General features: G+C 44.6%; 3 protein-coding genes across 3 annotated transcripts; 2 read left to right on the top strand and 1 right to left on the bottom strand.

Moving 5' to 3' along the window:
• Positions 1 to 1,820: 1,820 nt before the first annotated feature.
• LARP7 (La ribonucleoprotein 7, transcriptional regulator) lies at positions 1,821 to 26,734 on the bottom strand. Its single transcript, XM_054172714.1, has 13 exons — positions 26,692 to 26,734; positions 22,061 to 22,276; positions 20,740 to 20,840; positions 20,549 to 20,632; positions 19,969 to 20,133; positions 18,717 to 18,825; positions 17,006 to 17,380; positions 15,862 to 15,991; positions 12,977 to 13,098; positions 11,905 to 12,023; positions 8,618 to 8,777; positions 6,231 to 6,322; positions 1,821 to 1,948 (listed from the first exon to the last, which is right to left on the bottom strand). The coding sequence occupies exons 2-13, from the start codon at positions 22,257 to 22,259 to the stop codon at positions 1,868 to 1,870; spliced, it is 1,737 nt and encodes a 578-aa protein (XP_054028689.1). The 5' UTR covers positions 22,260 to 22,276; positions 26,692 to 26,734; the 3' UTR covers positions 1,821 to 1,867.
• Positions 26,735 to 28,543: 1,809 nt separating this feature from the next.
• Positions 28,544 to 51,355, top strand: ZGRF1 (zinc finger GRF-type containing 1). The gene is made up of 28 exons (XM_054172628.1): positions 28,544 to 28,564; positions 28,700 to 28,780; positions 28,909 to 28,965; positions 29,445 to 29,630; positions 30,218 to 32,426; positions 32,711 to 32,793; positions 33,436 to 33,534; positions 34,095 to 34,268; positions 35,649 to 35,751; positions 35,835 to 35,941; positions 36,516 to 36,657; positions 37,550 to 38,190; positions 39,491 to 39,629; positions 40,151 to 40,335; positions 41,000 to 41,187; positions 42,310 to 42,443; positions 42,749 to 42,895; positions 43,041 to 43,155; positions 44,406 to 44,665; positions 45,797 to 45,956; positions 46,440 to 46,517; positions 47,323 to 47,470; positions 48,067 to 48,194; positions 48,745 to 48,868; positions 49,260 to 49,436; positions 49,543 to 49,677; positions 49,838 to 50,099; positions 51,243 to 51,355. Exons 1-28 carry the CDS (start codon positions 28,544 to 28,546, stop codon positions 51,353 to 51,355), a joined length of 6,396 nt encoding a protein of 2,131 aa, XP_054028603.1.
• A 7,340-nt stretch (positions 51,356 to 58,695) lies between these two features.
• On the top strand, positions 58,696 to 59,617 carry NEUROG2 (neurogenin 2). The gene has a single exon (XM_009895986.2). It carries the CDS (start codon positions 58,761 to 58,763, stop codon positions 59,454 to 59,456), a length of 696 nt encoding a protein of 231 aa, XP_009894288.2. The 5' UTR covers positions 58,696 to 58,760; the 3' UTR covers positions 59,457 to 59,617.
• Positions 59,618 to 60,948: the final 1,331 nt, after the last annotated feature.

Genomic DNA, 60,948 nt, shown 5'->3' with positions numbered 1-60,948 from the left:
TCAGAGGGGTGGGCCTTGATGATCCTGGAGGTCCCTTCCAGTCCCTAAAATTCTGTGATTCTAATATGCATCATTAAAATACCTACAGTGCTCCAGTTACCTGAGAACAGAAGATTAAAAACCTTCACCTTCCTTACCAGAAAATCTGTAAGCTGCAGAACTGCCTGGAGTGTCATTGACAGTTTCCTTCAAAAGTCTCTGAGGGTATTTTAGGAATGTACTTCTGGTTTCAAAATAACTTGCTCATCCTTAAAAATAGAAAGAAGCTTCACACTTTTATAAACCAATGTGTTAAGTGTCTTATTTGCCCTGCAATAAAACTCACTAAAACAATCTCACAACTAAACAGGTACATTTATCTTCATATCATCAGAGATCCCTAACAGCAGACTTAGGCAGGTACAACCTTAAAACTTCTATTAGTTCAATTTTATATATAGGGTTGGTTTGAGGTTTTTTAACTATTACCAGCCTACAATGAAATACTTTAGGTCAGATTAAGATCAACCTTTTGACTTGTGAGCTACACAACTGTAACACTTATCTGTAAGTGGGAAGTACTTCCGGAGCTAGTTAGCAGATGTAGCATGAGCCAGCAAGGGTCACTGGCAGCCCAGCAGGCAGCTGCGTGCTGGGCTGCATCCAAAGCAGGGAGAGCAACCAGCACAGGGAGAGGATTCTGCCCCTCTGCTCTGCCCAGACCCCATCTGCAGCACTGCATCCAGTTCTGGTGCCTCCATCATAAGAGGGACATGGAAACTATGGAGAGAGGAGGCCACAAAGATGATCAGAGGGCTAGAGAACTTTCCTTATGGGAGAGCTGAAGTGTTCAGCCTGGAGAAAAGAAGGCTCCAGGGACACAGTAGAGTGGCCTTCTAGTACCTGAAGGGGGTAGAAGAAAGCAGGGAAGGGACTTTCCACAAGGGCTTGTAGGGATAGGATGAGAGGGAATGGAGTGAAGCTTCATGAGGGGAGATTTAGACTGGAGATTAGTTAGAAATTCTGCACAGTGAGGGTGGGGAGATACTGGAACAGGCTGCCCAGTGAGGTTGTAGATGCCCCCTCCCTGGAGGTGTTCAAGGCCAGGTTGGATGAAGCCTTGAGCAACCTGGTCCAGTGGGAGGTGTCTCTGCCCATGACAGCAGGGTTGAAACTTCCAACCTAAAACCATTCTATGAATCTATGCAACAAATAAAGCTTTTCTTATTTCTTTCCTTGAAGAGTCTTCTAAAAAATAAAAGTCTCCATGCATGAAGTGCACACTACACTGAAAGTAAGCTTTCTTCCTTCTCAGTGAGATTTTCTGACACTGCTTGTCACTTTCAAACACAAGGAAGATTATACAGGAACTCTACTGTCTTTTTGAACACTTTGATGGATTAAGCAGAGGCCTAGAGAGGTTTATTCCACATTAAGCAGTTTTATTTACAGTGCCAGAAAGCAGACTGAAGAATTAGATGGACAACTGAACATTTCTCAATCATTTTATTTCATAACCTAGTGTATAAAACTTCAACATACAAAAACAAAAAAAAGGAAAAAAAATCAAAACAACAAAACACAAACAAAAAACCCAAACCAAAACACAAACCAGAAGTGAACTAAAGCCAGACCTCTTTTTACACTTTTTTTTTCTTTAACCAGAAAGCTTTACCCAGAGGCTCAAAAGCAGTAAACATTCAGCCTATTTAAAACGGGACTCAGAACAATCTTCATACCTGCAGTCTGCAGAACTATGAATCAAACTGATTGTGATGCCTCCTTAGAAAGGGTTTAGTTGCTGTAAGCAGTGGTGGCTGTGGGGGTCGTTTTCCTTTTGTGTTTTTTAAGTATCTAGTTCACTTGGAAGATCACAATCAAGTCTTGGTTACTTCTCTTCGGTGAATCGAATATGTTTGCTTGCTCGTTGAGTCTTTTCAAGTCTCATTCTTTCAGCTTTGGCAATCAGCTGCAAACAAGACAAAAAAAGGCAGAAAAGGTTAGAGGAAAAATATCTTCTTGTGATCTTACCTCACAGTCATGACCATATTATTGACTGTTTATCAAGCTCCATAAGGAAAAGCTGACCTTTGAACAGCTGAGCTAACCCATACATCTAACAACATCAGTTAAAGCAGCCCTGATAGAATTTATCTCAGAACCGGCAAAACCAGTGATGCATCTCTTCAGCCTCTGCACAGCGCAGCAGCTTTCATTCCCTCCCCTCTTCCCTCCCAACACAGTTGAAGTAAACAAAAATCACAACTCCAAAAATACCCAAGCACAGTCTCATATAGTAAGTTAACAAACAAACAGACATTCTGTTGGATTCATGCTGTTACTGAGCTACGGAAAACCAGGTCAGACCACAAAAAGAATGCCTTAGGAATATTGTGTCATTTTCTGCACTCAGCAAAGAAACAAAAGCACTGAAATCCAGATGGGGACCGTCCTTCAGGCTGGGAAATCAGCACAACAGTATCACAAGCCTGCTGAGAATGAATCTCAAGAGCTAATGGTGCAGTTTGGAGGAACACCGACGCTGGGAATCCTTAATTCCGACCCCATTCTGATCAGGGATTTGGTTGCTTTCAGTCGCCTCAATCACCTGGGTTAGCTGCTTCCAGCGTGAGAAACACTCACGTGGAACATAACTAAGCTGCTAATTTCTAACTTGTGGGTACTGTGTCTTCAGGCAGAAAGCAAAACTGAGAACACCATTAGAAGCATACTTGGTTTTAAAGCACCCCCATTAGAACGTTCCCAGATTTAATGGCAGTACTGCAACAAAGTCACATTAATACCCAGAAGCAAAGGTACAAGCTATGTTTCCCCATTAAGATTCTTCAACCATAAACCAGAGCTCATGAGGTAACTGTGGAAAAGAAGCTAACAAATAATAACAAAACAAAATGCCAGGCACAAGACAGGCTGCCTAATCTGAATAGAAGGTGAGAAAGCAGGAAGCTGCTCTGACTCTAGTCACATTTGTAAGGCACCAGCATCAATCTGCATCAACTTCACTGGTGGAGACTGCTAAGAACATAGGAGGTGGTGCTGAGGCAAAGGGTCACTTCCTCACCAGACAGTCCAGCAGGCAGTTTGTTAGATTTGAAAAGTTCCAGGAATTACACCCCACACTGATGTTCCATGGATGTTGGCTGTGTGCAATGTCCTTACACCACCAGTCTTACTGGTACACTGCTCTGTGGCCCCCAGCATTTAACTTGAGTGCAATCCTTAACCTGCTCTCAGCAGCATCAGAGCACAAGTTCTGACAGAAGCCTTCTCAAACACTCTCCAGAAATAAAATTGATCTGAAGATGTAGTTACAACTTCCTTTCCCTTCTGGTACCTAAAACGTGGGTTAAGAGTTAAACTAACAGGAAGCAACGAGTACAGTGGCACGCCGATTGAACACATGGAATGGAGAATCAATCACAAACACTGGAAGGAAAGCTTTAAGATACGAACTGCCCAATTCATATTGGTATTTCACTGTCAGCATCTCAGAACCTGCAAGAGGCCTCAAGGCCATTTCCAGCCAATCAATCCAGTATTTGCACTCATTTCTATGCACATCATTCCTGTCTCCAAACAGCTACCCCGCCCTTCAATAGAGAACCAGGGAAAGGGGCTCATTTGTGCTCTGGTGTGAGACTTCTCACCAGCCCACAGACAGGGAACTGGTCTGTCTTGCAAGGACAGAGCCCCCAGGCAGAGTGAGGAGGAATGGTGTGGGCTGTGCCCAGGCATTCCCACTATCCTCCTTTCCCATATATTTTGCAAATTATTCCGCCCTTCCCAAATACCCAATTCTCACTTCCTCACCAAATGCCTTTCACTTCTACCACCACTCCCACCCTCTTAAACTTCCTCCTTTCCTCCTGTGTGAGGGGCCCTACAAAGTGTAAAGTAGGTTCAGCAGCACCACCTCCCCCAAAAGCCCAGGACAAAGTGGGCAGCTTGGAGGCACTCCTGGCTTTGCATTGTAATAGGAGCATTCAATCAGCCCTGAGTTTAAGGCTAGAAAGTCACTGCTTTAGGCCTGCAGAAACTGGCAGTGCCCTAAGGAAACAGCTCTGGTAAGAAGGGCTTGCAGTTGTATCACTGAATCACTAAGGTGGTTTTATCATGCAGGTGAACAAGAAAGAAAACATGGATTTGGAAGGGGCCATGCACCAATCTGTATGCTTATTATTACTGTGAAGACAATGAGACCACTGCAGCTATACAGCCTGTATGAATGGGACTTTAATGCCTACATTTAAATACTAATTGAAAGAAAGTATAAGACGCTGTCTCTATTATAAAAGAGCTAATAGACAAATGCTCATCTTCAAAGAGAGATCCTGTAAGGGATTAAAACCCCTTTAACAGAAGATAATCTTTACAAGGAAGATACACTAATGGCATATTCAGCTGTATGTGTTTAATTATGAATCGTTTCATTACTTTCCCCCTTTCATTATGGCCTTCAACAGAAGTCAGCTTCTACTTTGGAAGAATGGTCAAGTAAAAGATAAAAACTAGTATTAATAAATAGAGAATGAAGCATTGTTTTTCTTATTATCAGTCCCTATTTCTGGGATAGAGCCTGTCAAAAAGTGACCACAGGGTTAAGAGTTACTTACTCCAGGGAGGCATTCTTTTCTGGATGTTTTGCCTCACTGTGTTAGCATTTAAATAGCATTCACTGAGCTTTGAAGTTAACACCTCCCAGAGCTGCAAGGTGATGGGTAAGGGGGAGGAACAGGAGTTTGCACCCCCAGTGCTGCTATTGTCAGGCAGAACTGAGACAGTTTATATTTGCAAGCCTCAATGAGGTACATTACTGGCCAATTTACACCAGTTTGGTCAACAAATGCCAACCTTCAAAAGAGGAAGAAGAGAAACCAGAGTGCAGGACACCTCCAACTTGAAGTCAAAGGTGCCACTGGCACCTTTTGTTTCAAAAAGTAAAAGTACACTGAGAAAAAAAAAACAACTGAAGAAAACCCTGGCAGTGCTCAGTAAAAAGCTCTAAAGCTGTAGATCTTTCACATTTCCTCACTGCTTGTGCTGAAGAATAATGTCTTGAGCCAATGTCATTTCCATGCTTTTAAGATAATTAAATCAGTCATCTGGGGAAATACTTTATGCACAGTTTTTGTTTAAAAGAACTAGATTCATTTGTCTGCAGGATCTCGGAGAGAACATTTAGACCAACAAGATAATACATGCAAAGCATGCCTTGTACAAGGCAAGGGTTTGACCTGTACAACTGCTGCTCCTTCAGGTCAATGTCATCTTTCTTTTCAATTACATAGGGAACAAGGAGGAAATTTACGGCACTGTGGTCACTGGGGTGCCTAGGAAACAAAAAGTCTCCAAAGTCACCAGCAAATAATTAAGGTCAGATGATTTTGAAGTTTTGCAAGCAGCAGCACAAAGATTCAGGTTAAAGCCAACTCAGAAATCTTATCAGCAGCCTGTGAAATAAACCCAGCAATAAAACGGCTGTGAAATACTCTTTGGCTCCTCTCTGCCAGGTAAAGGAGCTAACTAGCTCAATTAAGAACGCTTCTGCCTGGAAGGATCTTCTGGGCCAAGGGTGGAGATTGCAGCCTGCGAGTTCCTTATGGCCTCACAGGCATGTCAAAGTCAAGGCTGGAAAGGAATTTCCCCAGATGTGAGGGGGTTTGGGTCTGGATGCCGCTGCTCAGCTTATGGATGCTTGCAGCAGCATTTGGATTTTTCTGAACAGACACAGTGGTGCACAGACTGTTGACTACACTAGGAACACACCAGCATTCCCACAGAACTAAATAAACCTGTATCAACCATGAGAGGGGAAAAAAAAAAGATTCACTCTGAAGAAAACCATTTACTTTATCATACTAGAGAATGAAGACTAAAGCACTACACTTTATCACACTAGAGCAAATCAAAATTACTTCATTTTTTAATGAGCTTACCCAGACAGGATTTTAAAGGAAACTCAGCTTAGAAATTAACTTCATGTCTTTAGTCATGGATTTAACTTTCTCCAACTGGCTTCACAAAGACCAGCCTTGCATTTGGCAACTGGACCAGGACAGCCACACGTTCTCTATTTTGTGACTGTAACACCCTGCTGCAAAGTCAGTAGAAAGTGATTTAACTAATTAAACATGGAGTCAAATGTTAAAGTACTGGGGGAAAACAAAAAAAACAACAACAAAACTACACAGAGAGTCATATTTTCAATCATAGTTGCACAGATAAATTACCTTCTCAGTGCCCCTCTTCTTTTCTCGTGGTTGGTTAAGTTTAGCTTGTCTGTCCACTAGAATCTTCTGCCAGTAACGCTGTTCATGATCACCTGGAAAAAGAAATCAACAGTACAAAACACATTAATAAAGGTATTTAACACAAGTGGATGCGGTGTTTTCAGCTGGGAGGAAGAGGGATGTTTTTGCCAAGGTAAAAATACTTCTTAGGGAAACCTAACAACTATTTCCTCATCAGTCTGCAACTTCATAGTGAGAGAAGTCATAGAGCATTGCAACATCTGAGCTGCACACACAGAGGTGGGCAAAGAAAAGAAACACTGTCCAAAGAAGCTCAAAGCTGACACCAAGGTCTCTGGCTCTGCACAAGCTGGACAGGACCTCAACCAAAGTCCTATGCATTTTATTAACTTCAGGATTGGATTGCCAAGTAAGTTTTCCTGAGCAAGGAGTTTCACAAGCTTAAGCAGAGCTGAGGGAATGTGCGAACACCACTCTCTACATGTAATTAGCAGAAGCAGCTCAGCTTCTGCTCGGGTTTCACCATAGCACTCAGAGGCCCTTTGATTTACTGATGTACTCAACCTCTGACCAGTTTTGAACAATCAAACAGAAAAAAACAATTGCTGTAAAAACGGCTGAGATGATTCTGTTTCATCAAAGCCATTGTTAGCAGCAAACTCTGGGGACTTCACAGACCGTTTGGGACGGTTGGACATGAGGGGGAAACGAGAGGAAGCTGTTTTGCAGCAAGAAGCAGTTTGCCACTGTTTCCTCTGGTTTGTGCTGCGATTACGGTGATGGGCTCTGTGAAGTGATGTAATGTTTGTTGTAGAGTCTCACGGCAGATCTTCGCTAACTGGGGAGTTTTCAAATCATCTTGGAAAAGATTCCCACAAAAAGTAATGGAATTAATGCTTCTGAGAACCATTTTTGCATGTATCTTAACAGCATTTTTTATACATTCTATCACAACGGCATCTAACCCTTACCATGGATGCTTATTCTATTGTCAGATGAAAAGCTGAAGCTGTAGAAGCTCTAAAAAGCAAAAATGCTACTGGTAAGGTTTTAGTCACTGCAGCAGAGTGTGTTAAAGATTCTCTTCTTATCCTCATTCACTGCATTTACTTTATGCCACCAGGAAAAGCTGAAATCCTCCTGCATTCTTCATCAGCTTTTCCATTCTCATTTCAATGAGCCAGATTGAGAAAAAAAAATAATCTTAAGACTATGAATGGGAAGCTCCTACAATGTAGTACTTACTCCTGATCTACTACTACGCTTTTATATATGGATACAAAACCAGAGGCAAATACACACAAAGCACACAACTGCATAATGCTGTATTTCAAGTTCTGGAATGCAGAATGCTCTGGAGACAAAACTATCTCCAAATGACATTAGCAGCATTCACTGAGTCTCAAACTTTAATTAACTTTTATATTATCCTGAAGGTTAATGCTTCCATTTTAGCTCTTCCTTCTGCAAGCCTTAATTGACATTAATGGGTTTACATCCCTGCATGCATGGAACTGGGCCCTGTGTGAGGATCTGTGCAGGAGTGTGGAAAACATTTAAATGCACAGATGAGCAAAACTCATTTGGATTGTTTTATCTGAGTTTTGGCCTTTTTTCTCTGTGTGTGTGACCATTTGGATTTTTAGTACATGTCTAGTATTTAAAAGTTTTATGAATATAACAACAGAAGTGAGAGGTTTTCCTCCCCTCACTTCCATAAAAAGATCTCTCTACACTTGGAAGACTACTCCAACCTAATACAAGATAATACAATGTAGAACAGCAAAGTAATTTCAGAAACAAAAGCAACCCACATTAGGATAAAATTCCAAAGTAAAGCAGTAAAAATGTTAGTGTAAATACAATTAAAAAAAAAAGGCATTAGTCAGGCATAAGTTATTCACCTTCCTGGAAAAAAAAGAAAGGTTAATTAGAAGGCAAGTGCTAAAACCACTCTAAGGGCACCCATGCTGTTAGATCCTTGTCCTGCTATTTCACACACAAGAAAATCTTCATTTAAAATTCTTTTGCATCATCAGAACGTTAAATTCATAAAGCTGCAATGTGAATTAAGTTCTGCAGTCAACTGCCACTAAAAATGGCATCAATCAGTCTCAAAAGAAGAGAACTAAGCTGCTAAAGGCAAGGAAAATTACTAGTTTGCTCTGGACAGTGCCATACAATTCTTGGGTGGGTTTGTTTTTTTTTACCAATTTCACTGGAATAGCAAAAAGAAAACAACAACACAGAAAAAAATAATGCTACACAAAACACACCCACAAAGCCACCATGCAATACAATCCTTTTCACAGTACTTTTCACAGGCTCTCCTGTGCTACCATAAAAAAGAGAGATAGAAGTCTTACCAGTGAGAACTTCGAATTTCCAGTTGTTTTTGATCTGTATTTCTTTGTGTGATCTCACAACGGTCTGTGCATCCTCTGGAGTGTTAAAACGGACATGGCATTCTGTGTCTCCCTCCAGCATATCCACATAGGCAGCTTCAGCCAGCACTGCCAAAGCATTCTAGCAAGGCAGGGAACAAAAAAAGAATATCAAATGAGTAACTTTTTTGGACTCTCTGCAGATCACTGACACTGTCAAAAAGGTCATCAAGTAGAAAGGCAGTAACTGAACTTTTTCATTTGATCTCTTTACAAATAGCTTTGAATTAAAACTTTAACATATCTGAATTCTGATTTAAGACCCTGCAACATCTGTTTCTCTCTCCTCCTGCCCTCCAAGAACAATTTCAAGCAGTTATTTTCTCCACATAAGAATAATTTTACTAATGGAACATCAGTATTTCCCCATTTATTTCAATACTGAATGGACTTTTTGTTTTTTTTAAGCAGAAATGTGTACTACAACATTGAAATATGTTGGTCCAACAGGAAAAAAAAGCCCTAACATCACTCTATGCATAAAATATATAAAAGCAAGTTCACTCGTGGCAGATTATTTGATAAATTAGTGGTAAACCAACCCTGTTTAAGAAATGAGCAGCAGTAAACCAACCCTTCCTATCTTTATGAAGTGACCTCTGCCTGAAAATTCTCCCTGACAGCTGAAGAGTCACACATGCTCTTTCAGATCAAGTACTTCACTTTTCATACCTGCTGTTAGGGAAATTAGCTAAGACCACACATTCCTAGTCAATTTGGTTCACAGCAGGCAAGCTCAAGTAAGATGCTTCCATTCAAGAATTACACCCTGCTTTTAACCCTCCACTACCACCAACAGCATTAAGACAGAACAAAAATCAAGTGCCAGTACTGTTGAGTTCATTTAGGAGCCAACCAAAGCTGCTTTCCACTCTTAATTCTATTATTCCAAAGCCCTGTTTACATGGAAAACTAGAACAACTCAAACTCCACTACATCTCTGAGATGTGCCTTAGTAGCAAAATACAGACCTTGTGAAGTAAAATGTTAAAACACCAAAATAATACTGAAACTACTCTGCAAAGATCTTCCCAGTCTGGGAAACACAGATAAAGTCTGGGAGCTTATTGAGGAAAGATCAGCTTAGATATGTTGCTTTGTGGCAGTGCTCGATGTAGCTGTGACAGCCCAAGAGTAAGGGGAAAGGGAGCTTTTGTCAGCAACTATTAGAGCCTGAAAACTGCAGGAAGTTTTGGTACAGTTTGCAGCTTCCACTGTTGACCTGAAAAGAGGGCTGGTGCATCCTCAAGAGGATTGCTTCTTTCAACTACAGCTGTATTCTCCAGTTGTATGTCCCCCATAAAACCTGGCCTTATTTGCTTGGTAACATTTTAGGAAATATTTTGCCTACCCACTGCTGACATGGAAAGACTACCTTAACCTTATACTGCTCCCCTCTACTTTATGCTTAGTTTTCCCTAAAACTAACCTCAAAATACCTGAAAACGCTAAAATAAGTTTGTTTTCAGCTCTAGCAGGAAGAGTAAGCTCACATCCTGACCACTCTGTTAAGCTGTGACACAAACTTAACCCAGGGAGATGTACACTGCAGTCAAAGGGGCCCTCAGACTTTACAGTGACAAGTACCACATTCTCTCAGCGTCTCCAGCACTCAGACAACTGCCTACAAATACACCTAAGCTGATAAGACTGATTAGGTTGAAACTCTACCATCAGTTTGTTCTCAGCAAGGTTCTCATCTTACTTAGGTTCATGCACACACTAAAACCTCACAGGCTTGCAAGCAGCCAATGATTTCAAATGCTCACTTCTGTTATTAAAAAAGTCATCTCAGAGTTCCCATTTTGAACCATCCTCTTATTGCCCAAAGTGGTCTAAATATTTATGCCAACATGGATGAGTTGTTCAACTATTTCCAGATATATTCATCCAAAATTGCAACTTGTGGGGAAGAAAAAAAAAAGTATGGAAAATTCAGTATCTGGGAAATAAAAAACCTTCTCTTGCCTTTGGAAAACTTTCAATACTGCTACTTCAAAGGGATGCACCTTAAACCTTTAATTTCTTAAAAGAAAATATCCTACCTCACATGTGGTTTGGTTTTGTTTGCTGTTCTGGGTTTTGTTGTTTTGGTTGGGTTTTTAAATGAGGAAAAGGAGCAGCTGCTATGGGATGAATACAGATACCCACCTCAATACCTGCCTCCAGTTCTGGTGTCCCCAGTGAAAGAAGGGACACAGAGCTGTACGAGTGAGTCCAGAGGAGGGCAAAAAACGAGCCAAGGGCTAGAGCACCTCTGCTCTGAGAACAGGCTGAGGGAGCTGGGGCTGTTCAGTCTGGAGAAAAGAAGACCCTAGGGGACCTTAAGGCTGCCTTCTAATACCTGAAGGCAAAAAGGCTGGAGAGGGATTTTTCATAAGGGTGCCTAGTGACAGGACAAGGGGGAATGGTGAGGGAGAGTAGGCTTAGAGTGGATCTTAGGAAGAAGTTTTTCAGTATGAAGGTGGTGAGACACTGGCAGTGTTCAAGGCCTGGCTGGATGAGGCCTGGAGCAGCTAAGTCTAGTTGAGAGGTGTCTCTGCCCATGACGGGGAGATTGGAGTAGGTTGGAAGCGACCTTAGAGATTATCTAAGTCATTCTATGATGATGAAATTATACAGAAATGGCTAAATAAATGACTGGAAATCTTCTGCTGTCACTCTTACTGAACTGGAGGGCTTGTAATTGTGATTTTCTTACTAGAAAAAACAAAACACAACAACTGTTTCTCATGCAGAGATCATTTTCTTGTCCCCAAATTCCTGTTAACAGTATAAACTGCAATAGACTAATAGATGTCTTGGTCTGAATTGTGCTGGAATGACTGGCACCGTGACAAACACAGAGTACTGCACCCACTTTGTCCTTGACTTCTTTTTAAACTGGAAAGAACTACTCATCCTCTAGAACATTATTTATGTTTGCCATTATTTTCAGTATAAACTTGACATTGCTTGAAGCACTCCAAAGGCTCACTTTTGCTCTGAAACATTCTCTTTAACTAATTTTGCCGTTGGAAAATCTGCAATTCACAGATACTGGAGTGCACAGTACTGCTGTACACAGCCACTGGCCAAACAACTGGGAAAAAAAAAAACCAAACCTAAAAACAGCAAGACTTGTTTCAGTGGTATTCCATATTCAAAACATTTGGGAGGCACTGTAAGAGGAAAGGCTAACAGCTACCCTGAGGTTACAAAGGCATTACCTTGATCTGCTTCCTGCCCGGCAGGGGCTCAGTGCTAATGATCTTCACAATCACTCCACTCACAAAGCGGGGCCCCATTGTGTTGGCCTTGGAGGGATGGGCGCAGTCCTCACTGGTGGCTGGGCAGTTTGAAAACGGGGAAGGGAAAAGAAACACAAACCACCAAACCCGAATTAATGTATTATTTTGACAAACTAAGATGCTATGAAAGCACATAAGCAACGTGATGCACACAAGATATGGAGCAAGGGTCATCAAATATTTGTACTGCAGATTAATTTGTGTTTGCTTTTTAATCTAAGATCGAGACTGTTAAGAAGGTAAAGTTAATATGAGTAAAAAAAAAAAGGAAGAAAAAAGAAAACAGCCTCAAGAAAAGAGTCTTAAGAAGTTTTTACAGCCTCAAAGGTCTTATAAGATTATTTCACATTCTATTCGTTGTAATTCATAGTTGAACTCGTAATTCTCCATTGATTAAAACCAAGCAGACAAACATTGAAATGTCAGCATGTAAGAGAGTGCAGTACAGAGGATCCAGAGCAACAAAAAACAAAGGGCAAATTTATATCTGAAAAACGTAGAAATGCAACAAAGAGGTCAAAATTACAAAGCTTCTTTAACCATCAAGCTGACAAAACTCCACTGCAAGCCACTTTTTGAATGCCTTAGAAAAACTGCTGCAGGTATGGCTAAGCTTAAGCAAACCAGGCCCAAGTTAATTAATCAGAAAAGCTGGGTCTTGATTTACCTCTCTGAGGCTTTTATGGTAACAATTACCCAAAAAGAGCTTTAAGGTTAAGAAGCTGGAATATGCTGAAATGACTTGTTTAGGCTTTACTGTCAAGATTCCTTAGTCCCAAATCTAATTAAATGAAGGAGAGCTGCTGTTAGCAATATTTGGCAAAAGAAAGCATCAGCATTTTAGAAAATAAAACCAATTGGGAGTGCTTCTAGAGGACCAGGGTCTTAAATCACTCATGTCTGTGTACTGGAACCATGGGGAACACAAGAGAAAAGGCATCACAAGCAGGATTTCATTCATCATTTTCTGACTGAGGCTTTTGCTGCCTACCAGACTCAGTGTCCATCTCTGCCACAGATTCATTTTTGATTTGTGACATTGTTTTCTTTAAGGCAGCCATGCTGGCTTTTTGAAGGGCCAAATATTCTTGCTTCAAATCCATCCATTCGGTCCTATAATGCAAGTATAAGATGTCAGTTTTAAATGAGAAAATATCCTTTGGAAACAAGAAGATGAAAACTCAATTTATAGCTTCAGCTAAACCTGGTGAGCAGTACAGAGTGGTTATGCCATCACAGATCGCCCTGCAGTTAGGTCAAATTAAGCCTTGTCTATACCTCTCTATTTTCTTTAGTTTTTACCATCCCAGGCCCAGCATTCAGATTATGACTCCCAATATTTGTTTTACATACTCAGGAAGCATATAGAACAGCATGGTAAATTTATGTACTCCACAGACCACAAGCACTAAATTCAGGGTTAATTCAGAGACAGTGAACTCTGAATTCAGTGAATTAGTTCAGTGAACCCACTCCTGTGTGACTATACTAAGAATCAGTCACTTCGTTTTTAGGGGGGAAAAAAATAAATCACTGATGGAAAATCAACAACTGGTTAAACTCACCAAAAACCCACTGAGATAAGAACATTCCTTACTATTCAAATGCATTTTGGTTAAAAAATACCACCACATGGAAGCAATTTATATATTTACATACATTTAACATGGAGATGTTTCTGCAAACAGCCAGAGCTTTGCTCCACAGCAACACAATGCCTATAGTGCCACTGTGAGAACGACTCATTGTTACCCTAATCTGTGCTATCAAACAAGCTGATAGAGGATTTTTAAAGAGGAGGATATCTTGTGGTAATGGTTTTAGCTGTTAACATTGACAACTGTATACTTCAAAAAAAGCATCCAGACTCACCCAGGATCATACATTCTCAGCAGAGCAAAGACATTAAAATAACAAAAGACCCACCTAATGATTCTTGGAGATAAAAAGGCAACACCATTCCTTAGCAAGGTATGGTATAAATACAAGCTGAAGGAAGTCCTGCTAGCTAACTTGACTGGAAGGAAGAGAAGAGCATGGGGACCGAGTCAGGCAAGTATTTGCAATCTTATGCGCTTTTAAGACTTATTTTTGTTCTTCTTTGCCTACACTTAACTAAAACTTTCCTCTCTATTTGCTGCAGAGGTCTCCGAGTCTCGGTGGAAAAGGACCAAGCATCGTCGATAACTCCGGGCTATTATTTTTATTACTTTTTGTGGACCCCTTTTACTTTAACATGGAGGTGCTTTCTGTGATCTAAACAAAGTAAGTGCTTCCATGTTTTAGTAGAGGTGAATCCTGATCGCAATACTGAAATACCTCGCAGGATTTGGGGCTTTTTTTTTTGGGCTTTTTTCTCGCTATGCTTCGGCTGGATGATTTTCACATCCAGGAGAACGAAAACCGAAGGATTTTGGCTGCAAGCAGTTGAAGGCACTCTTCTCCAGCAAGAACTTAAGTGTTACTGAACAAGACAACTTTTCAGCGGCCTGTGTGTTTGAAATATTTGAACCCGTTTCTGAACTTTAAAGGAACTCCCTTCGCTTTAACATGGAGGTACCTGCTGCCTACAAAAGTAAGTGCTTCCATGTTTCAGTGGCGGTGGATCCTCAAGTTTCAGGCTGTTTCAGGCTCGAAGAAGCCTACTTGCAGTAACAGATACCTGCTCAGGTTTATTGTTGTATTATCGGCACCCTGTTTAAAGTTTCATTGTTGTTTGAAGGATTTTTTTGGTTGTATTTCTCCACTTCAGGATCCCCACAACTTAAATGTGGATGTACTTGCTTTGCACCTGAATAGTAAGTGCTTCCATGTTTTAGTGGTGGTGAATCCTATTTTTTCCTCAACTGAAAACACTTTCCAATTCCTAGAAATGTATTTGCAAAGCAAGCGTGGCCTCTGTGATAAAGAATAAAAGCACAATTTTGCTATCGCGGTGTAGCACAGGACGGCAAGGACCCCCTCTACTTTAACATGGAGGTACTTGCTGGATGCCTAAAAAGTAAGTGCTTCCATGTTTTAGTTGTGGTGACTCCTAAAAGCCCAACAGTTACAGGAATATTTTTGTTAAACTTCTGGAATAACATCATTTGGCCCAGGAACCAGCTGCACATTGGGGTATTTGCACTTCATTGCCATTAAGCCGGTCTTACCAGTGGTAATTTGAACCTTTTCAGCTACAGGCTAATACTGTTGCTAATATGCAACTCTGTGGTATAAAATGTTGGAATTGCACTTTAGCAATGGTGATGGCCTGTCAGACATGCAAGGATCTTAAAAATATGAAGTAAAATATTGCAAAAGCTTGGGAATATCGAGAGAGCATTGTATATAAACCTGTTAAGCAATAAAGGCTCAATAAAGTATGTAAATCTTGTGACTTGGATTCATACAGCTCATAGTCCAGGAAAACATTTTATAATACACTTCAACTAATAAAAAGGTACCACAAAGAAATGCCAACACACCCCCCGGGCCCCAAACATAATACATACCTGAGGTTTGAAAAAAGCAAAAGCTGGCCAGTCAAATAAAGGCCAAAGCCTTCACTACTGCTTTTTTTGCAATTGAATCTACACCATACTAAACAATAAAATATTGTCCTGTAAACTTATTGCATAATGTGTGAATTATGCAGTTCCTGCCACTGGATAGCTGAGTCTACCCAGCCTGTATCTAATCCCGGACTGGAGGTAGTGGATAAATAAAATTGAGTTAGGTGCAGGCCAGATGGCACCTTTTTTTTTTCCTCTCTCTGTGTGCACTCATCAGAACACTCTTTTTAGTTAGCCAGGTTCCACTAACCAGTAAACACTTCCTCCTCCCCCCCTACCCCCATACACCAGAAGTTGCTCACACAGTTGTTTCATAACCTACTTGGAGAGTACTCGGAGAGGAATGACTTCTTCGCCCATTTTGTGCCTTTCTTTGTGTTTTTTCTTGTGTTTCCTTTTAGATTTTGAAAGGGATGTGTCTTTTTTATCTTTGTCCTCTTCTGCTGAAATGTCTGCATTAAAAAGTCCCCCCCAAAAAAACCCCACAACATATTTTCAGTTATAACAGTGACAGATGTTGAAAGATACCATTTACTTTGTTACCAAAAAAAAAAGCTTAATGAACATTGATTTTCTGATTCAAATCTGTAGGTGAATCCTTTCCCAGAAACGGGAGCCTATTTCTAGTCCACTTAACTACCTGAGTGTAGCCTCTAATCATGGGTTCTTGTCAGCCCACATGTGATTTCAAAGCGACTTTTAATCCCATCTGTTGCTTTTCTTTTTCCTTATCTCCTGTAAGAAACCAGGATCATATTATTCTTTTGTATTTTAATCTTATCTAGATTCTTGCACTGTCACCATTTGCCAAGGCTGACTCTAATCCATACTTCAGTGAAGTTCTACTGATGTTAACTTTGTGAACTGTTTTACCTGCTTCAGTGTTGAAAGTTCTTACCTCTTCTCCATGCATTTTATCTCCTTAGAATGACTCGGCACAAGGTTTAAATTTAACTGCAGGGAACATCACTTATTCCTCAACTGACCTTGTTATGCCCTCCACCAGATCAACCATTTTTCACCTCCTGTCTCAACCAGAAAAACCCTTTACCAGTTTTCAGTCTTTCAAAGACAGAAAGGCAGTGTCTGGGTATTTCACCAGCCTTCCCAAGGTTTAGTTATGTAGTGCAAATGACAAACTCTCTGGCCTCAGCAAGTTACTTCACTAATGCATTTCTATTACACAGATGACAATTTTCTTGTTGCTTTCCATCAGTGTTCTTTGCAAACCCTCTTTCCTCACTTGCTCCTCACCCTCTAGCATACTAAAATTCCACTTTCCTCATTTGTAGGCCCCTACAAACACAATTTCAGCTGCAAAGAATGCAACTTCTGTAACTCAAGATTTTGTCCTTGCCTGGACTTGGAAGGCTTAGTTATGAGGGACAATCTGTAAGATCTGCCATTTGATTTCATTCGTGCATATAAATCATGACAATACTAAGAAGATATGCAACAAATTTTACCATTGGAATCCTTTGGAGCTTCTGTGGTTTCCTCTTTTACAGGAGGAACTTCATCCTTGTGAACAGTTTTCTTGACTTTGGGAGCTGATGTCTCACCGTCTCCAGAGCTGGTTCTTTTTCTCTTCCCTGGCCTGCTTTCCCAAGGTGCCTCTGAGCTCTCTGTTCTGTCCCATTTTCTTTTCTCTTTCCTTGAGTGCTGCCTGTGAGTCTCAATCCCCTCCATTTCTGAGCACTCCGAGGAAGTCCTGTGTCTTTTTGATTTGGGTACTTGCTCTGCTGTAGTGTTTGTGTTTGATTCCTTTGTCTCTGCAGCTGCTTGCACATGGCTTTCTTTCTTCACTTTGGATTTCTTTTTCTTCTTCTTTTTCTTCTCTTCTGTATTAAAACCACAACATTTAAAACAATGATTAAAACCTAGATTAGATTACCTGAGCTAAATCAACAATCACAATACCACATGTGATGATAACCTGTGATGGGAAATGGAACACCCATCTCGAACTACAGGAGAGATGCAATATATTGACACAAAGCTCTTCCCAGGCAGTTTAAGCACAAGAGAAATACGGTAAGGCTCGGTCTCACAAAGTGAGAAAGATCTCTGGGTCACAAGTGACTGGAGTACTTACTCTCACATGAAGAGCTAGACTTCTTTGCTTCTCCCTTAACAAATGCACATTTTAGGTCATCCTTTACTTGGCTTTGAGAAGAGGCATTTTCCTCTTTCCAGGCCAAACAACAAAGACATGAAAAAGGAAAAAAAAAAAGAAAATTATTGAGAATAAAAAGGAGATACTCAACCCAATAAATGTACCACAATATTGACATAATGAACAACTGTTTGCCTTCTAAATTAAATAATATTACCATAGCTAAAAAAAAATAGCAACTAATTTTCAGTACTGTCTACTTCTCTCAAAGTTATCCGGGGCAGGATGCAACAGAAAGTCACTTCAGTGGGTTTAAAGCGTGGCTTAAAAACAGGCATGGCTTTCATTTGATTTATTTTTGGTCCCAGTGGTTATTGGTGTAACAAAGGATTAGCAATAACAATGAGGAACAGGATTCATCATCATGCTCATGAAAAAGATGGGAAGATGTCTGAAGTCTGGGAAATTGTAATAGAAATCAGAACTGAGGAAAAAGGTTTCAGTGGCCACAGCTGCATCATCATCCTGTGATGCTGCTGTGTAAGGTATACTAGGTTGTATTTACTGGAAGCACCTTCAACTGTCAGGTCAGGATTCTTTTCTCAGATTTTTATGAGTAATTATCAATCATGGAAGGGCAAATACATCATGAAAAATTTGTTCCACTAAGGACTGCTCAGCTCAAAAGCAAGAGTTCCAAAGAGGAAGGTAGGCAAAACCCCACTGTCTTCATAGCTCTCTCAAAAGAAGTTTCAGCAGACAGAAGAATATCACAAGGTTTGCTCTGAAATATGTCAGATGATCCCAAACTGAGCAGAACTAAGGTTTTAAGCAGAATGTTGCTTTTATGCATGGATATTTCCCTTCAATACTAAAGATTTTTAAAACAATCTGTGTCAAATTGGCCCTTTGCTAATTGTAAATGCTTAGATGCAAGGAGCAATATGCATTTTATTTTTATAGTGAACTTAGCCTGCAGTATCACACCAGTTCAAAAGCCTTTCTTCAGAAGCAGAGGCACAAAACAGTTTGTCTCTTGATCACAGCAACTTAACACTTACCTACCACAGTGCTGTTACTTGCATTCAGGGTAGGAACAGGCTTATTCTTCACTGTTTTGGGGAAAATCCCAGGTTTCCGTGGTGCTTCTTCGGGTGGGTTATTCAGAAACTACAAAAATAAACAACTGTTAAAATCCACAAACCATTCCTAAACAGTCTGTTTCTTTTTTAACAAATCATCATCCAGTGAAAAACAGCAGTTCTGGTAGCCCCTCATGACTCCAGAGGTGCATACATTTTTCTTTCAGTGGGTTGGGTTTTTTTTTTTACCACGTGTTTGCTTTTTCAGTGCAGAGCTTGCTTGAGTTGACATTATCAGTGTGATGTCTTTGTGTCTGTTACCATTGTGATACAGAAACAGAAGTGCTTTTCAACTTTCAAATCACATTTGAAATCCTAGGCTACATTAAGAGAGTGGCCAGCAGGGCAAGAGAGGGGATTCTGCCCTTTTGCTCTGCTGAGACCCCACCTCAAAAACTGCCTCCCCAGCAGTCCTTCTTACGAAGGACACAGAGCTGCTGGAGTGAGTCCAGAGGAAATCCAAAGATGGCCCAAAAGCTGGAGCACCTCTGGATAGGCTGAGGGAACTGGGGATAAGCCTAGGGAAGAGAAGACTCTGGAGGGACCTTAGAGCTGCCTTCCAATACCTGAAGCAGACCTGAAGCTTGCAGCTGAGGTACAGTGGGTTTAGACTGGATCTAAGGAAGATCAGTAGGAGGGTGCTGAGAGTCTGGAACAGACTGCCCAGGGAGGCTGTGGATGCCTCCTTCCTGCAGGCATTCCAGGCTAGGTTGGATGAGGCCTTGAGCAGCAGTCTAGTTGAGAGGTTGGAGTAGATACCCCCTCCCAACCTGAGCCATTCTATGAACCTGTGATTCTATTCTATGATTTAAATACAGAATATTAGGTATGACCACACTCATCTGATGGAATTTCACAGCCATTGTTCTGTGATACAGAGATCTCAATTTCCCTAAAGGATGCCAAAAGTGGCCAACTAAATTATTCCCTAAAAACACCCTTCTGCCCAGTCTCCAGGTTAACACTAAAATTACACTTTAACTGTGGAAATGACTGGAGGTCTGGGGGTGGGAGACAGGAACACAAAGCCTGCTGAGCTAAGTGTCTGAATTAGGCTATGTTAGGAATTCATTTTTTTTGTCAGTAGGTGAGCTAGTAAAGATTGCAGCATCCCTATCAAACAGGGACAAGCAGGAAGAAGCTTTAACAGACCAGAGGCACCACTGCTCACCTCAATAGCTTTCTCTGCTTGCTCTTTAGTTTCAAACTCAACAAAAGCAAACCCCTTTGGATCACCAGTGCTTTTATACCGGGGTATGCTGACGTAAACCACGTTACCACACTTCCCAAACACTCGCTCAATCCAGCTGTGATTGACATTTTTGGGCAGCAGCTCCTTAAAAAAAGGGACAGAAAGAAAGAAAATGTCATTTTCTCACTGCTGCATTACCATGGGATCAAGATGGTTTACTACAAGCAACAGCAGCCAGCCACCCGCTCAGCCCCTCCCTGTCTTAACAAAAATATTGATGCACAAATGCACTTCTGATACCAAAAATGCATTTACTGCACTAAGCATGCACAAAGAAAATCCACCTTCTAATTCTGGTAAAACTATGTGGCTGCTTGATGTTGGCTTTGTTGTTCTTAATGCAGTAAATAATCCTATGCAATTAGATCACCACTGACAATGCTCAGTGGGGTTTGAATTCTTAAAAGAATTAATTAGCAGCAAGAAAGTTAAAGGGAGTTTCCAGAGTCAGAAATAAAGGTCCCTGCCTAACACAAGGCACATCTCAAGCCAAGCTTACCACATAGACTGTTCGACTATCCACATCCTTTGGTTGCTCACCCAGCGGCTGGCGTCTTCGGATTCTAGTCCCTTCTAAATCCAGCTACAAGTAACAAGAAATGAACATTTTTCCACAAGATTATTGCCACTTTCAGTGCCAGTATCATTATCATCCAGCATTAGCAAACACAGGAGGGAAATATTACATACCTCTACCACAGATGAGCTTTTAACTGCTCGAGCTATCAATTTTCCATCAGTAGTCAATTTTTTCATCTTGTTGAAAGAAACAAGTAGGGATATATCGACATCTAGGGATAAAAAGAGAGGGGGAAATGATGAGATCAGGGTAATCTAGAAAGCATTAGTTATGTGTTCTAATCTGGCACTAAGGCTCTGCTATTATTTTTGTAAAGTATGTCATCATGCTGCCAAGGATTTACAGAAAGCTTTCACCGTCAAAATTAAAGTTTCAAGTAAACCTATATTTAATTTTCTTTTGTGGCAACCTTTCTCAAAAGGAATTTTGTTCTTTCACCTCCCCACTGATAAGTATTGTCGTTGAAAAGAAAGGAAGAAACCCCCCCGCCCCCCTTTCCAAAGGACTTTTACAATACAAAACCAATTTGCATTGAAAACATGCCTCTCCTTCAAGTACTCAATTAAGTGTTTAAGGCAGCCTTCCCAACACAAAAGAGCCCCAGCTCCCACTCCAGTTGCAGTGAGTCATGCTGCCAAAAACCTTGACACAAAATGATGTTGCATTGCTCTTAAACAAGTTAAAGGCTCTGGCATCTGTGGAAAACGCAGGGTAAATTTTATTTCTCTGAAGGCCTTTTTGCTTTAAAACCCATTTGAAGTTCAATGTAATTGAAGACTACTCCAAGCAGCAGGCAGGCTCCCCTTTCACACAATGCAGCTGGACACATGTACCGGTGGCAAAAATGCATTCTAGTCACTGGAGCTAATGTGTAAATCGCTTCCTTTTACAAACGAGTCAAAGAGTTTCAGAACTAAGCTCAACTTCCTACTCTGGAGTCAAATAAATCACATCAGAATTTGTCTATAGGAAAGAGGCCCAGAATAGCTCACAATTTCTCACATACCAAATTTGTGAAGAAAACACAAAAAGCTATCAATATCTAACCAGAAACCCAACTGTCATTTTAATTTCTGCATCTAGCTACCCTACAAGCCAAGTACTGTACCTCTCCTGCTGACTCTTTGTTTCTTTGCTTATTCTTTAAATTATACAGCTAAAGAAAACCAGGACTCCCAGACAGGTCCTTTCGGCCCTGGCAGATGCCTCTAACTTGCAACTGTTAGCAAAGGCAAAGAGAACACTAAACACAGTTTCTAACAACTAGTACCAGGCTCTGCCTCCTGAGCTGCCAACCCTAATGCCGGTTTCCAGCATGAAAGCAACATCTTCCCCAGGAGCACACCAGCACCCCAAAGTGACTTGCAACTGTCACCAGCAGCATGGGGTAGGAGGAAGGCAAGCGTTGAAATACAGTGAACATAAACTTACACCCATCTCTGGACTTCTCGATTTGTTCCCGGAGGAATTTGTCTTTGTGGAGATTGACATCACCAAACCAGAAGTCCACTTGTTTTGCTATATCAGCAAGCACCTGTTTCACCCTTGACCTCTTCTTCTTCTCTCTCTCCTTTTTCTGCTCAGTGCTTTCTTCTTCCATGGCTTTGTCTCTTGCAGTTTCAGTCTCCATTCCTGTCAGCCTGTCAACTGAAAGTCAAATACAACCTTTGAGAAAAATCAAAATAGCCTTATTTCGAGGAGTAAACATTCTCATTCTAGTTTAGCTGCTCCCCACAGCCCCTGTGAGACTATGTGCTATTCATTATTTGTAGTGTAGAGAAGCACAAAGCATACAGAAAAGGAGGAAAACTAGGGCACAGAAAAACTGTGTGGTGAAGATTAAGCTGGAACTCGTGTCTCGTGGCACCTACTTCTGCCCTTTAGCCCCAGAGATTCACTGGAGGAAAGCTGGCACCAAACTGCAGACTTTCCAGTTACAACTTGTACTATTAATTCAGAAAGCCTTGTGGACAGCCTGCCCTCCCTGTTAGAATTCTAACAGCAGCTTCTGGATTTCAGCAGCAGCCATGGGATTCCCAGTTCCAATTGCTTTTGTGCATTATCAGACAAGCAGTACTATTTAAAATCTATAAAAATGAATTCTGTAAAGCAGAAAATGGCCACAAAATGTGTTTTAATAAGGACACTTCTCTGTTACCAGGAGAGCAAGCTACTTGCTAAAGAGCCCACAAAAAGATAAATCTAAAAAGCAATTTCCCTCACATTTTCTTAGACTTGGAAAGAGATGAGAAATCATTTGTTCTCCACTCCCTGTATGTCCCAGTATGAACCATTAGAAAGAACACACCAACACCCCAGAGCACCACACACTTCAGAAATTGCCCTCTTCTGCAAAAAGTAAAGCAGAGGGGAAAAAAAAATCTGGATTATATAGAGGCCTTCAGAAAAGGCTGGGAAGAGGACCATGCTCAGAGGGTAAGTATCATAAATCCAGTGGCTGGATTTATGTTGTCACACACAGAGGCTGAAAAGCTCACTCTGAGAAGCATCTATAATCCTGATGAATAAATAACATGTAAAGATATACTCAGACACCTATTTGATATTCACAGAGCTGGCAATAGTAAAGTTTCTTACTAACAAATTGTCTGTGTTATGTCAAAAATGCAAACTACTCACTCCATCAACTGTCGAGGCCCTACTAAAGAGCAGCGATTCCAAAATCCTCCATCATCCTTACTTGCTAGTCCCTGTGGTAGTCACCGTGCTATGCCTAACCAGATGTTTTTCCTTTCTTTAGTTAGGGCTCTTTTACCAACTGTCACTGATTTTCACGGCAAACCAAGCTCTGAGAAACCTCAGAATCAGGCCCCTACAAATCAGGGATGAACTAGACAGAGGGTAGCAACTTGAACGTGCAGATTCACCTTGAAAAATAGCAAACCTTTTCAATGCATCAATCACTTTAGTCAGTCCTTGAAAACTGCCCATCAGCGCAGCACTTCACATAAGCAAAACAAAGCCAAGCTGCCAGAAGCAGACAGCTTTTTGAAAATGAAATTAACACAAAAATTAAAGTAATTAATGTACCAATCAGCATATGAAAGGCTTCTCAGCTCTCTGCCAAGGCTACCCAGAAGGAAACGTGAGTACAGCCATCAGAGAGGAAGCCCCATTCTACAGCAGGATGACAAAAATGGAAATGCTCTTCAAATTATTGTGCAAATCAGGCTTCCTTAGCTGGATATCCGTTTCTCTACCTGCTGTGAGCTGACCACTCAAGATAGCAAAAGGTCAACAGCCACCTTGGAAAGATAAGCCAGGTGAAACTCCCAACCGAAGTTCAAGCTCTGTTCAATCCCTCCAGCAAGATATTTGTATTAATAATCAGCTGAACGACACTGTACTTAGCTGAGGGCTATAGCAAGTTGCACCATTAAAAGTAAAGCATCATTTTTTGGACACTTATAGTGGTAGAACAGTATTAAAGGACTCTTACTGCCTGCCTCACAGCACTATTCTGATAAACAATTGAAATCAGAAGTAAAAGCAGGGTCAAAACTTCACTCTGTTAAAGCAAAACAGCTGCCTTCCCTCAAATGAGCCTAATCTAGTAGGAGGTGTCCCTGCTCACTTCAGGGGAGTTGGACAAGATGACCTTAGAGGGTCCCTTCCAATGCAATCTGTGAAATAAAATCATGTGTGAGCGATACCAGGAAGAGGAGACACAGTTAAACACAAGCAAGTAGCTTTAAGAAAGCAAAGATAATGTAAACGAAAAGAACAAACCAAAACTCAACCCCCCCCCAAACGCCAGGGCATTTGAAACAGCAAAATGTGATAAGAGAAGGTGGAAGGAGGAGAAAAAATAATTCTACTTTTTTATACCATGAAGATGTTGCCACTGCCTCTTCTGGGCATTTACTCCAAGATAACTGCAAGTATGCAGCAAACCCACAAAGAGTCTCAGAGATGCATTCTAGACTCCACCTTAGATATTCTTCCCCTAATCTATGCACAGATAGAACAGCAGTTCTTATCCTGCCCTGCAACTTCCCCCCTGTGGAAAGCAAGCTAAGGAAGGATAGCATACATTCTTAACCCAAAACCAGAACCTCCTGCTTTTCCCCCCTATTTAAACAATGAAAACCAACACAGCATTTTAAATCTACATTTAAGGCAACCAAAGATGTCCTGAAAGCACCGTGCTCACAACACCAAGAAAACTTTGTTTCCTTAACAGTGATGGGCTAAGGACTGTTTCCAGACTTAGGCTGATCCCACTGTGTCAGTCCTGCTGTGGTTACTTTTGCCTCTGTCTTCACAAGAGGCAAAAATTGGGGTTTTAATAAAACACAGGCCTGCAGCACAAGCCTACGTGAGATGGACTCAGTTGTACCACTGATACCAAAAGGGCAGCTCAGCTCTCCTGTCTTGCCACACAAGGAAGGGACCTTAAAGATCATTCAATTCCAACCTCCCTGCCAGCAGCTCCATGGGCTGCCAGTGACCACTGCTGGCTCATGAGTAGTTTTTCCACCATCTGACACCCCCCAAGTCCTTCTCCTAAGGGCTGCTCTCGAGACATTCATTGTTCAGCTTGGGATTGATCTGACGTAAGCTCAGGACCTTGCACTTGGCCTTGCTGAACTTCATGAGGTTGGCTTGGGCCCACCTCTCAAGCCTGTCCAAGTCCCTACAGACAGCATCCCTTCTCTCTAGCATATCAACTGGACCACACAGCTCGGTGTCATCAGCAAACTTGGTGAGGGTGTCTCAGTCCCACTGTCCCTACCACTGACAAAGGCAGTGGTCCCAGTACCAAGCCTTGCGGAAGGCCACTTGTCAGCGGTCTCCATTTGGACATTGAGCCATTGACAGCTCTGAGCGCAGCCCTCAGCCAATTCCTTATCCAGCCAGTGGTCCACCCATCAAGTCCCAGTCTGGTGACCAGGACATCATGCAAGACAGTGTCAAAAGCTTTACACATATTCCTGTAGATGACATCAGGTGCTCTTCTCTTATCCAGTGATGCTGTAACTCCATCACAGAAAGCCACCAAGTCCACAGGCCATGGTTTGCCCTTGGAGAAGCCATGTGGTTAACACCAAGCCCCTCTCCTTTATTTGCCATAGGCTTTAGCAAAGCTTTCAGGAGCATCTACTCCTACTTGGGAAGCCAGTTCAACTCTGTGACCTGAGAAGATGGTATTTTCTTGTTCTTCCCTGCTGCATTAGTGAATTAAACTAATTAAGGGGCTGAATAAGCAGCAGGACTAAGGACTTGGGATCAGGATCAAGGTGTGCACAAAAGCAGGACCTATTAGCCCCGTTAGGAGCTGCACACAGACTGGCCCAGAAACACTGCATGGCTGTAGGAGAATCTCATCTTTTTCACCCCTCAAAGAAAAGGAAAAAATGCAATATGATACAGATTTTACTAGCCCAAACTTTGCTGGTGTAGGACCTGGCTAACTCCGGGTTCCCTACACGTCTGAGTGCCATGTATATGATACCTCACAGGTACTACCACCGCAGGTCTGAGCACTGCTGCTGCCATTGCTCACGGACCTTGCATCGATTCCAAAAAGCAGTGCAACGTTATGTGCCAGGTCTGGACCCTGTGAGAACACACCCCAGCCAGCACGGCCGCCTGCGCTTTACCTGAGGGCAAAGCCACCACAGAGCCCTGTGGGGAGGCTGCGGGACAGGGGCGGCTGGACGCCCTCAGGAAGGCGCCACACTCGTCGGGAGAAGCACCGGGAGGGAAACGCGCCCAGAAGCCGAGCACGGTGGGGACAGAGGGTTACCGTAAGCAAGGCTAGGACACGGTTAAGCGTCTGTACGGGAAGGCGACAAACATGGACGGCCACTGCCCTGAGCAGCCGGCTCCCACCCTCCGCCTGAGGGAGCCGGGCACGCGCACCCCCTCAGCACAACCGGCGCCGCGCGGCGCATGCGCACGGCACTAACGGCAGCCGCGAGAGCACGGAGGGAGCAGCAGCGCCCCCTGCCTGTGTCGTTGTCACTGCCGCCGCCGCTGCCGCCACCACAACCGCCGTCGCCTCAACCGGCCGTGCCCCCGCGCCTCTCGCCGCTCACCTTCGCGCCGCGCCCGCCGGAGGGGAAAGGAAGGGGGACTTGGCTAGGCCAACAGGGGGACACCAGACTGCGCCGTCCGCAGCCGGCCCTGTCCCCTTTTCCGCGGCCCCGCCGCCGTTGTCGTTGTTTGTCGTCGTCAGTCCCGGCGCGACGCGCGACCCCCGCAGGGAGAAAAGCCCCGCGGCGCCGCACGCGCCTGCGCAGCGCAGCCCCGAGCCGCGCGCGCCTGGCCGCTGGGCCACGTGACTTCCTGCGGGCTGCGGCGCGCTCTGACGTCAGGCGGGCGGCGACGGCGGCGGGAAAGTTTGGAAAGCAGGAGGGGAACGCGGAGCCGCCGTCAGCCCCCTGCGCGCCCCCCGGCACACGGTGGGTAGGGCCGCGGAGTCCGCTGGGCCCCCTCAGCCGGAGAGACAGCACCTCCGGGGACGGGGGTGTGGCTGACAGTGGGTGACTGGTGCTGGGGGGTGTCAGGACCCGCCCGCTGTAGCAGCCCCGGGGAGGCGGCCGTGGCTCAAGCGCCACGGTGCTGAAGGACCTGTGTGGCGAAGAAACCTTTAATAGATTCGTGGGAGCCTGTGCCGGCAGCGCTCCTGCGCATCCCTGGTCCCACGGCACTCCCTGTTGAGTTAGAGCGGATGTTTGCACTCATAGCGCCGCGTTTAGTAGCTAAGGGAGCAATTCTGCGTTCTTTAGGGGTGTCTGTTTCCGAGGTTTTGCATATTACTGAACCCCGGGCACTGCCAAGAAGGTGGCAGCTGTAAGAAAGTGGGAATCTCTCTCCTTTCTTAATACAAACTTACCTACGTTTAGCCTGTGTCAGCTACTGCAGCAGTTGGTCTGTCACCTAGGGAGCCCTCCCCAGCCAAGAAGGGGAATCAGGAAAAGGAGAGGAGACCTGTGGGCTGAAATGAAAATGGATTTGGTGAAGCAGAAAAACTAATACCAATGCAAATGTAAAGCTCAGCCCCATCCTCGGCAAACTTCCCCCTTTTTATAGTGCAATGTGCATGGCCTGGGAAGCACCTGTCAGCTGCCCAGCTGCTCTGGCTGACTCCAAACTGCTAACAGCCCATGGCTGGCCTGGGATTCTGTCTCAGCACAACAAGAACAAAACTCTTTCTCACTTAACCACAGTATGAGAGGAGCTGACAGTGTTACCTCGTGTCTTGTCATCAATTTCATTGCACTGCTGTTGCTTTTATGATGATTTGCTCCTGGTTTCATCATCAAAAGCTATTTTAAAAGTTACTGTGATCTAATTTTAAATATGTAAAGAGGCTTCACTTCATGGGTAGCTGGTTTTGAGAGTCAGTTATCTTTAACATGAATTAAACATGCATGGGCAAGTCTGGACTCAATAAGCTTGCAATAAAATTACTCTGTTAGTAGCTCAGTAGCTTCAGTGATTTATTTCCCCCCCCTTTTTGCTTCAAATAAACATGTCTACAATACTTTGTGAATTCTGAATAGCCACATCAGCTATGGAGTTTGCAGAGCTGCCAGCCACCTCTTTAAATTAATTCCTGTGCAAGTTAGCAAATATGTTGACATCTATTAAAACAAACAAAACACCCAAACCAAACATTTTTAACCATTTTTTGTTAGATTACTTTCAAGGTTTCTCTTTAAAGTGCCTCCCCATCAGCTCTACTCTACTGCCTTGGCACTGTCTTGCATGTAGCTCTCTTTTTTTGGAGGGGGGAAAAATAGAAAAAGGGAAGTAACATCTCTTTTCTTGTCAGTATATTTCCTTCACAGCTCTGGTGGGTTTTAAACATCTGCCTGTCTCTCAGGCTGTCTGAGGATGTGAATATTTGTTAACTAAGCTGTTGGACGACTGTTTGCCCGAGCGATGGATTCTCAAGAATTTACTGTAAGTGATATTTAATGCTGTGTGAAAGTAGAAATAAATTAAAAGATACTACAGCTGCTTATTAGTTCATTATTTTCTTTCTTCTCCTCCTGGTTGTTATTATTATTACAATCTTTTTTTTCACATTTAAAACAGGTATTATACACTCACCAAAAAATGAAAAAGTCCAAAACATGGCAAGATGGAGTTCTGAGGATTAGAACTGGCAGAAATAAGGTGAACTACTTGGATTTAATTTAACCTCTGGATTTAATTTAACCTCTGGATTTAGTATCACCTGCTGTCAGTGGCAGTCTAGTTGATCTGTAAGATAAAATCAATTAAAATTCAATTTTTCTTTCCAGGCTGTCTTGCTTGATGATAAAGGACAATGCTTGGAGAGTATTTTTATCAGTTCTCAGGTATATTTTCTTGGAAGTTTATTTTCTTATGCTTGACTGTAGTTTTCTGTTTCAGGAAGCATTTCAAACTTGTTTGATTACTGAGTTTGGGTTTTTTTCCCCCCTTAGTGTGGATATGAAAGTAGGAAAACTAAAGTAGTTTTTCTTATTGTGGATATGAGGATCTGCTGCAGTGTAAAAAATGGAAAGCAAAAACTACCTTTCATTTATTGACAAGTCCAGAACTAATGTAGAAGTTTTATGGAGTTGTATTCCTTTTAGGTGAAAGCAGAGTAATTAGAGTGATGTATTAAATAAGCACCAATATGAGTGATGTATTAAATAAGCACAACTTGAAGCTATGTGCTAGTCCTTTCTAGCCTATTTGAAGTGATATACTGGGTATAGATTTCAGATGTTTTGACATTGAAGTATTTTAGAAGACTTCTTGTTTCTTTTATAGCACCACTGTGTTCACACTGCTGCTCTCTCTTTTCTAGCTGAATGCTGGAGATAGCTTGGAAAGTGACCGGTATTTGATCACAGTTGAAGCACTAAAAATGAATGAAAAACCTCTTGAAGATCAGCCAAGGAGAGCTGAAATTCCAGCAGTGGATAGAAATGGTGTGAAACCTGCTGTCCTGCCTCCAAGACATCTGTCTGTTGGCTTGAAGAGGAAGTTTACAGTATGTCTTTGTTTCAAAAGCTCTGCCTGATGTTAACACGCACTTTAAAACACAAGAGGCACATCTTTCAATGACTGCTAATTAGATAATGTCTTCTTGGTTTTTTTTGGTTGGATTTTTTGGGAACCATAAGCTAAAATATGTTACTGGTAGCTGTTTTTCCTGGAGTTTACTAAATCTGGTTGGTTTGGCAAAATTGCTATTGCTGTGTCTGCAGTGCAAATCATAGAATTGTTAGGGTTGGAAGGGACCTCAAGGGTCATCTAGTTCCAAGCCCCCTGACATGGGCAGGGACACCTCACATTACATCAGGTTGCCTAGAGCCACATCCAGTCTGGCCTTAAAAACCTTCAGGGATGAGGCTTCCACCACCTCCCTGGGCAACCTGTTTCAGGGTCTCATCACCTTCATGGTGAAGAACTTCTTCCTAACATCCAGTCTGAATCTACCCAAGGGCTTGAGAGTATTTCTGTAGTCTGTGGAATGGTCAGGTGCTGCTTGATCACAATATGGTTTATGGAGTGTGTCCTGTTTCCACTATTTGGTTACCAAATGTGAAGTTGATTAATTACCAAATTCTCTCCTAGGGCTTCCGAGTGCCACGGCAAGTTGAAAAGAAGATGTCAACAATGGAAGATGGAGAAAGCCTAGCAACAGTTCCTTTACCAAAGCAGTGTCAGGGTACTTTGCCATCCACTTTCTATATTTCCTCTCCATTATTTTCTACTATTTCCAAGAAGGATGAAGATGCAAATCTTCCTGCAGGCTTCCATGAAGATGTGTGCATGGCTAATGGCAGGGAACACAGGTCTCTCTCCTCACTGCTTTCAGCTCCATTTCTTGATAGATGTGTGGAGGTGGAGAAGCAAAACCCTGGTCAGTCCATTGTGAAGCCAGAATTTCCTCTAATTGCTGGGCACAACCAATCCAGTGGTCAGACAGCTGATCACAGGGCAGTGTCACACAAGATCAGAAGCACAGCACAGATAATAGCTCTTTTGAAGTCTAAACCAGCACAAAGATGCAGAGAGCAACCAACATCTCAAGTCTCAGAGTGTCTTCCTAGGTTTCAGGCATCAGAAGAGGCAGACATTCTGTATGATCAAAAAAGCACAATCTCACCTGCTTTTACAGGTGACCCTGCCAAAAGGCTCCCTCAAAATGGTCAGCCCTTGCCTTTTACAAAGGGAACTGCAAATGGTAAAAAGGAATGGAATGCTGAAATGCTTTCAAACTCAGCTGAACAACCTTGGGATAAAGAATTTACAGGACAGAGACATGAGCAAAAGGCAAAGAATTTAAGTCAAGAATTACAAGATCCCTGCAGTGCCAGTAGTTTATTCCCACCTGAATCCACCATGACTGTCACAACGAGTGACAGTCAGTTTGTCCCATCCTCAGGGGATGTTGCATGGTCATCAAGTCCAACCACCTTTGAAGCAGATCTCTCCAGATACAGGGAGCATTCAGTGACTGGTGATCTTCAGGAGGATTCATCTGTGAAGCTGCAAAGTGGGCTTCAGTCAAGCCAAAATTCAGAAGCAGTGCCCAATGACCTGGAGCTCTCTGTGGACAGAACAGTGACTGAAATGGGAGTTGTGAAGGAGGAATTCAGTGCACATGACAAAGACTGTGGTCCAGGTGAAGAACTGATGGAGGTTAGCTTTAATCTAGTGGAGTCTTTTGATTTTAATGACTCAGACAATCAAGACTCGTGTGAAAGAGAAGTGGATAAGCTCACTGAAGGAGACAGACTTTCACAACACCCAGATTGCCTAAAGGGAGAAGATGTGGTACAAAATGCTGTGTTGGGATTTCATTCTTGCTCTGAAGTAGTGACACACAGTAAAAATGAAGCCAAATGTTCAACACTTGATGGAGAGAATGATGGAAATTACTGCACAGCAGATAAACCATCTCAGCTTTGCGACAGCAACATCAGAGAAGCAGGGAGAGCTGCAGAAGACTCTGCAAACCAGACCAGAACTGAAGGGGAGCTTCTGGGTGATGGACACAATGTAAAAGAGAGGGATGAAAGTCAGTTAAGGACTGAAGCAACAAACAGTGAGAGGGATTTTGATGGCTATGCAGCCCATACCACTAATGGCATGTCATGGGTAAAAAGCAAGCACTCAGATCCTTTGCCTGGTGACACAAATGTTAATGAATGTCACCCTAAAGCCAGCATGCTTGAGACAAGGGAAAGTATTTCATGTGTTTCTACCAGCAGAGTAATTTCTGCAATGGCCAAAATGACCAAAGAAGATGTTACACAGCTTGGATGTGTGAAGTCCTCAGGTGCTGATTTAGGACACTTGGGGGTTACTGAGAGTGATGACATTAAACCAGACAGTCCTTTGCTGGCTCTGTCACAAAGATCAGATCCTGGCTGTGACTCACTCCAGTATTTTCCAGAACACCATCAAAAGGTAATTGTCATTGCAGATGAGGAAGAGCCTCTCACTCCCAGAAGTTCTATCTATCCTTTAGGACAAGGCCACTCCTCTTCAGAGGAAACAGCAATAGGTGAAACCAAGTTTGGAAATGCAGAGAGCACAAATGCCTTGCATGAAGCTTGCAAAGGTGACAGAATAGGAATGGATTACCTGAAGTGTACAGTGATGGCTGAAAATTCCTCAGAGCTCCCCGATTTGGTAAACAACATTGCTCTGATAAGAGCTTTAACTGAACACAGCACAGCATTAGAAAGCTTACAAAAGATGGAGGACAGTAGTAGCACATTACCTGAAGCAGAGACTTCTAAGGAGATATTTGAACCCCTTGTGAAAGATGAAGGTTAGGTCAGCTTCCATTTTAAAGTGAATTCTGTATGATTGCACTTCTTTGACTCCTGTACTTTTCTCCCTCCTGCTGGACAGCTCATATCCAGCAACCATACTTGTGGAGTGATGTGCTATGAAGGTTCCCTTATAGCAATTTTTAGTGTTTCAAACTCCAAGTCTGTGTCTTTGCTTTAGCTCAGCTAAAGCCTGACTGTGCACTTATTTGCATGGGTAAAGGGTGCAGATGTTTTCATGTAAAGAGCACTGTAACTTACTATGCTTTTCCATCTCTTGTAGCTGTAGAACAGTTTACAGAAATGCCTTACTCAGAAAGTGTAGAGGCATCTTCCTGTTCATACTTTGATTCTTCTGGCCTTCTGGTAATCAATTTTTGACTGCCTCTATCTGTCTCTACAAGATGATAAACTCATTTTCCACGAGGCTTCTTGAATAAAATTCTTGACTGATGAAACTGTTAGGGGTTCAGCTAGAAATTGCTTAGAGGCTAAGAGGCTGATGGTAAACAGATGTCCTCTCCCAGACCCTATTGCCAATACATGCTCAGAAGGGGCTAATACATGACAAGAAATGTAATGCCAGTTGTAACATTTAGTTATGCTTAATATCACATCAGCATGTCTGCTCCTTCCCTACCCCACCTTATACCATCTACTTCTTCTTTTACTACCTCTTTGAATGCATGGCTTTCCTAGGAGTTTTAGCACTTGGGTTGAAATCCTCTGACAAATCTGTTTGTACTTGATGCTTCACATTGGATTTTTTTTCCCCCAATGCTATTAATAGTCCAAAGTGAAGGAAAGATTTTGAATTATTTCCCCCCCACTCTCCCATTTGAGAAGCAAACAGTTTCTTATGCTGCTCTGGATTGTTCTGGCCTCCAAAAAAAAAAGGGTTGCATTTTAAAATGCTTTCTTATGTATAAAAACTAGCTACAGCTTAACTTTTCACTCTCAATGGTTGAATTGTTAGACTAATTAGCTTTTTGGTACTTTTCTGTGCAGCCCAACTGCATGGATAATTTATTACAGAAGACAGATGAACGTATTCTACCAGCAGCAGCAGCCCAAAGAGACCCTGGGACACTTGACTGCCAACCAATGGTACAATTTCTGTGGAACTGAAGTGTAAAGAGCAGAGTTTCTTACATTTCACTTCAATGGTTTATTTTTTGCAATCATAGAATGGGTTTGGGTTGGAAGGGACCTTAAAGATCATCCAGTTCCAATCCCCCCCTGCCATGGGCTGGGACACTTTGCACTAGCCCAGACTGCTCAAGCCCTCATCCAATATACTACAAGAAGTCCTAATAAATATTTAATCAGTCTCATAATTGGCTTCTCATCACTTCTCAGTACATTTGCCTGGGGGATGCTTTCCACTGAGGGTTTTAAACTCCCAATTTGACAGTATAAAAAGAAGATTAAAGATATGACATCAGAATATCAATTTTCTCTTGACAGTGATTTGTGCAAAAACTTTTTTGCTGCTGAGTTGCAGGAGAGCAAGAGAAAGGGGAAAGCATAAATGTTTTTTTTTTTCCCCTCTCCTGCAGTTTCCAACAGATTCTTTTTGTTGTATGTTTGAAAAGTACCTCTGCTGACTGTAAAATACTTCCAGACCAGTGCTTATTTTCAGTTAATAACTGCAATATATTGTGTAGCCTGTTGCATTTCAAGGGCACAAAGTAAAAGGATCAGCAGCTAGTGAGGTCATGTTGAGAGCTCCCTGCTCACAGCCAGGATGGCAGCAGTACCCAGACAATCCAGAGTTTGCAGCTGAGACGTTTCTGTCACCCCTGTTTTCAAGCAATTCTGTCTTTTCTGACTTCAGACAGGTAAACCCATTTTATTTTCCAAGTTATTACTGACCTTAGTGAAGAAAGTATCCTGGAAATGCAGGATTAATTTCTAGAATGCTACAATCACATATATATATATGTAGTTTAAAAACCACCACATAGTGCTTTGTGGTTAGAACTTTGCAGTTAGACCATTATTGTTACTCATCCTTGTCACAGGACGGTGCATTTGCAAGATGCAACTGGGTTTATTTTCATCAGTTTCACTTCAAAAAGTGTACCTGGTCCTAATGTGTGATGTTAAACAGCTTTCTTCCAGAGAAAAGATGCAGAGGGTTTGATGATGATTGTTTCCTGTAGCAGTAAAATAGTCACCTCAACTGGATTTACAATTTGGTGTGTAACTGGTACAGAGTTCCAAAGCAAGGGGTAAATTTTTCCTTCTTGTATTACCATAGAATGGCTGAGGTTGGAAGGGACCTTAAAGACAGCTGCTCAAACCTCCCCACCATGGGCAGGGACACCTCTCAACTAGACTCAGTTGCTCAAGGCCTCATCCAGCATGGCCTTGAACACCCCCAGGAAGGAGGCATCCACAGCCTCCCTGGGCATCCTGTTCCAGAGTCCCACCGTCCTCGTACTGAAGAACTTCTTCCTAAGATCCAGTCTGAACCTACTTCAAACCATTCCCCCTTGTCCTGTCTCTAGACACCCTCAGGAAAAGTCCTTCTGCAGCCTTCCTGGAGGGTCCCTTCAGGTATTGGAAGGCAGCTCTAAGGTGCAGTATCACAGTATCACTAAGGTTGGAAGAGACCTCGAGGATCATCGAGTCCAGCCTGTCACCACAGACCTCATGACTAGACCATGGCTCCAAGTGCCACGTCCAATCTCCTCTTGAACACCTCCAGGGATGGTGACTCCACCACCTCCCTGGTGCCCATGAAGCCTTCTCTTCTCCAGGCTGAGAAGAGAAGCTCCCCAGATCCCTCAGCCTGTCCTCATAGCAGAGGTGCTCCAACCCTTGGATCATCTTTGTGGCCTCCTCTGGACTCAATCCAACAGTTCTGTGTCTTTCTTATGCTGGGGACACCAGAACTGGATGCAGTGTTTGCAGTGGGGGTCTCAGCAGAGCAGAATAAAGGGGCAGACTCCCCTCTCTTGACCTCTGTTCCTTCTGGATGCAAAGAAAGATGACATACAAATGTTTTTGTTTTTTCCCTATGCAGTACCTCTGTCAGTATTTAGGTATGAATGAAATGAAATCTCTTTTTTTTTTAACTTCCAGAATGGGCTTGAGATCCTGAAGAATTCTATTTGGAAATAAGATTTAGCAATAAGCTTTATACAAAGATACTGTTTTGACAGAGCATTAACAGTTTCATTTCTAACCAGCTTTTCCCTAACCCTTTTTGTCAGTTTCCAGGCTCTAGAAGTCTCCATGAGGATGATACCAGCTTCAGCAGAAAAGAGACTTTTCAGAAGTCAAACATTATGGAAGAGCCAGGCCTGGAGCAGTCCCGTGAGTGGAAGTAAAAGTAGAATGGCAGAGCTTCACCTCACAATTACCCTGCATGACTTCTGTCCATTGTGTGTTTCCCCTAGCCCTGGCATTGAACATGTGTTCTGAAGTTCCACCGTGGGCAGTATCAGGCTCACCTGCATGTTCTGATTGGAGAGAAAAGCAGTGGACTTCATGGCAACCTGACAAGGTGTGGATTGACTCTGGCTTCCAGATCTTTGGAGCTTTATTCCCTGTGTCTCATGGCAGCAATTTCTTAGCTTTGAAATTTTTCTCTTAACTCTTAAACAAGAAATTCTTAACAGTGAGGGTGGTGAGGCACAGGAACAGGTTGCCCAGAGAGGCTGTGGATGCCCCCTCCCTGCAGGTGTTCAAGGCCAGGCTGGATGAGGCTAGTGGGCTAGTGGAAGGTGTCCCTGGATGATCTTTAAGGTCCCTTTCAACCCAAACCATTCTGAGAATCTATGAATTTTCACAGAATCACAGAGTCACCAAGGTTGGAAGAGACCTCAAAGATCATCAGGTCCAACCTGTCACCACAGATCTCATGACTAGTCCATGGCACCAAGTGCCACATCCAATCCCCTCTTGAACCCCTCCAGGGATGGTGACTCCACCACTTCCCTGGGCAGCACATCCCAATGGTGAATGACTCTCTCAGTGAAGAGCTTTTGATGGTTTAGAATGAGAGAAGCAACCAAAACACCCTATAATCAAATTCTTTTTCCAGTCATTCATTTCATATATTAATTGTTCATCTCTAGATCATTCCATCTGCAGAACTGACTTCCTCACTTGATCCATACTCTACAGTTTCTCCAGCTTCAGGAACTACTGGAGACATCCAGGAGCCCCTGATACATGGAATCTTGCCAAGTGACCCAGAACTTCCAGAAATGTATTTCAGTAAGAAATTTATAAATGCACTTTGCAATATTTTCCCTTTAAAGTCTGTGAGGGGTTTTGAAGCACAGTGAGCTGCAGTACAACAGGCAGTTCCCATGGCTCTGAAATACACTGAGCTATGTCTGGGTAATGAGAGTTGGGTTTGTGCTTGTCTCATTGTTTACAGGGGGATGTGCAGCTTTAATTTTGAAGTTTTCCAAATCATCTGAATTAGTCCTAAATTCCATGCCTCCTGCCCTTTATAGTCTTCTGAAAGTGACTTCAGAAGAGTGATTTAAATTTATAATGAAAAACCAACCTCTAGTTTGGGGTGGGGGGGAAGTCTCTAAGCTAAGATTCTATTCCATAGTTATGTTTAAAATTATGTTCTTTTTAGTTTTCTTCTCCCCCCACTCAGCTGTGCTCTGACCCATGGCCAGCTGACACGTACCAATGACTGTCATTTGTTATTGGCAGTGAATTCAGTCAAAAGGCTGCTTGTGATACTAGAAGCCTATTTATCTACATTGCTTATTATTAATTTACACACAGTATTGGGGGTGATCTTTTGGGGAATAAGCAGCAAATGTTAAGCTGGTTTTTTTCCAGCTGGCAGCTGTCCCTGACCTACCAAGAATATCAAACTAATGCCCTCCAAACCACAAAAATGTTTTATTTCCACCTGTTCTGAATGTAGTGATCCAAGTATTAAAAGGATCAAGGCTGAAATCCCTCACATTGTGTGGAAATGCAGTGTGTTGCTGCACAGGCACACTACAAAGAGCTTGCCAATTAGAAGATGGGGCAGGAAGAACTTGGAATTCTTTCCTCCTCTTAGTTTTTTTGTACCTCTGAGGTTAATGTGCCATCCATAAGTGCTACAAGTGGCTTGTAAGATGTGTTTGCCCTACAGCACAGGAGAAACCCAGCTACCCAGAGGAATGCAACCTTTCAAGAGTCAAACCCATGGTTAAAACAAGAAGTCCATTTGTCACTCTTCCTGCCACTGAGATGATTCCTGATGCAGTTTATCCAGCTGACAAGGAGGTCCAGCAATCTTTTGGCTCTTCAGCAGCCCATTTAGGCAAGGAGTCAGTGGTATTTCCTATCAATGCTTTTGGCCCCAAGGACAGAAATTATGAAACCTCTGTGTTTGGAGAGTATACAGAAGATGGACAAAGGGAATCTGCACAACCAGTGTACCCTAACATGACTCCACAGCACAGACAAAGCAAGTGGCTAAAGTATCAAAACAATGCTCAGTGTGACTTGATAACTCAAAACAGTGATGACAAGGAAGTGACTGATGACATCTGTGCTGAGAATGTCCTTGGAATGCTGCTGGGTGACACAGGAGAGAGCAGTACTGCAAAGAATAGTGCTCTACAGACGGCAAAGAGCATGCCTGGCAAATGCTGTCCGAATGCCAGCAACCAGGATTTGATTTCAGAGAGGAAGTCACTTTCTCTGCACTTAAATCAGACACCTTTGGCTGAAGCAACACAAAAGGTGTTAAGTCATCTGAGCTGCCAGAGTGTAACAGGAGACAGCCAGGTGTGTAACTGGTCAAGCAAATACAGTTGTAATTGACAGAAACCCATTTTTCTGGGCAAAGTAACTGCATTTATCTGATTTCCTGCAAGATATTATCAGTATAATTAGGTGAAATGTTCTACATACATAGTGACACAAAAGCCTCAGCTCCAGAGCAGCAGCTGCTGATGTTGGTCACAGGTAATTCTTTGGTGCACACAGTGCCAGGTTTAGATTTTTAATCTGGATGCTGATGGCAGGAAGGCAAAATTAAAACTTTTGGGCTGCTTTGTCATGTATAAATGGTAAGAAGGTGTTTCCAATAAATGTTTTTAACTGTGAAATCAGCATCATTGTAACACATCTGACAACATGATTCCAAGTTGCTTCCTTCCCTCTAAAGCCTTTGAAAGAGGGGAGCTTTAATTGTTGTCACGATAAAATGCAGGCTGCCTGTCAAGGGGCAGATTTTTATCTTCATGGTACATCCTAAATGACAGTGCAAGGTCTATGTTGTAGCTCCAAATCTACTTCATTTTATTCTTGCTCTGGTGCCTCCAGCATAAGAGGGACATGGAGCTGCTGGAATAAGTCCAGAGTAGGCCACAAAGATGATCAGAGGGCTGGAGAACCTCCCCTATGGGGACAGGCTGAGAGAGTAGGGGCTGAAGAGGAGGCTGCAGAGAGACCTTAGAGCAGCTTCCAGTCACTGAAGGGGGCTGCAAGAAAGCTGGGGAGGGACTTTTGACAAGGGCTTGCAATGGACAGGACAAGGGGCAATGAACTGAAGCTCAAGGAGGGGAGATTTAGATGAGATTAGGTAGAAACTCTTCACAGTGATGGTGGGGAGACACTGGAACAGGTTGCCCAGGGAGGCTGTGGCTGCCCCCTCCCTGGAGGTGTTCAAGGCCAGGTTGGATGAGGCTTTGAGTGACCTGGGCTAGTGGTAGCTCCCTATGGCAGGGAGGTTGGAACTAGATGATCTTCAAGGTCCTTTCCAACCTAAACCATTCAATGTTTTGGTAATAAATATAAATACTTGTTCCTGTACTTAGAGTTAAGTCTGCAAACATTTGGGGTGGAGAGTTGTATTTTGCTTTGAGAAAACTGATTCTTCATTGACAGTCATCCTCAAACTTCTGCTTGCAGAATGAGGGCTTGTATTTTTTTTTTCCCTTTTCTATTTACTTGTACTTCTTGAGAGCACAATACAGAAGAGAACATAAAAAGAGAAATTGGCAAGTTTGACATATCTGTACAGTGGGCATTTACAAAGTTGGTCTCACTCAAGTTTCAATGGTTCATTTTTCTCCTTTTCTAGGCCATAGCAATTCCTGAGTTATCTTTTCCTCCTGGGGATAAAGTAAAACACAGCAGTCTTCCCAAGAGACAGATTTCCATACCAACTGTGTTTCAGTCTCACATTCACTACAAGCAGATTTTCAAAGCAGCTCTGACAGGTATGTCTAACTCCGTGCTCTGCAAGCTGCTGGCATTTTTAAACAGGGGATTTCTGGAGCCTCACAAAGCAGGGACAGAGAGAAAGCATCAGCATCATCTCTTGGAACAACTGTGTGTGTTTTGGTTTGGATTTATGTACTGAAATATGGTCACTCTGGAGCCAAAACTGCACAGACAAACCAGCAGACCAGCACACTGCTGTTCAGCTGTGTAACTTCCTGCTTCCTTAGCAGTCTTTAGGTCCCTGGTTAACATTTTGGTGGGGGGAGGTATTTTTACAGTTTAGTATTTGGATCATTTGGAGTCATGTACCTACTGTGTTTTGAATGAATGCAAGGCAGTGCAAACAAATGAATTGCAGAGAAGTTTGCAGGTTACATAGCTTCTTTTCAGACTCAGGAAATATTGATTCACATTTGGCACTGAAAGTTTCAAATGGAATCACATTTGTTTGGATGTTGTGTATGTGTGTAACCATTAAGGCTGTACTAATTCTTCTTCTTCTTTTTTTAATATCAAGAGCAATTAAACATCCTGCTCTTTGAGTCATCACAAAGGTTACACAATGCTCTCTCCAAAGTGGATATATCATTCTACTTTTCACCAAAAGAGGGGCAAAGTGAGAGCAAAGAAAGCTGTGTTCCACTCTGCAACCACAAGCAGCCTGCTAAGCTGGTGATGGTCAAAAAGGAAGGGCAAAACAAGGTGCTCTTTATTCCTTGTTTCTTTACAGGTTTGGGCTGTTTGAGTTCCAGGCCAATTCTGTATGATTTACAATTGCTAGTTAAAGTGATGTGTTAGAAATCACTGTCCAGAACTGTTCACAGAATAGTGTTGGAAGGGACCTTAAAGATCATCTAGCTGCAACCTCTCTGCCACAGGCAGGGATGTTTTGTTGATATAGTTTTGTCCACACAAACAGCTTTATGTATATAAAGAGCCAATTTAATTTTACTAGACTATAGGGGATTTCTGTAAAGCACAGTTACACACACTGGCTTCAGAAGCTCAAAGCTCTGGAAATGCATTTGTGTTTTTGCTGTGTTGGGCTAAAAACCACAAGTGGAAAAACTTTGTCAGGTGCTGAAGCCCTGGAGCAGGCTGCCCAGAGGGGTTGTGGAGTCCCTTTCTCTGGAGACTTTCAAAACCCACCTGGATATGTTCCTGTGTGACCTGCCCTGGGTGATCCTGCTTTGGCAGGGGGGGTTGGACTGGATGATTTCTAGAGGTCCCTTCCAACCCCTACCATTCTGGTTCTGTGAAAGGTTTCTCTGATTATTTCTATAGCAGCAAGCACTGCTCCACTTCTTGGCTTTGTTTTGGCTTGGTTTACTATGCTAATGGTCTTTTGGTCTTCTCCCTTCCCTAGGGTCGTTTGTTCTATGCCTGTGATGCCCCAAAAGCTGAGCAGTGTTCATTCTTCAAGTGGATGGAAGATGTGAACCCCACACAGATGAAATCCAGACCAGCTGCAGTGCTTCAGGATATAAAAAGCATTGGGACATACCTTAGAAGTCAACAGATCTCTCTCTATGAGGGATGCCAGCTTTTGGTGAGGTATTCTGAAACACTGTGCTTTTGCTCAAGTGCTGTGAGTCGCAGGGTTTGTAGAGATCCCAGCAGCTCTGGATTCAGCAGCATTTAACAGGCACTTGTACCAAGTGTATTTAGAGAGGTTCTGTGTAGAAAATGTAAAAGCCAAATTACTAAGAGTAAAATTCACAGTAGTGGTACTTCAGGTCAGCACTCTTCAAGAGTCAAAACTGCTTAGGATGGTTTGGGTTGGAAGGAACCTCCAAAGATCACCCAGTCCAACCCCCTTGCAGTCAGCTCCACTGGAGCAGGTTGCTCACAACCTTCTCTAGCCTCACCTTGAGCATCTCCAGGGACTGGGCCAAAGCTACCTCCCTGGGCAACCTGTTCCAGTGTTCCACCACTGGTGCAGAACTTGTTCCTCACATCCCATCTAAATCTGCTTTTCTCTCATTTCAAATCATTGCCCCTGGTCCTATCCCTGCAGGCCTTTGCAAACAGTCCCTCTGCAGTCTTCTTGTAGCTCCCTTCAGAGACTGGCAGGCTGCTCTAAGGTCTCCCTGGAGCCTTTTGTTTCTCCAGGCCAAACAATCCCAGCTCCCTCACCCTGTCCTCATAGCAGAAGTGCTCCATCCCCTGATCATTTTCATGGCCCTCCTCTGGGCCTGCTCCATCAGATCCACATCCTCCTTGTGCTGAGGGGCTCAAAGCTGGATGTAGTACTCCAGGGTGAGGCGTCACCAGAGCAGAGCAAAATGCTCTCTTGACCTGCTGGCCACACTTCTTTTGATGCATCAACAACTTGGTCCCTTGCTTTATGAAGTCTCTTGTGATTGTTGCATTTGAATTCCTGCTCATTTAGTCTTTCCTAAGAGAATTTTAATCTCTTAGTGATTCTAATTTTAATGTTAGAAGTTGTCTGAAGGGCTATTCTGTGCTGCCTTACCGTAGGGGAAACAATTAAGGTTGTAACTATTTCTTTTGTATTCAGCCAAGAAAAACATATTTAAAGCTTGGTAATGTTAAGGTTATAAACAACCAGCTTGAGCTGTGCTCTGTCATTTGGTTCAGTCTGTGGAGCTTGCTTCCTTTTGCTGGTGAATCCAAATTGTTCACAGACTGTGTGTCACAATTGCACTTCACCAGGAAAGCCTTTGAGACTCAAAGCCAGCGGTATAGTAAATTCAAGAAGTTTATGAACACACCTGAGCTGGAGGACTCCAAACCCAAACTATACCTCAAACTAAGCAGGAAGGAGCATTCTTCTCTCTATAGCAAAGGTAAGCAAATCTTCAGCATCAGAAGGATTTGTCTGTGCCACATTGTGCCTTTTTAAAGCTTTCATTTGGAATCTAAGGAGAAAAATCTATGGAGAAAGCTTTACTTGACCATCCATTTCACACAGTAAGTCCTGGAAGTGGAAAATGTTTATCCCTTTGAGAACTGAACTCTTACTGAGGCTTTAACATCCCCTAATTCCACAGGCCATTTGCAGCCTAGTAAATGCTGAGCTGGTTTGTCCAGCTTCATTTTCTTAAAGACAGCAGTAAAGCAGCTTATGAGAACTGTTATTTTTTCTTGACAGATGATATTTGGGTCATTTCAAAGACTCTGATCTTTGATCCCCTTGATACTTTCATTGCAAATACTGCTTTCTTTGGACCATCCTCCAACAATGAAATGGAATTGCTACCCCTGAAAGGCTACAGCCCCTCAAATTGGAGATCAAATAGTGAGTGCTACACCAAATCATTCAGACTTGAGGGGGGAAACAACTGTTCTAATTTTTCTTGTGGCACTTTGTAATTTCTTTATCTAGCTGAACTTTTGTCTAACTTCATTTCCCCCCCCACTTCATTTTTTGGTGACCTTTTCAGCTTGTGTTCATGCCTTGCTGGTTTGTAATGCTAGTGGTGAGCTGACATCTCTAAGAAACATGGAGGAGCACTTCAATCCATCTTCATTACCACTAACACCATATCTACTGAAAAAGTAAGTTACTGTTGCAGTGGTGCAGCAGCATGACAATAGGTACAGGAGGGAAGGGAAAAAACCCAAATAAAACCCCCACTGAGTTTGCCCTGTTGTAAAGTGTCTCCATTTAGCCTGGATCTGTATCAGTTGCTCCATCACCCAGTGACTCCTGCCCAACAGAGAAGGGAGATCAAGTGAAGGCCCACAGATTGCAAAGAAAGTGAACTTAATGAAGCAGCCAAACTGATCCCAATGGCTGTGTAAGGTATATAAAGTTGTACTCACCCCAGTGACCATACAGCAGCCACAACAAAGAGGAAAGCAGTCCTTGGGAGATGAAGGGGAAAAAAAAACAAGATCAGGAAGAGTCCCATCCTCAGCAAACTTCCCCTTTTATACCAAGGGTGATGCTCATGGTGTGGGACACACCCATAGCCAACTCCTGACAGCTGCCCTGGCTGACTCCAAACTGCTAATGGCCTGCAGCCCAGCCAAACCAGGACAGTGACAAGAAAAACCCAAAATCAGCAAGGAGGAATGAACTGTTGACAATGCACTTTTCATTTCTGTGGAAATGAAATTGTATTGGTTGGTTAATTCTAACTTGATTGTAAAGCTTTGGGGGTTTTTGTTAAAACTTACCTGCAGCCCATGTTTTACAACCTGGAGACTGACACTGGGCATTAGTGTGCCTTTAGACTGATGTACAGTCACTGACTGATCTGCATAAAGTTAATGTAGATGCTTCAGGAGGGTTCAGGAGAACTCTTTTTTCCTTACCCATTTTAGAGTTGCTTGGAAGAAAAGAGACCTTAAAGCAGCCTCCCAGTATTCGAAGAGGGCTACAGAACTGGGGAGGAACTGCATTTAGTGACAGGATGAGGGGTGATGGTTTCAAACTGGAAGAAGCTTAATTTAGATTGGCCATGAGGGTGGTGAGGCACTGGAACAGGTTGCCCAGAGAATTTGTGGAGATTCCAAGCCTGGAAGTGTTCAAAGCTAGGTTGGATGAAACCTTGAGCAACCTGGTCTAGCAGGAGATGTCCCTACCCATGATAGGGGGTTGGAACTAGATGATCATTAAGGTCCCTTCCAACTCAAAGCATTCTGTGATTCTGTAAGTACTAAGGGGCAGGAATATGTCATGGTGCAGCAACTTTTCATTATGTCAATTGTTAATCACAAAGCCTCAGTGTTAGGTGAGCAAGAGTATCAGAGCCCTGAGACCCAAATCACACACCTGCTTCTGACCACTCTATTTTTCTTAGGGATTTTGCTTCTGAAAATGCTACCAAGAGAGTCAACAAAAGAAAGTTTATTCCACCTGCCATCAGCCTGAAACACACCATGAAGTCTGGACCTGTCAGCACTGAAGAGGCAATGGAACTAGCTACAAATATGATCCAGATGTTCTCATTGAACCCTGATCAAGCAGCATCACTGATTCAGATAGCTCAGACGATGACCTCATGTGAAAACAGCAGTTCGGGGGAAGAACATCAGACCCTCCCTGTCACAATCATACGTGGTATGTAGCAAATAATTGTGACATTTGCTGCTAGTCTCTTTGTACAAGTGCTGATTAATGGCTGATGCCAGTGTTAGTGGTCTGTGATGAACCAGACTTGTTTCCTTAAGCAGATATTTACAGTTCCAGACTTACAGAGATGTCTAGGCAAATGCTGACTTCTTGCAAATGTAGTGCAAAAGATGACCTTTACATTACCCCAAAATCCCACCACGGTGGAGGTTGGAAGTGACCCTGGAGATCATCCAGTCCCACCCCCCTGCTACAGCAGGGTCACCCACAGCAGGTTGCCTAGGATCACAATGGCCACGCAGGTTTGGAATCTCTTCAGAGAAGGAGACTCCACAACCTCTCTGGGCAGCCTGCTCCAGGGCTCCAGCACCCTCACAGCAAAGAAGTTTCTCCTCATGTTGAGGTGGAACTTCCTGGGTTCTAGTCTGTGCCTGTTGCCACTTCTCCTGTCACCGGACAGCAGTGAGTCCAACCTATCCTCCTGACACCTGCCCTCTTAAATATTGATAAGGATGGATAAGATAGCATGCATTCCAGCATCCCTTCTACCAGCTCAGACCTTTAGATCCTTAAAGCTTGCATCTGCCTTCTGCAGGATTTTCCACAAGCACAGAGTTCTTTCCCAGCAAGATCTATACAAAGACCACAGTTATTTGGTGTTTCCTATTTCTTTGCACACTGAACTCACTTTTTGCCACGTATCAGCTTTGCTAAGTTGTCATATGGTGTTGGTTTTTTCTACTACACATTATTCCTGGCTGGTTTATGCTTCCTTCTATCTTTGTTTCACCTCTCCAATTCCTTATTCTGTACCTGAGGACATGGTATGAGGGGTGTGCATGCAGATATTTATGTTATTTTTATGTGTTGATGAGCCTCCCTAGCTACTGCATGTATTCAAAACCACCTCAGCTTCCCCTCTTTCAGATTTTTTTGGTGAAATTATTGCAGGCAGTGTAAGGCAACTGGTTGCTCCTGTGTACTTGGAGCTGCTGTGCAGTGTTTTACAGGAACCAGATGTTATTTCATAAGAGAAATTTAAGGCATAACAATGGATAAAAACTGTACCTTCTAGAAAGGTCTCTCTTTTAGCTTTATCCTTTTCCTCCAAAATACCAGGTGTGTTTGGAGCTGGCAAGAGCTATCTGCTGTCTGTGGTCATCTTGTTCCTAGTGCAGCTCTTTGAAAGAAGTGAAGCTACAGAAGGTCCAAGGCCAACTCCATGGAAACTTCTGATTGCTTCTTCTACTAATGTTGCTGTTGACAGGATACTGCTGGGGTAGGGTGCCGAGATTTTCACAGGCTTTTCCAAGAACAAAAGTGCACTTGTCTGGGAAAGATAATTGTGTTGGTATTTCCAGGGAAGATTAACAGGGCAAGGAAGGATGGAGAGAGAGGCTGAGGCAAAGAGTCAGACTTGAGAAGCTTCAGCATGAAGCTAACATGAAATAAAACTCGGGGTTTGGAATGAAGGCAGGGAAAGTAAAAGGAAGGAATGAAGTAAAAGAAAGGAAGGAAGGGAAAGCAAAAGTGGAAGAGTGTTTAGGATAGGAAAACCATAAAGGCAATAAGCATTTATGAGGCAAATCATGAGGCCATTTGATTTACTTGAATTGTGTGGCCCAAGTTACTTCATCTGGTTAACCACTGAAGTTTGTGTTCTGAAAGGTCTGGTAACATTTTTGGAACCACTTTTGAATGCTTCAAATGTTCTTACTTATGTATCTGTAATGTTTATCAGCATTTCTCTCTTTCTTTGAAGTCTCCTTGATCTTGGATTTGAGGATTTTATCAGAGTGGGAAGCATTAGGAAAATCACCAAAGCAATCCTTCCTCACAGGTAAGAATCTTCCTCTTGGAGGGATCTGAAGCAGTTCTAAGATTGATGGTGGTATGTAGGCTGTAAAAGTACTGTTTGGAAGTAATTCAAAATGTGCTTGCAATATGCTTATCTCAGGGTGTCATGGCTGTCTCACTCACATGGTGGAGAAATTCTACCTTGATTTGGGGATGTCCCTCAAGAGGTCTAATGGTTTTCAATGGGAAATAGCAGAGGAGAACAAAATAATGGCAGTTTTAGGAGCTCACAGAAGAAGGAAAGGCAAAACAGACACTTCAAATAGATCCAGACTGCTGTGGGGGTAAGAACTAGGAGGAAGTAACCATAAATTTAATAGAGAGTTGATAGTTAACAACTCATGAATTCAGGACTACTTCCCCAAGTTATCTTTGCTGTAGTGCTCTGAGGTTTGTCCTTCCCTTAAAAGCAAGCAATCTACATGGTATTTTCAACACAATTTGAGAGAACAAAGTGAAGTTCAAGAGTAACAAAGATTAGATTTCCATTCCCTGCAAATACCAAGGATGTAAAATGTTCAAAGACTTAAAAACTTCTCAGTTGTTCTGCTCTGGTACCAGCTGTGTACTTGGAGAAGACATTTACTCCATGTATGTCTCTGGTGGGGTGGTAAGGTCTGAGATGGTGGCATAAAGGTCTCTTTTAAAACATCCAAGTCTATGTCAGCTGGATTTGGGATAGGTTAGGACACTGTTGTGTATAAAGTAAGGTAATTTATCTATATTGGGTGTTCACCAAACCCTGAAAGCATTATTATTGTCAATCATGTTATAAAATCTCTTTGAAGTTTGCATGCTGGCTCAGGAAATGACAGTGAGCAGCTGAAAGAGCTTCTTGCTCTCTTGAAAGAAGATTTAACTCCAGCTGAGAAAATATATGTAAAGAAGAGTATTGAGCAACATAAACTGGGGACCAATAAAGCTATACTGCAACAGGTACAGTCAAGGGTGATGGGATGGAGGGGTGGGGATTTGCTGTACCTTATCCATACGGCTCAGCAAAAGCATTCTGAGCACAGCTTGTCTGTGCTGTCACCTTGACACTAAAATTTATGTAGTTGTGAAGGCAAAAGACAAGGACTGAGCTAAATCTATCCCAGCACTGAGTATCAACTGCCAGGAAAATTTCAAACCCATTACAAGAAACTTTTCAGCAGGTAGTACCTTTCCTGTAGAAATATCTTCTTGGTCCTGTACTCAAAAAAATCCCAGCTCTCTCTCAGGCCAGATCTGGTCTTAAAATACATGAATCTGTGAATGATTCTAACACAGAAACAGCCCAAGAGTAAGAAATGGTAACATCTGATCCAGATCTGTGCTGGAGGTGGAATTCAATACTGTGCTGGAATGGAATACTGGGACATGGAATACAATTTGTTGATACTCAGCGAGCATGACACATGATGCAGCAGAACTGGGAATCAACTTGAGTGTATTCTACTGCTGCAGCTATGGTGACATATTGCACAGAGATTAACTGCTCCCTGAGCTGAACTTCTTCTCTACCCATTTCCCCCTTGCTAATAACCAAGGTAAAAGTGGTTGGAGTGACCTGTGCTGCCTGCCCCTTCCCATGCCTGAACAGTCTGAAGTTTCCTGTAGTGATGCTGGATGAGTGCAGCCAGATGACTGAACCTGCTTCTCTCCTTCCTATTGCAAGGTACAGCCTTCCTCTTGTGTTCTAACAAAGAACTTCAGTTAGCAGTGCCACAGCCTCAAATAATTACTAAATTTGCATGTCTTTTTAAGAACATGAACTCCAAGGTGTCACCTTAAGAAAGCAAGAAGAGTAATTTTGAATTGAGGCCTGCTCTTGGCTGCCTTCCTGGAGTTTCCATTTTCTTTAGCTGGCTTTCCTGAGCAACCACATTATTTTAATTGTGGAAAGAGGGTGATGGGGAAGGGAGCCTGGTGGAAAGCAGCAACCTCTGATATATAAACACAGCACACACATTCACAGAATGAGAATCCCAGCATGGAGGGGGGCGTGGAAGTGACCTCTAGAGGTCATCCAGTCCAACCCCTTGCTAAAGCAGGGTCACTCACACAGCGTGTTGCCCGGAATCTCAATGTCCAGGTGGGTTTGGAATCTGTCCAGAGGAGACTCCACAACCTCTCTGGGCAGCCTGCTCCAGGGCTCTGTTGTTAAGAATAGTCTGACATCCTTTTTAGAACCTTTTTGTTTCTTATGTTTAAACATTCTACTTTAGGTTCCAGTGTGAGAAGCTAGTCCTTGTTGGAGACCCCAAGCAGTTACCACCAACTATTCCAGGGTCTGAGAGTGTTCATGAAAAGGGGCTGGAGCAGACTCTCTTTGACCGGCTTTGCTTAATGGTGAGTACTACTGACCACGTCTTGAGGATGAAACTGTAGGGAGTTCTGGTTTGGCAGAGGATCAGTGTCTCAGCCTGGGGCTTGATTCAGCAGACTCCAGTCTGGTGCATTTCTCTGTAAATGTCATTTTCACAGTGCATGGAGATTTGTAAGCAGAACAAATGTGAACCAAGAACAGCTGAAAACCTGCCCCGGGGTTCTGCCTTCTGTCCAATCCAGGCAGAAGAACCAGGGGCTGCAGTATTTGCTCTAACCCGTGTTGAGTGAATGCATGAAGGATAAGCCACCAGGATTTGTTTCCACTTTCTCCTTTCTTTTTACACCTAGCTGGCATTGCAAAGTATGTAGTAACTCTTTTTCCTGTCACCTTTTCTGTATCCCAATCCCTTAGGGACATAAGCCAGTCCTCCTTCGGACGCAGTATCGATGCCACCCTGCCATCAGTGCCATAGCCAATGAGCTGTTCTATGGAGGAGAGCTGATAGATGGTGTTTCTGAGAAGGAGAGAAGTCCTTTATTGCGCTGGCTTCCAACACTGTGTTTTTATAGTGTCAATGGGGTTGAGCAAGTAAGTTTTTTAACATCTCTTACCTAAAAAGTCAGTATTGTAGTTTGACCTCCATTCTGTTTCCGTTTGCAAGGGGTAAACTGGAATTCTTCTCCCCTGTTCCCAGATGGAAAGAGACAACAGCTTTTATAACATGGCAGAAGTTCATTTCACAGTCAAGCTCATCCAGTCACTGATTGCAAGTGGGATCCAAGGGTCTGCAGTCGGTGTGATCACCCTTTACAAGTCACAGATGTGTAAGGTTTGTGTAATCTACCATCAGTAAACCACTTCTCTTAAAGGCAGTAGTTTCTTCTGAAGGTAGGCTCCATTTATCCCTTCACATCGTGTGTGGACTCAGGCTGTTGAGTGTCTCCGCTCGGAGCACAACTCCTCACCATCCACATTCCTTTTGTCTGCAGATCCAGACCCTGCTTCATGGGGCACACTCTGAGGCTTTTGAAATGAAAGCTGTCCAGGTGTCCACTGTGGATGCATTCCAGGGGGCTGAGAAGGAGGTCATCATTCTGTCATGTGTAAGGAGCAGGCAGATGGGCTTCATAGACTCAGAGCGGAGAATGAACGTCGCCCTGACCAGAGCAAAGAGACACCTGCTGATCCTTGGGCATCTGGCCTGCCTGAGCAAGAACAGGCTGTGGGGAAGAGTTATTCACCACTGCAAAGGTAAGTTTTGCTTTCCTCTGCTTTTGAAACGGTGCAGCTCATTTTAAACTATCTGTAATACACTTTATGGTGTATACCTGCTATATATTGTAGATAGTGTGTCATTATAGAGTGTGCACATTATGTACCATCAAGAGGCTTCTCCTGCCCCTTCACTCTGCCCTAGTGAGGCCACAGCTGGAGTACTGGGTCAAGTTCTGGGCTCCCCAGTTCAAGAGCAGGCTGCCCAGAGAGGTTGTAGAGTCTCCTCTGGAGAGACTCCAAACCCACCTGACCATTGTGATCCTGGGCAACCTGCTTTGTGTGACCCTGCTGTAGCAGGGGGGGTTGGACTGGATGATCTCCAGAAGTCTCTTCCAACCTCCACCATTCTGTGATTCTGTGAAAACAGCATTATTTATCACATATAAAATAAAGGCAAAGGCAAAGATTTGCATGTGTGTGAGCTGCATGTTTGCAGTTTATCTGCAAAGTGGTTTTATACCCAAAGGGCAGTTGTTAGCCAGTAATGGGCCTTCCATTTTCTTTTCTTGCTGCCTTACAGTGCCTGTCTCCACCCCTTGCAGCATTGCTAGGAGCAGCAGCATAGCTCTTTAAAATGCCTGAACACCCTCTTGGTTCTGTGAATCTTTCTCCTCTCTGTGGTGCACATATGTAGGATGAGAGGCCATAGTTTGCTCCTTCACTGCACTTGAGTGAGTCCCTGTGAAATGGGACAGTTCCTATCTCTGCACTTTGAGCTAGAGAGGTGAGAAATGGAGAAGTGTTCAAAACTCTAAAGTGCATTCAATAAACTCTGGCTGAACCTAATTCCCCAGGGTACCCAGTGAGGCTCTTTTCCAGAGAGGCACAGCCCCTTTTGAAGGGGCTAGAGCCTTACTTTAGCTGATACTACCAAAAGGGAGCATGCAGTCTCTGAAGCAACTGATAATGAATCTGCAACAACAGGGACCAGAAGAATCATTATTTTATCTACCTGCTTGGTTGACATCAAGGTTGAACTCTGAAGAACGATTTTCCAAGCAGAACCACTGCAGCCATTCGATCAGCTTGGGGAATAGATGTTCACATCACCACAGACTAATTACCTGATGGATGCTGCAAAGAGAAATGTAATTATCCTGTTTTTATTGCTGCTTCCAGGACGGGAAAATGGATTACAACATGTAAGCCAGTGTGAGCAGCAGCTAAACAACATTCTTAAGTGCTATCTGGAGAAATGGAAAGAAGAACAGAGTAAGAAGAAGGAAAAATAGTATCTGCACCTATTTGATGGAGCAAGCACAAACTGCATGTCTATAAAAATTATCAGAACTATTGACAATCTAATATTTATTTAATGTGGGAATTCTTGTTTGTCTCTCAGTGCACTGATGCTTCTGTTTGACCCCTGGTTTGTATGACTAACATTGAAATAAAGTGACTTTATCTGCTTGAGAAACAAAATCCTTTTATGCTTACCAAGCACTTAATTGTATTATTAGTGTTTCATTAGTCTTCAGATTAAACAATACATATAGCATCCTAGAATCACAGAACGGTTTGGGTTGGAAGGCACCTCCAAAGGTCATCCAGTCCAAACCCCCTGCAGTCAGCAGGGACATCCTCCATTAGATCAGGTTGCTCAGAGCCTTATCCAGCCTGACTTTGAATATCTCCAGGGATGGGGCCTCAACTACCTCCCTGGACAACCTGTTCCAGTGTTCCACTACCTTCATGGTGCAGAACTTGTTCCTAACATCCAAACTAAATCTGCTCTTCTCTCATTTCAAACCATTGCCCCTCATCCTATCCCTGCAGACCTTTGCAAACAGTCCCTCTTGTAGCCCCCTTCAGGTACTGGAAGGTTGCTCTAAGGTCTCCCTGGAGCCTTCTGTTCTCCATTATATCTTAGAACAATTCTGTCTTGCATATTCACAAGTAGGTGATGCCCAGGAAGCAGCTTGGCTAAGACAATTTATAAGACCCAACAGAATAATTTTGTCAAAAAATAATTACAAGTCCTTGATCTATTATATAATTGGACCAAACAAAATGAGAACAGAGTGACCTGTATCTAGTTTTTTTTACAGGTTTTAGGGTATGATCACTCAGATGTGTTTTACAACTACAAAAAACCCCAAACAAAACAAACACCCCCCCACACACACAAATCCCAAACAAACAAGCAAAAAAAAAACCCTACTTGAAGTTTGGGGTTGGAAAAGGGTAAAAACCCTAATCCACCTCACTGCAAAATGTATTGTTTGGCATCCATCTGAAACCCTCTCTGTGTTCCTAGGTGTCAGCCTAGGATGTTTTTTTCAGGCTGTCTGTGAGAAACAGAGCCTGCTACTTTGTGCTCCTATTTTATTAGGTAAGCCATAAAAAATAAGCAAACTATCCTGAAGAAGATGACCAGCAGGTTGGTGGGGGGGGGGGATTCTGACTCTGGTGTAGATCCCACCTCCAGCGCTGGGTCCAGCTTTGGAGTCCTCAGCACAGGAGAGCCATGGACCTGCTTGAGCAGCACCAGAGAAGGCCACAGCAATGATCAGAGGGACAGAGAGCAGGCTGAGAGAGTCGGGGTTGGTAGGAGAGATCCAGGAAGTTCTTTTACACTGAGGGTGGTGAGACCCTGGCTCAAGCTGCTCAGAGAGGTGGTAGATGCCCCATCCCTGGCATAATTCCAGGTCAGATTGTCTGGTTCCCTGAGCAACCTTACCTGGTTGCAAATGTCCCAACTGAGAGGTAAGAACGGCTCCACCCCAGTGTCACCTGGGGTCTCTCCGTCCGGGGCACGCCTGGCCCTTGCCGCCTCTTCCAGCCCTGCCCAGCCACCACCACCAGGTGGCGCCGTAAGCCCGCCCGCCAGAGCCCGCGGCGGGACCCCGGCTTCGGGCGGGACCCCGGGAGCAGGACAGACCCTGGGATGGACACCGAGACAGACCCCGGGACCAGGGGCAGGACCCCGGCGCTGGCACAGCACCTCGCTCCACAGCAGGACGGGCGCTGGGGCGCGGAGAAGCGGAGCGGGGCCAAAGAAGGAGCAGCGGCGGGTTGAATGGCGCCTTTAAATTACTGCTGACACCTCTGTTAGAGCTCCCTAAAATCTCAATCAACAAGCCATTAGAACTCGACGGGAGTAAAACTAAATCCTCGTTTAAGTGTATTTATCCGCTCTCTTTTCTCTCTTTCAAATGCTAAATCCATTTCAGCATATGCCCCTTCTTTCTCTCCCTTTCTCTAAAGCCTGGCAGCCCGCACCACTCTTGTAAATATGAAAGATGCTAATCATATGACATATCACGTCTCAGTCGGAGCCTAGAATAAAGCCTTGAGATTTGGGATCATTGCCTCCAGACAACAGCTTCATCAGCCGGAAAGTTGGGTTTTTTTCTCCTTTCCTTCAACTCTCAATCCCTTCTTTGTCTGGGAGAAAATGCAGCCAACTCGAGCCACCCCGGCCATATGGTTCACTCTGTGTTTTCTTAGTTGAATCCTGAATTGTTTGTGACTTGCGAAGGGGGTTCTTTTTTTTCCCCCTTCTTCTTCTTCTCTTTCTCTTTTTTTTTTTTTTTTTTGAAAGTGTGTATAAAGACATAGAAGAGGCTTTGCAGAGTTCCTACATGTTCTTCACGTGTTCGTTTCACACACTCCTTCTGCAGCCACTTCACTCTTACCCTTCTAAGAGCCAAAAGAGAAAGCCCTGGACACACTTTGAGCAGTATCACAACATAGTCCCCAACAAGAGCCAAAAGAAAAGGCCCTGGACACACTTTTAGCAGTACCACAACACATTCCCTTCTAAGAGCCAAAAGAGAAAGCCCTGCACACACTTTCAGCAGTACCACAACACATTCCCTTCTAAGAGCCAAAAGAGAAAGCCCTCCACACACTTTCAGCAGCACAACACACTCCCCTCTAAGAACCAGAAGAGAAAGCCCTGCACACACTTTTAGCAGCACCACAACATATTCCCCTCCAAGAGCCAAAAGAGAAAGCCCTGCACACACTTTCAGCAGCACAACACACTCCCCTCTAAGAACCAGAAGAGAAAGCCCTGCACACACTTTTAGCAGCACCACAACATATTCCCCTCCAAGAGCCAAAAGAGAAAGCCCTGCACACACTTTCAGTAGTACCACAACATATTCAGGCATCTTGTGGTGGGGTTGCTTTGGCAGGTGGAAATGCCCTCCTCAAAACGTGATTTGTCTTGTTTGTAGCCATCAGGGTTGGATTTGTGGCCTGTGTGAAACAGTTATCTGCTTTACTAGCAAATCCCATCTCGAAATGCCTCGGCTCAGAGAAGCCCCCAAGTATTTTGAGCAAGGAAGAGTGGCTTTTAAGACCTGTATAAATTAGGAGCTGAATGAGGTCGGTGCACTGGAGTTTGGATAGCCCCCTGTTTGATAGCAGCCTGCCAAATTTTCCTTTTCTCTCTTTTCCCTTACACAAACCCCCCAAAAAGGCCCTTTCACCAAATCATTAAATTCTACAGAGGTGGTCAAGCTAGTCCTGCTTTTCAGGCCTTCCAGAAAGAAAAGGGTCCTTGAAGTTTAGAAGATGCCCAAGGAAAACTCATTGAATGACATCAAAAGAATGAGTTTCCATAGCTGTTGAAGCACGAGAGCCGTGTAGCTGCACAAAGGCGGGTTGGGGCAGTGGGACTGTCCCACTGCTCTATCCCAGCACAATTGGGTCACTGAAATAGGGAATTAATTACCATTGGAGAGTGGGCAGCCCATTCACCACTGGCTGAGTTTTATTAAACGCCAATATAAATAACAAAACAACTCTTGTGGCTGCACTATTCCTACACGCCAAAGGAAGGATTATGTTGGGGATTAACATCTTAAAGTCTATGAGACTTTCTGACTCAAGGCTCGGAGCTGGTAATCGTATTTGTCTCCTGGTTCAGCGATTAGTGCTCTCCCCGGCGCACCTTCGCCTGGACGGCCAATGTCCCTTTTTGCAGGCACTGGGGTTTTCACACAATCGGCTGTTCTTTTCCCCACAGCCAGAGAAAAGAATAAGAAAACTGAAGCGTGTTCACGCCATCCTCAAGCTTCTTCTCTTCTTCATGGGAAAGGAAGGCACCGGTGGCCTTTTTTCACAAGGGGGGGGGGGGGCGGGGGGCAAGGCAAACCCTCTCGTTGGAGGGGGGCGGCCCCGGCGGGGTTTGGGCCGGGGAAATCGCTCCGCGGGCCTGCACCTGCCATGCAAATCTGCTGAACAATCAGCCCCCGATGAGGGGCTCGTCTGCCCTAGGCTGGGGGGGCCAGGGTGGCGGTCTGAAGGGGGGACCCCCTCTTGCCTCGATCCCAGAATGAACCCCAAACTTGCTAGAGAGGCTCAGGGGGCTGGCTCCCATCCCTCCCCGCTGCGCTTTTGCCTGCACTGTGCATGGTGAGGGCAGGAAGGACCTGGGCTCAAGGAGCAGACACACAGCACAGCCTCTGATTTCTGCCCTCCCCCCCGAACATCCCAGTGCACTGCTGGGCAGAGACATATTCTGACCCCCAGTTTAAGAGACATATTCTGACCCCCAGTTTAAGTGCAGAATCATCCCACTTGTGGGGTTGATGGGTGCTGCCACAGGAGTAGGCACCCTCAGATTTGGAATTCAGGGTGTACCCTAGTGTGGGCAGCCATGCTCCTCCAAACCCTCAGGAGACCTTGGACCTGGTGGGGGTGAGGGAGGCAGAGCTGGAAGGGGCCAAGCCTTCCTGTCCCTGCAGCTTTGTCCCCACGCTTCCCCCGGGGGTGTTGCACCCCCATTCACCTGGGCCAGGCAAAGCCATTAATGCTGGCTCACAACTTGTGAGGTCGAAGTGTGGATGGGCTCTATCCAAAGGTCTCTCAGCAACACAGACCCTAAACTTTTAGGGCTATTGGGTCGCCTCAGAGTTCAAGCTTCTTACAGCAAACAAAACCTTTCTGAAGGTCTCCCCCTCTCCCTGCACACAAGCTCAGCGTCCTTTATTTCTGGGCGGTGTGATAAGCTTAAATCATTGTGCTCCCATTTCTTGATCGTTGCCTACTTTGGGCTTTTGTTCCTGTAAAGTAGGATTGAGTCTAGCAAAGGGGCTGAAGTTGAACAGTTTGACCCTTGGAGGACAGTTCAGGCAGTGGCCAGCGGCAGCAGTTCCCTCTCCCCACCACTCTTGGCCCCGTGGCTCTTGACTGAGCAGCTCAGTCAGCCACAGACCACACAAGCACCAGGAAGGCTGTGAGGACTCAGGAGCCTTGGTCACCTTGAGCTCAAACCTGCAGAGAAACTGCTGCACTGGGGGGGAAGGCAAACCTCAAAAAGGCACCCCAATGACTTACACACCTTGGGTCTGGCAAAAACTGGGCTTGTGCCCTCCTGCTATGCTCCAGCACCACAGGTGCCTTCCCCATTATTTCACCACCTCCACCTAACCTCTCCATCACGTTCACATCAGCAATGGAAGGGCAAAAATCTCAGTAAATAGGCTGGTCCTGTCACAGCTGACTGCTCTGCCCTTTAAGGTGCTGAAAGAGAAAAGGTCCCTTTGTGTCACTCTCCTGGCATACCAAGAGGACACACAGATTTTCGAGAGGAGGCAAAAGGAGTGCTAAAGTCTCTGGAAAAAAGTCACAGAGGTTGTCCAAATAGATCATCACTGGAACAGGCTGCCCAGAGAGGTGCTGGAGTCTCCACCTCTGGAGATTCCAAAGCCCCCATGGATGCTGTCCTGCAGAACCTGCTCTAGCAGAGCATTGAACTAGATGTTCTCCAGAGGTCCCTTCCAACCCCTATCACTCTGTGGTTCTGTGACCAGCTAAAGCATAACAAGCCAGCAGTCACTGATCTCAGAGGAGGATGGATGCAGACACAGCCCTTAGGGAGGGAAGTGCCAGGAGCCCAGCAATGAAAGCTAACACTTGAGTATACCAAAGGCTGAGGCAGCCACCCTGCTGTGATCGCAGGGAGCAAGACAGGGGCCACGAACTCAGCAGGTCCATGGTGTGCTCAGTGAGACATTCACTGAGATTTTAGCATTTTCACCTGTTGGGGGCTTTTATCCATCAGTCATAAAGTTCTGTTTCAAAGTCTAACTCCTCAAAAAAGCCTCAGTGATGGAGTGTCCACAGTGCTATGGGTTTCATCCCTAGGTCCTCCATAGGTCCTCCTGCCGCTCCTTCCCTCCCCGTGGGTCTGTCAGGCAGAGCAAGCCTGCTGACCCCGGGGGCATGTCGCCAGGCCTAGCTATTCACCAGGGCTTTCTGCCCCAGAGGGTGGTCTGGAAGAGGAGTAGGGAGCGGGGGGGCGAGGGGAGGCTTTACTGGCAGATTGACAAGTTGTGTTTTAGAAGTCTTCTTGAGCCTGTCCTGTGTCCAAGAACTGTGTGTGACAGCACTGGGTGAAGACCACAGCCTGTACACTGGGACTCCTGCCTGGCAGAACAGTGATGTCAGCAGCGTGTGGCTCTCCTCACTCTGCCCCTTGCAGAACCTCCCCGAAAACGGGGGGGCAAGACGAGGTCAGCCCAGCACTGGCACAGTGACTGCACTGCAGCACCCAGCCTTGGCAAGCAGCTACACCCCATGGGCATGCTGCACCCTGGGGGAACCTGACATCACTGATAGCCCATACAAGGGGAATGTCCCCCTCCAACAAGTCGTGTACTCATCATAAAATCACAGAATTGGTTTTGCTGGAAAAGACCTCTACAATAATAAAGTTCCAACCATCAGCCTCACACCAGCATGAGCATTAAACCACGTCCCAAAGTGCCATGTCCACAGGTTTCTTGAACACCTCCAGGGATTGGGACTGTTCCAATGCTTGACCACTCTTGCAGGGAAGAAACTTTTCCTAATCTCCAACCTAACCCTCCCCTGGCACAATTTCAGGCCATTCCCTCTCATCCTATCACCTGATCCTAGAGAGATCATCACCAATTATGTCCCATGCACCACTCTGCCCCCCCCCCAAGCCCCCATGCCCACCAGGGGGAACCCACCTCTGCCATCCCCTCAGGGCTGCAAACCCTGCCAACACAACACGCAGTTCCCCTGGATTCCTCCCCCCCAAAAGAGAGGGAAGCGAGAGGAGGGGGGAGCAGCGAAGGGGACAAGAGGACAAGGGGGGAGGGGGGCTGGGGGGGTAGTGGTGGTGATGTCGCAGCCGCCGCCGTCCCTTAATGAGCGGCTGAAAGGGAGCCGGCTCCGGCGCGCGTGGCGCCTTGATTGGCCAGCTGCGCCTCGCGCGCATCCCACCCGCCCCCTCCCCACCCCGCCGCGCGCGCGCCCCCCCACTCGCGCCCGCCCGCCCATTCATTAATAAATTAGCGGCACGCTCCAGCCGAGCGCGAGGCACCAATGGCGCGGCCCCGGCGCCGCGGGAGGGGGGCCCCGGGGGTAGGTTTGATTGTTCCCCGCGGGGTATATAAGGGGTGTTAAGGAGGGTCGTGTGCCAGACACGCAGCCCACCGGCCCCGGGCAGCTCCCGCCGCTGCTGCCACCGCCCCTGGGGCGCGTGCCAGCGCCGCGCCCCCTCCCCCGTCTGCTTTTACCCTCCCCCAACGTCTCCCCCCGCTACTCCGTACGCCCCGTCAAACCGGCGAACCGTTAAACCGCGGCGCATCTCAACCCGTGAAGCGAGGGTCCCGCTCCTCGTCCTCATCCCCGGTGCCGGTGTCCCGGAGGATGCTGGTGAAGGCGGAGGGGCTCACGCCGCCGGGCGAGGACGAGCTGCTGCTGCTGGGCTTGGCCTCGCCCGCCCCCTCGCCCTCGCTGCCGTCTAGCGCCGAGGAGGAGGAAGAGGAGGAGGAGGAGGAGGAGCTGCGGGCAGCCTCGCCGGCGAGGCCCGTCGAAGCGCGAGGGTTACGGCGAACGGAGGGAAAGCGACGACCGGGGCGATCCCGCGGTGCTCCGCGAACGGCTCGGACGGCGGAGACCGCTCAGCGGATCAAACGGAGCCGGCGGCTGAAGGCCAACAACCGGGAGCGCAACCGAATGCACAACCTGAACGCGGCGCTGGACGCCCTCCGCGACGTGCTGCCCACCTTCCCCGAGGACGCCAAGCTCACCAAGATCGAGACGCTGCGCTTCGCCCACAACTACATCTGGGCCCTCACCGAGACCCTGCGACTGGCTGGAGCGACGAGGCTCGGCCCAGAGGCGGTGGTGGCGACGGGGCCGGTAACAGGAGGGGGAGGTCCCGCCGAGGGCAGCCCCTCGCCCGCTTCCTCCTGGAGCGGCGGCTCCGTCAGCCCCGCACCCTCTGCCTCCTCCTACGCCTGCACTTTATCCCCCGCCAGCCCCGCCGGTTCCGCCTCGGATGCCGAGCACTGGCCCGGCCGCTTCGCCCCGCCGCCGCTGCCGCCCCGCCGCTGCCTCTAGCCCGAGGGTCGGTCCCGGGAGGGGACGGCGGCGGCGGCATCTGCCCGCTTCCCAGGGCAGGCTGTGGGAACGGCACCTGCCAAACCAAACTTGGGCTCTTCTCTCCGATGTGCACTTTGTCCCGTTTTTCCCAGATCTGTCACCAGGGCTTTTGTGTGTGCTCGCCCCCCCACCCCCCTTCCATCTCCCTGCTCCCTCTTTTGCCATCTGTCCCTTAGGATTTATAGGCGGGATGGGGTGGGGGGGGTGGGATGGGGGGAGAAAGGGAAGAAAAAAAATAAAGTGAAATAAAAAGTAAATTGTTTTGTTAGGGGTGCAGGTTAGAAGTCATTGTATAATTTGTAGGCTTTGTGAGGGCTGAATGCAAGCGTGGAAATTTAGGCTGAACTCTCTATCAAAAGGGGGAAAAAAACCCATAGAGGGAAGAGGGGGGGGGGGGGGGATTGGGAAGGGAGGCCCCTCCTCATGCATTATTTATTTCGACCTTTAGGGGACGAGGAACTCCCCCCTTCTTTCAGGAGATTAAAAATAAATCAACAGACTGAAAACCCCAACAGACACGGGACATTACAGCGATCAGCCACACACGTGTTCACATTTATTTATTATAAAGAAAGATTTCATGGAAAAGATGTATTTTTTTGGTATAATTTACAGAGTTTATTCTAGTATGTATTTACATCTGAAGAACAAAGGGATTGTCCTTGTCAGAAAAGTATAAATAAATAAAAATCTCTAATTTTCGTAACTTTGGGGCTGCTGCTTCTTCTCCTTTGATTGTGGGGTAGCTGCAGGGGGGGAGGGCTGGTCCCTGTCCTCACTCCCAGTGAAACTGGGTGCTGGCAGGAGCTGCCTGTGCTTGTAGGTGTCAAATGCCACTTTTTCTTGTTGAAATAAACCCTCTCTTTTATTTTTTTTTCCTTGTTTTTTGTTTTGTTGGCTTGTTTTCCTGCAGAAGAATAAAACTCACATCGTGGGGATGTCAGCTTGGCCTCAGGGTGGGGCTGGGGGAGGCACACCGTGGGTATAAAGCTGATGTGGAGCCAAAACAAGAGAAATCTCCCATTTTTCCAGCCCTAGATGGGATCCAGAGGGGACAGGCCCCCACCAGAAACATACACGTGGCTTGGACTTTGCCTCTTTATGGTGTCTTTGGGTTCCTCATGTGGCTGATAATGTGAAGGAAAGCAGCACCAAGCACTATATATGTATACACATATATGTAAATATATACGTTGGGTGGAAGTTTACTGATGAATTTTCCCTCTTGGTATGGAAAATGCTGCGCAGCATACACCTGATGGCTGGATAAATTTCCTCATGCTTCTTCAGGCTCCTGGAGCTCCCCAAAAAGGCTGTAGGAAGTAAATGTTCCTGAGCCATATACCTCTTGTGTTTAATGGTGAAGAATTCCCATCTGTGCCTCTCTGAGGGACAGGTGAAGCCCAAGTCAGCTGCAAGTCCAGGGGTCAATGGCTCAGAGCTGTCCCTG

The sequence above is a fragment of the Dryobates pubescens genome, chromosome 24, assembly GCF_014839835.1.
Source record: "Dryobates pubescens isolate bDryPub1 chromosome 24, bDryPub1.pri, whole genome shotgun sequence".
NCBI classification, from domain to species: domain Eukaryota; kingdom Metazoa; phylum Chordata; class Aves; order Piciformes; family Picidae; genus Dryobates; species Dryobates pubescens.
The sequence above is the reverse complement of the archived record's forward strand: the minus strand, read 5'-3'. Positions and strand labels throughout refer to the sequence as shown.

What these genes read in the sequence shown, in the direction of transcription:
- LARP7 (XM_054172714.1), bottom strand. Translation starts at nt 22,259, where the DNA reads ATGGAGACTGAAACTGCAAGAGACAAAGCCATGGAAGAAGAAAGCACT. An exon ending in GAAATTCGAAGTTCTCACTG is followed by an intron (nt 6,323 to 8,617) that starts GTAAGACTTCTA and finishes TTCTTTTTCCAG; the next exon opens with GTGATCATGAACAGCGTTAC. An exon ending in AGAAGAGGGGCACTGAGAAG is followed by an intron (nt 1,949 to 6,230) that starts GTAATTTATCTG and finishes TCTTGTTTGCAG; the next exon opens with CTGATTGCCAAAGCTGAAAG.
- ZGRF1 (XM_054172628.1), top strand. Translation starts at nt 28,544, where the DNA reads ATGGATTCTCAAGAATTTACT. An exon ending in GTATTTTTATCAGTTCTCAG is followed by an intron (nt 28,966 to 29,444) that starts GTATATTTTCTT and finishes TCTCTTTTCTAG; the next exon opens with CTGAATGCTGGAGATAGCTT. An exon ending in CCCTGTCACAATCATACGTG is followed by an intron (nt 44,666 to 45,796) that starts GTATGTAGCAAA and finishes CCAAAATACCAG; the next exon opens with GTGTGTTTGGAGCTGGCAAG.
- NEUROG2 (XM_009895986.2), top strand. Translation starts at nt 58,761, where the DNA reads ATGCTGGTGAAGGCGGAGGGGCTCACGCCGCCGGGCGAGGACGAGCTG.